Source organism: Suricata suricatta, chromosome 10 (genome assembly GCF_006229205.1).
Source record: "Suricata suricatta isolate VVHF042 chromosome 10, meerkat_22Aug2017_6uvM2_HiC, whole genome shotgun sequence".
NCBI classification, from domain to species: domain Eukaryota; kingdom Metazoa; phylum Chordata; class Mammalia; order Carnivora; family Herpestidae; genus Suricata; species Suricata suricatta.
The window spans coordinates 79386478-79453884 of NC_043709.1; the positions used below are offsets into that span (position 1 = coordinate 79386478).

The 67407-nt window shown below is 35.9% G+C and overlaps 2 protein-coding genes across 7 annotated transcripts; one reads left to right on the plus strand and one right to left on the minus strand.

Moving 5' to 3' along the window:
* Positions 1-3945: 3945 nt before the first annotated feature.
* Positions 3946-36339, minus strand: FGFR1OP2 (FGFR1 oncogene partner 2). Of its 4 annotated transcripts, none has more exons than XM_029955865.1 (7): positions 36068-36339; positions 14834-14982; positions 12107-12224; positions 10644-10786; positions 8250-8363; positions 5814-5927; positions 3946-4473 (listed from the first exon to the last, which is right to left on the minus strand). In XM_029955865.1, the coding sequence occupies exons 2-7, from the start codon at positions 14966-14968 to the stop codon at positions 4336-4338; spliced, it is 762 nt and encodes a 253-aa protein (XP_029811725.1). In that variant the 5' UTR covers positions 14969-14982; positions 36068-36339; the 3' UTR covers positions 3946-4335. The 4 variants fall into 4 exon arrangements, with proteins under 4 accessions (XP_029811725.1, XP_029811726.1, XP_029811727.1 ...); XM_029955866.1 differs by having other exon boundaries at positions 36142-36338; XM_029955867.1 differs by lacking the exon at positions 36068-36339 and adding an exon at positions 34329-34356.
* A 123-nt stretch (positions 36340-36462) lies between these two features.
* INTS13 (integrator complex subunit 13) lies at positions 36463-60202 on the plus strand. 3 transcript variants are annotated; one of them, XM_029955862.1, is made up of 17 exons: positions 36463-37035; positions 37991-38226; positions 40185-40259; positions 43801-44003; positions 44372-44452; positions 45158-45248; positions 46576-46704; positions 48079-48163; positions 48614-48703; positions 49092-49199; positions 50273-50451; positions 51288-51458; positions 51706-51860; positions 52179-52409; positions 54132-54271; positions 59015-59150; positions 59919-60202. In XM_029955862.1, the coding sequence occupies exons 2-17, from the start codon at positions 38002-38004 to the stop codon at positions 59956-59958; spliced, it is 2139 nt and encodes a 712-aa protein (XP_029811722.1). In that variant the 5' UTR covers positions 36463-37035; positions 37991-38001; the 3' UTR covers positions 59959-60202. The 3 variants fall into 3 exon arrangements, with proteins under 3 accessions (XP_029811722.1, XP_029811723.1, XP_029811724.1); XM_029955863.1 differs by having other exon boundaries at positions 49110-49199; XM_029955864.1 differs by having other exon boundaries at positions 38045-38226.
* The last annotated feature ends 7205 nt before the right edge of the window (positions 60203-67407 follow it).

The following is a 67407-nucleotide window of genomic DNA, read 5'->3' on the forward strand; positions in this document are numbered from 1 at the left end:
GAAACTTGTAATTACCCCTGGGAAGACTAGGTTGTAGGAAGAAGTTGACTTGACTTTGTAGTATTTTCTGTATGGTAGATTTTTAACTACGTTTTTTTTCCTTTATGTGAAGGATCACAAAAAGGAACATAACCTAACAAACTTCTGAGAATTTATACACCAGAAATTACATACATAAATTATGCACATGGATGTTTAATGAAGCAGTTCTTGTGAGAGAATGCAAGCAGGTGAGGGGCAGAGAGGGAGACACAGAATCCTAAGCAGGCTCCAGGCTCTGAGCTGTCAGCTCAACACCTGTTGTGGGGCTTGAACCCACAGCCTGTGGGATCATGACTTTAGTCAAAGTCAGACACTTGACTGAGCCGCCCAAGGGTCCCTGGGTGCAGTGTTTTAACAAAAATTGTGAACAGCCTGAATATCCATCAGAAGAAAGAGGTGAATAAATTGACACATCTATACAAAGATGGTCACAAAAAACTTTGGTTTGCAAGCAACAGAAACTAACTGGCTAGTGTATGTAAAACAGCAGAGTTAGCTGGAAGTATACTGATGTTATCGGCTTCTGGACATTTTCCCTTATGCATTTTTTACATTGTTGTAATTATATGTGCAATGTAGCATTCAGGTTTTAGTATGCAAATCTAGGTATTTTCGTTCCTGTTGCTAGAATTTTTAAGCCATAGTGTATATATAAACTGCATTGGGTAGATATAGTGAATTAGTAATCTGGGAAGTAAATTATTTCCCTATTGTATGATACTCAGGTTGAGTCTAATCTGCTCACCGTAACCCTATCCTAATGTGGCTTTAACCAGGGGAAGCAATGGAGATGGTGAGAGATGGGAGGGTTCTGATATATTTGGAAGGGAGGGTCAATAGGACTGGCTGATGAACTGGATGCAAGATATAAGTAGAGTCAAAGGTGCCACCAAGGTTTTTGGCCTTCACACCTGAGAAGATGGGAGTTGTCACCAGCTGAGATGGGGAAGAATATGGAGAGGCCTGAGGGGACATGTTCAGTCTGAGATCTCTCTTTGGTAGTTATGGTTGGAGGAGTCTGGAGTTAGTAAGAGCTGTAAATCTGAGAGTCATCAGCATTACAGTAGGTGTTTAAAGTCATGAGACTGGGTGAGATCACCAGGGAAGTGAGCAGGAAAAGGACTGAACCCTTAAAGGCAGAAGAAAGGAGGCTGAGAGGCAGCCACTGAGGTAAAAAGAAAGCCCCTTCAAATTACAAATAGAAATTATTCTTGATGGGTATTTCACTAAAAAATGAACTCTTATTTTACTCTGACCATCAAAAAAGGTAGTGATCACCAAAAACTGAGTTCTGGATCTTCCAGTCATCGAGGCAGTTTAGAAATAACAAAATTTTGGAAGTCACCTTGATATTAAAGAAGATCATTATGAGCAGAAAATGCTCTGTGAGATTGCATAGAACTGGCTTTTTAGAATTGTATTTCCTCTACAAAATATGTGTAGTGTATAGATCACAAATAGCTAACTTGTTTTTCTAGGGCTGCTGTAACAAATTACCACAGGCTGGGTGGCTTAGCAGAAATTTTTTCTCAGTTCTGAAAAATCAAGAATGCCAGAATCAAGCAGGGCTGGCTCCTTCTGGAAGCTGAGGGACGATTCAGTCCATTCCCCGCTGCTAGCCTCTTGTGACACCTTAGAGCTCTGCAGCTCATGTAAGTCCCTGCCTGTCTTCATGAGCCTTTCTCCAAGATCTCTCTAAGGACACCGGTCACTGGATATAGACCCCATCCTCAATTCAGGACGATCAAACCCCAAGATCCTCAAATCTGCAGAAACTATTAAAATGTAGTCACTGGGGGCACTGTTGAGCCTCTGACTCTTGATTTCGGCTCAGGTCATGACTTCACGGCACGGAGCCTGCATAGGATTCTCTCTCCCTGTCTCTCTGCCCCTCCCCACCTCACATGCACATGCATTCTCCCCCTCTCAAACTTAGTTTGAGCCCCACACTGGGCTCTGTGCTGACAGTGCAGAGCCTGCTTGGAATTCTCTCCTCCTCTGCCCCTCCCTCCTCTCTTTCAAAAATAAACTTTGAAAAGATATATATATGGCCACATTCACAGGTACAGAAGGTTAGGACCTAGACATGCCTTTGCAGGGACACTTCATAAAAAAAAAAAAAACTTTTAATATATATTTTTTTTGACAGCTAGTGAGGGAGGGGGAGAGAATCCCAAGCAGGCTTCACGCCCAGTATGGGGCTCAATTTTCTTGACTGCGAGACCATGACCCGGGCCCATATCAGGAGTCAGGTGCCTGACTGACTGAGCCACCCAGGCGCCCCTGCAGCAGGGACACTCTTAAACCCGCCACATATTATAAGGTCTGCTGGGTCAGCAGTAAGTTGCTGGCCAGCTCCTAAGAAATACAGATAGAAGTTGCTAAGTACTAGTTCTGTGGTAAGAGTGAAAGTGCCAGAAAAATAAACTATATGTAAGAATAAATGAAAGCATTGTTCTCAAATTAACTTGGAGACCATATCAATTTCAACCACTCATCTTTATTGATAAAATAGGCTCCTATGCAGTATACATACACTCTCAGACATAAATTTAAAGTTCTGCCTAAAAAGAAAAAAGTATGGATGGAAAACTGTAAATTAAACATCAAGATCTTAAAATTATATCCAAGTAAGAAGACCAAGAATAAATTAACTTGTTTATAAAAATAATTAGTTATCAAGAAACATTCTGTAATAGAGCTGCCTCAAATGAGTTGCCTCAGACTTAATCTCAACTGTGTAGTTTATTTTCTTCAATTCTGACTTGGGATAAAAACTGTATGAATGAATGTGCCACCAAATTAACAGATACTTTCCCCAAAACCAATAGAAAAGTTTAAAAATAAAAACTGTCATTTATAAAATATCAATTAAGGCCTCTGAGAAAAGAAATCTATTCAGTGTTTGGGCCCTTAGCCCTTTTCTATCAGCCCCGCTTACTCCAAACTTAAGATACAAAAATTCCAAAGTGAAAAGTAGTTTTGAATTTTACCAATATATGAAATTATACACAAAAGCTACCATGTGAATATTTCTTTAACAAATTACATACCCAAAAGCAGAATTTCCTATTGTGCTAATTTTAATATAAATTAGTATATTTAATGATATATGATACTTTTTATCCTTCTATAATCAAATTAAGATTGAGATTTTAACTGATGTTAAAATACATTTCTATTTCAAGGGGCTTTTAAAAATTTACATACTGGATACAGATTTTGGAAAAAAATGAAACCTACTTATAAATCCACAGATTTCCTCCCACCCACCCACCCTCCACCTCTTTTGACTGATAGATTATATAAGAAAAATCTTACAGGTTATGAGGACCAGATAGAGCTTACAAATAGATCCAGAAGACAAATTTTATGTTGAAATTTTAATTTACTTTATATATTAATAAATTTAAAAAAGGGTTCAATGAGGCAGAGGAATTCCCAATTTACTTTGACATTACCACACCAAGCTTGCTATTTCAAACATTTCAACTTTGTTAGCTAAAAGAACTACCTAATATCCTTAAAGATCAACGAGAGAAGAGAAAAATCTCATCTTCATTATTTAGAACCAAAACTTAAATCTTTCAAAGGAGTAGTTTAACCTACTAATATGTCTCTTATAAGATCTTCTTTCTTAGAAAGTAATATTCTTTCTCTTTCATTCCTGAAATGATATTTCATATAAACAACTTATAGACAATAGTTAGTGGAGCGTTTTAATTATGGTAAATTAGCTAAAATTAAATTAACTTTTGTTTATGGTGCATATGAAACATTCCTACAGCCTTGCAAACTGAGTTTTCTTTGACTAAAATTTACAGTAATGGGAAGGTATAGACAGGCAATCATTAAAGCTGAAGTCTCACGGTACGTAAACTATTTGTTAACTCTGACACCAAAGAGGGAGAAGAAATAAAATTTAATATGACAATCTTCCATTCACAAACTATGTCAAGATATATATTTTAAAATTTGGATACTTTATTCATGTTTATCCAAGTATTGTCCAGGGTATCAACAGCACTGCTGTTAGGTTCAGCAGTCACTCAGAAAATCTTTAGTTTCTTCACCAATTAACAAAGTTTCTATTTTTTAGTTATACTTTGGAATAAAATCTATGAGCATTAACTCTGCATTTCTGCTAGCTAAAGAATGTCATTGCCAGTGCACTGTCCATACTATAGGGGAATAAAGGGTGGCTTGAGATGGATTTTCCTGTTAATCCATTCACATCAGGCCAGTTCCAGTGACCATTCGGAGCCTTGCAAGAAGCTCACACTTACAAGCTCTTCAGCTCTTTCTCAGACTCAGATCACTATTGGTCACTAATGCTGACAAAGATGAACTTTCAGACACATCATCTTTCCTAAGGTTCAGAAAGGATTCTCGAGTTATTTGAAGGATCTCTCTCAAGCCTTTGTTTTCTTGCTAAAAGAAGGCAAACAAAAAGATGTCACCAAGATAGTTACAAAAATACAAACATCTTAAGCCAAACATTAGATGGTATGACAAAGTTTTATAAGTGGCAGAAGTAACTAAATGAACATAAAAAGCTGACAACCTGAATCCAGAGAACAACTTTTTTTTTTTAAAGGAACTATGCTCCTTTTCTACCAGTGGAAAACTGCCTTATTTATGCAGCTGTAATTGTAGACAGGACCTCAGAAACCATCTCATTTCATAATCACAGTATAGAAAAAGAAAGGAACATCTAGACTTACATTGAAATAAACTCAACAAAGCCTATAATGGGAACCTCTTGGGACCTTAGCACCTTTACTACTTTCCATGTCAGCATGGAATGTAGGAAAGGCTGTTTGGTTCGGTTTGTTCTCCTCACTGGAATTTGAGAACAGAGGGGCTGGCTGAGTAGACTGTGAGATTTTTCAAGAATAGTTCAGAGGCCAAACTGAGCATTGATAACCAACTATTTTTCCTCTAGATTAGTTACTGTAAGAAATTAGCAGACATTTAAAACCGTTTATAATGCTCAACCACTTTGTCCTCAGTCTTACTTTCTAAGTTTCAATGGTATAAAGCAAGGATCAGCAAACTACAGCCGACTCAAGGCGTGTTACTGTAAATTGAACTTCCCTGGAACATAGGTAAGCTCAATTTTTTTGTGTGTGTATGGCTGTTTTTGTGTTACAATGACAGTCGAGCAGTTGTAACACAGAATGTCTGGTTTGCAGAGCCTAAAATATTTTCTATCTGGTCCTTTACTTAAAAAGTTTCCTTAGTCCTGTTTTAAAGAATGAGAAAGCACTATGCTTAGAGACAGAAATCACGTTTGGCCCTCTATGTTCAATATCCCCACCAAAAATGAAGCCTTTGAAAGTATAAAAGTCTATTCTACTGATTTGAATTATTCAACAATAACTTATGCTTTCACTACCAAAAAATAAAGAAAAGCTTTTCTGTTCCACAGAAAAATATGAATGCCCAAATATTTGTAGATTAAAATAATTTCCCCTGCATCACCATGATCTCTAATAAAGAAAAAATTTTAATTACTAAATTAAAAGGCTTAGGATCATACAGGATCCAAAAACATCAATTTGCTCAAATACTACTATAAGTTATACTTATCCTAGACTCCAGGATTACTATTGAAATACCCTTGCATTAATATACCCATGTTGGTATACAGAAGGAGAACATTACCAGTTTTCCAGGGAAGTATACATTTATGTATTTAAATGGGATGTATTTTCTTGCATAAATCTTGTATGGACAGTTTTCACCCACATTTGCAATTTAAAACTTACTTCAAGTTGAAATATTCGTTCCTGTTCCTTGCAACCCTGCTGCTCATCGATTTCAATGGCTTTCCTCATTACTGCTGCCATTTCTGTTATCTGATCAACATGTGCTTGTAATTCCTGAAAAAAAGATGGGAGTTGCAAATCACTGAAATAACTTTGTTCTTATTTTTGGATCTTCTCCTTTTAAAAAAAAAACTGCACTGCCACTTAATATGAATGTAATATATCAAACATATTTACAAGAAAGTTGACCATAAATGTGCTTCTGAAATCAGATTTGTTAGGACTGTAAATAAGGATAAGCAGCACAATACAACTAAACCCACTAGCAAGAATAAGATTTCACATTCCTCTTACCACAAATGATCAATGACTTTTTTGTACCTACACCTACTATTAAAGTAATGAGAAAGACAAATTATTTGACACATTCAATCTCTTTATCCCTAAAGTCTTCATGATTTATAAACCTTTTATTATCTATGCCTAAAAATTTATCTCAATCCAACCCAAAACTTTTCCAGGTTATAATCCTCCTTGAGAGCAGGAACTGTATCTTGTTTATATTTGCCTGTGTTTTGTACACAACAGATAATAAAGTAAAATGAATGTAAGTCTGCTTTTAAGTATTAAAATATTAAATGGCCTTTGCAAATTGTTCAAAATATCATTTAGGTATAAAATAAAGATCTACATTTGTTTGATGCAAGTAAAAAAATAAATTTTTCCAATCTTGTGCTATTTTTTGCACACTAATAGTGTACCAAGCAATAGGAATACTTAGCTTATTAAGACATGTTCCCTGATTTCAAGGTGAAAGAGACAGACACAAGGTTTAAATATTAACAGAAGCTTCAAAATAATCATTTTTCAACAAACAGGTTCTACAGACCATTGTTCACTGGCAGTTGCGGGTGCCTCTGTTATATTAAGGACAAAACTTAAATATAAAAGCTAAAAGCTCCCCAAAAACCTGGTCTCTTAAATAGCCGTATATATCCTATTTGTAAAAAGGATTTGAGGAGGACACCCAAAACCTGTAACACTAGTGAACTGTGAAAGAAATATGGAGAACAAATAGTATCTTCAGCCAACCACACACTTAATATCTTGTAGCCAAAAAAATTGCAGGTCCTTGTATTATTTTAATGGAGAAACCCATACAATGCTAGTATGCAGAAAGAAGGCAAAATGAAAGGACTAATCTACACTATCCAATATGATGCTATATAAATGTCAATTAAAACTAAACACCTTTTAAAAAGTTAACAATTCAGTCCCTCAGTTGCATTAGTGACACTTCAAGTGCTCACTAGCCACATGTGGCTGGTGGCTTCCATACTGAACAGCACAGATAAAGAACACTTCCATCATTTCAGAAAGTGCTACTGGACAGTCCTGGATTAGATTATGATAGCAAGAATACTGTCAAAGCAAACATCTGTCATACTCTGAAACAGTTTCTTGAAAACGATTAAATCCCCTCCCTCTGGAAAGGGAGCATAATGTTTAAAAGCAAGTACAGATAACGGCAGCAGCAGACAAAGGATAATGAAAAAATTCTGAACACCATCACTTTTTTCAGCTATCATTTAGCATCCTTTTAGGTTAAAAGTACAGAAAGCAAATAATTCTTTGCCTTTAAAATGGAAGAAAATGAGATTCCACTAAGTTTTTCAGGACAGAGTCTGTTCTAATAAAATAATGAAAATAAGAAATCCTAAGACTTCAAACAGAGTAGTAATTTTATAGGCCCAGCTCATGGATAGTTCATTTATTACAATAAAATTTTTAGGGAAGCATCACAGACCTTTTAATGAACACAAGAGGCTAAGACCTGTGCTTTCAAAACAGTCTTAAAGGCAACAAGTGTCAGTAACAGAGTCCTTGAATTATCAGTGATATAATCCTTAAACTTCCTTGAAATGCTCATTTTTAAACTTTTGTTTAGGTTTACTCAAGTTTGCCCAGTCAAGACCTTCCACAATTAAAACCAAGACAGTGTATGGTATTAAATCGTAACACCTAAACAAAGGCATGTTTAGGTAACTGTGAACTCCAACTGAAGGACTACTAACCATCAAAAATCTGAATTAAAATAGTTTGAGCAAAATTTTTATGAAATTAGATCAAAATGACTGCCAAGGAAGCATCTTTGATGTTCTCAAAGAGGGTAACTGTTTAAAGCTTGAACAACCTTTAAAGCCTGCCATTACCTAACAGGCTGTGTATGATACAATACACAGAGAAATGATGACAGATTTGAAGTTTCTACACTGAATATTTTTGCATGGCTAGCAAAAGCACAGCATTTTTTTAAAGCAATTTCATTTATTTGTTGATTTGAACTGGCAGGAAAATTCAATGTAAAAGAACGTTTGAAATGGACCTCCCCCCTTCCCTCCACACCCCAAAAGTTGACTGTTTTATTTAGTGTACATTCTGATTTGCTTCCAAGTGCCTCCTCTCCAGTCCATGTTGAGATGCTTCAAAGATGTGTCGAGATGCATCAAGGAAGAATCCTTCGGAGCTGTTACGATGTACCATGTCAATCTGTAGTATAGAGTCATTATAATGTTAATACGGACATTATCCGTAATTTAAAAACTGATGAGTGTTAGTTCATGCGTGTTAGCCAACTGTTTGAAATGTTTGTTTTTTTAAGATTTCCAAAAAGGCATCTGTTTAAAAATAACGTGAAAATGAGTTCTCAAACCTTTTACTGATTTTTAAATCTGTGCTCAAAAACTTCTAAGAGAGGGAGAAATTCTGTATCATGGTGGTCTCAAAATGATCTTATGCCAAAATGCTGTTATGTGTAATTCCGTTAACCTAAATGTGTCATAAAATTTTTCAGTGTTTAGGCTTATCAGAGTGTCATTACCTAAACACGTCCTGGAATCTCATTTCTGCACCTTCATCACACAAGTGTCTGCTCACCTACTTCTGTTTGTTGACACCCCTCCCCATAATTAATTCAAGGCTGGATTTAGATGGATTTTTCTTCCTTTCTTGACACTTTCCAGATTCTCTTCATGAGAACTAATCTTACTTCTACTAATATTCCTATATTTAATGATATCTCTATTTTAGGATTCATCACATCCTATCTTATATTCAACATTATGTTTGTATCTATCTCCCTTTACATTGTGAGCTCCTATGGCAAAGTAATGGAACGTATTTATTTATTCATATTATGATTAATAACTAAGCCAGTGCAAGTGTTAATAAATGTTTATTTAATTGAGTTGAAGTGTCTCCTTTTTGGGAAAAATCAAAATCACAAACATTAATATGTATTAGTTAGAATTAAAGACAAGTAACTCAACAGTCAATTTATGGAAGGTAAGGATCAGCACTTAGATGAATTCAATCTACATAGTAAAAAAGGAGGGTTTACAGCTATCTTAAGAAATGTTTAACTTTACTAATTAATAAAATTGGTAAAATCTTAGGTGTTTTAGAAAACATTTGCTTCCGGTATAGTTGCTACCAGACAACTTAGCAACCTGCAGTATCTTATGCTAAACACTTTTTGGTCAGAGTATTCCCTTTAGATCTTAAAAAATTTCTTAGGTTTTAAACATTAGGGTCTCTTGGAATTTCTCAATGTTATATTTATTTTACCAATAATTTAAGTCAATTCGTCTTTGTACCTTTAAAAGAAACATTCAAGTTATGCATTTAAATTTAAATGTTTTTATAATGATCTCATTAACAATAGATAAATTTATATTCAAAAGATTGCCCCTTAAGCATCCAAGGTTATTCCCCTTTGGTTAGCAGATGAATAGCATAATTAGGTAACATTAAACCCTTATTTATTAATCTATTTTACTATTGACACAGAGGTATCTATTACTAACTTCCTTAGTAATGTAAAGTTATCCTAAAAAGATTTACTAGATATTTAATTTTAATAGAATAATTAATAATTTAAAAATACCTACAAGGACCAAGATGGACTCTACAATGTGTTTCAATAATTGAGAAAGATGAAAACATGTTTTAAAACAATATTTCTTAAATAATGTTAGTAATAACTAATAATAGTTAGCTCACCATTATCCAATAAAGATAACAGCTAGAAATCACAATATTCTAATATTTTTATTTCACACCAGCAGTTAAAATTTAGTTTAAAATGTAATCAGGAAGGGATTACTCTACTTGTCTTTATAGTAGTTGCTAACAAGCACAGGGACATACACAAAGGAAACGTACAGGGATGTCAGTAAGTGAACTTGGGCAGAGGGAAAGACATGAATTTCTAACCAGTTCGGCTTTGTCTCTAAAAATGGTGCTAACGGGGTAGGGGGTGAGGGGGCAACATTTAAAAATGTTGGTTCTTTTCCTCCCCAGTTGCCCATGGTTTTTCCATCATAATCAGTATTATTTATAATATGGATGAATTAGCCTCTTTCAGGAAACAGTCTAAAGAAAATCTACCTTTAGCTCATTTCAGATTTCTGAAAACGTTTTCTGCATTTCAGTTTTTTGTTTTGCAACAAATGTCAATACAAATCTATTAAAAGAAATATTTCTTAAAAGCAAATAACCTTACAGAATAATTCTGCGTTGAGTACACTTACCTTTACTTCCCAAATAAAATTTATTTTTGAAAATATGTTAAAGCTACTAGGGAGCAAAAGGAGTTACAAGAGTAATCAAAATATGTAACAAGTAATGAAAAAATAAGGAGAAGAAATGTCAGAAAGATGAAGTAGTAAGTATCATGTTAGATACCTGTGATTTAACAACAAAAGAAAATCTCAACGCAAGTTAACCGATTTGTGCTTCATTTCAAATTATGTTTATGAAATGGATTACCTTGGAGTGCTGCTCCTTTAACTTCGTTATTACACCCGGATCATCTTTTTTGCTGGCCATTAGCAGTCTAAACATTTGCTCTCGATACTTGCTCATTATAAGTTCCAAGGCAGACTGATGTTCTTCTAGAGATGTACGCAATTCTATCAAGAACAATAGTAGTATATTTTACTCAAACCGGAGTTATAGATGTACAAAATAGTCTCTTCCCCATTATGTTTATCAAAAAACCAAGTTTTTATAAAGGGGGTATTTTGGAAAGAAAACATATGAAAAAATCTTGCCATAAAGAAATAAAGGATACAAAATAAAGTCCTTTATTACTTTTTTAAATGACCATTTAAAACTAATTTTTATAGAATCATTTCAACATTTACTGAATAAGAATTAAGTACCAGACAATGCTCTATAGTAGGAATACCCACAAGGCCAGGGAGCTCACAGTCTAGCTGAAAAAGCAAATACATAAATAATTATAATACAATGTATAAAGTACAGAATAGAGCTCTACCCAAATATATATGAGAAGTCTGTGAGGAAAACTGGCAAAACCTTCAAATTATTGAGATGAACTTGCATTCCTGGAGCTGAAAATGAAAGGAAATGACACTCTGAACAGGGAGGCATGAAAGTGGATGCTGTGTTGAGGAACTGGTTCAGAATGGCAAGAAAAAAAGTTTTATGGAGAAGAGAGGTATGGAAAAAAGACAGAAAAAAGCCTTGGAGTTAATTTTGAAGGCCTGTGGATAAGGAAATAAGTATACAGTGAAGGTTCTAAAGCAAAAGAATAGCATGATCAGATATATCTTTGAAAAATTAATGTGATGCCTGTGTTGAAAATAGACTGAAGGGGAGAAAAGAGCCTGGACTCGAGAAGACCAATTAGGACAATTCAGGCATGAGACCATGAACACCTCCACAAGGGGCCAAACCAGTGAGACTACAAAGGAACAAAGAAAGTTATTTCATAGGTAACAATGGTACAAACTGAATATTGAGGGTGAGAACCTAAGATGACTCCAAGCAAGGTAGACATTCATATGTAGGAAAGGGATAAAAACTACTATGTATATTTTAGGCATATGGACCAGAAATGAGATTAATAACAGAAAGTAAATTTAGTTGGCCATTTCTCCACTGGTTCCAAATTAATAGTCAAATTATAAATTAGAGCTCTCTTTTAATTTTAACTAAATTTAACTAATTTTAACTATGATCTAATAAATTACCCCTTCAAAGTATAGATTTTATGGTATGTGGATAATAGTAATAAGTAATAATAAACAGTAACAAAAGAACGTGTACAAATGGAAAAAAAACTTTAAACTCACTCGTTTATTTGATGAGCCTAAGTTACTTAGTAACTTAATTCAATAAAACATCCAGGTTCTAAACTTCAGTTGTCAAACTCCTTTGTTTTTACAATCATATGTTCACTGGAATGAAGTGATTATGTATCTTACCTTTGTTCTCTTGTTGCAATTCTCTGATTTGTCTGTTTTCTTGCTGGATTCCCATAACTAATGTGGACCGTGGCCGATGCCTTGCAACTTCATTAAGTTCTTGAATTTCTTCCTGATACTAATGAAAAGATAAAAAAGAATATGTGTGAAGAAAACATTTGAAAATATGTTTCTGAGATATATATCTGATAAGGGTCTAACATCCAGAATATATAAAGAACTCTTATAACTCTCAATAATAAGAAAACCCAATTAAAAAATGGGCAAATAAGGTAACTGGGGATCTATTGTATAGCATGGTGACTATAGTTAACAATACTGTATTATATGGTTAGAAATGCGTAAGAGTAGATCTTAAATGTTCTCATCACACACACATATATGGTAATTATGTGAGGTGATGGAGGTGTTAACTAACTTTACTGTGGTAATCACTTTGCAATATGTGTATCAAATCATCTTGTACACCTTAAGCTTACACAATGTTATAAGTCAATTCTATCTCAATAAAGCTGGGGGAAAATGGGCAAGGGATCTGAAGAGACAGTTCTCTAAAGAAGGTATACAAATGACCAATAAGCACATAAAAAGATGCTTAATATTACTAGTCATTAGAGAAATGCAATTCAATATAACTGAGATATGACTTCACAACCGCTAGGATGATCTTAATCAAAAAGTCAAACAACAAGTGTTAGACAGAATGTGGAAAAATTGTATTGTTGACTGGAATGTAAAATGGTATAGCTGCTTTGGAAAATAGTCTGGCAGATCTTTAAAACTTAAACACAGAGCTATTATACGACCCATTCATTCTACCCCCAAGATAACTGGAAATATATGTCTATACAGAAACTTCCACACAAATATTCATAGCAGTTTTATAATAGCCCCAAACAGAACCAATCCAAATGCCCATCAACTGATGGACAGACACATGCACTGTATCCTTGTATGATGGGATATAATTCAGCAATAAAAAAGAATAAAAGCTAGTATACGCTACAACATGAACCTCAAAAACATAAAAAAGCAGTCACAAAAAGCCACATATTCTAGAACAACATTTATATTAAGTGTCCCAAACAGACAAATCCATAGAGAGAGAAACAAAGATTAGTTGCCAGGGGCAGAGAGAAGGGAAAGCTAAGGGAGTAGCTGCTAACAGAGGTGGGCTTTGGGGGGTGAAGGGAAGTTCTGGAATTAGTGATCATGGTAGCAAAACCTGTGAATGTACCAAAATCCAATGAACTATACCTTTCAAAAGGGTACATTTTACTGGTATTGTGAATTATATCTCAATAGTAAAAGAAAATGTGCAAGAGAAATGAAAAAAATTTTAAAAATGTGATTCTAACTTTAAAATTGTACTCCTTTATATTCACGGCATTTTATTTAAAGAATTTTTTTTCAAGTTTACTTATTTTGAGAGAGAGAGACAGTGTGAGTAGGGGAGAGGGAGAGAGGGGGGAGATAGGAAGGGGGGGAGAGAGAGGGAGAGAGGGAGAGAGGGAGAGAGGGAGAGAGGGAGAGAGGGAGAGAGGGAGAGAGGGAGAGAGGGAGAGAGGGAGAGGGAGGGAGACAGGGAGAGAGAGAGAGAGAGAGAGAGAGAGAGAGAGAGAGAATGGATGAATGAATGAATGAATCCCAAACAGGCTCCACACTGTCAGTGCTTAGCCCCATGTGGGGCTCAAACTCACAAAACCATGAGATCATGATCTGAGCCGAAACCAAGAGTTGGACACTTAACTTACTAAGCCACCCAAGTGCCCCTATATTCAAGGCATTTTAATGTTTCACTTAGTAGTGTATTTACTGTAACATTCCTGGTTCTTAACTTTAGTTGTCAAACTCTGTTGTTTTTTACAACTCAATACCAGATATGTTTACTGGAATGCATGAGTCAAGCTGGAGACAGGTAATCTGTTTAGGTGACAAAACAAGTAAATTTGCTCCATTATTTCCAGTAGCTTTGGTAAAAGCATCATCCTAGGATTGCTTCCTTTTAAAAATGGATGAGTTTCAGAGTAGACTATGAATATACATTTTCCCTGATTTCTATCATAATATCAAGAGATTTTATAATTGTCTTAGAGTTGAAAATTTTTATAAGAAGGCTTAAAATGGTAGCTAAACTCCATGAACCCCTGGAGAATTCTTATATGCAAGTTCTTATATAAAAGAGTAATAAGTGAAGCCCTTTTATTGGTAGCATTAAGTGAACAGTAAGTAAGGAGTACAGATTTAACAACTGCCTAATGTATAAACCAGATACTGCCTTACATTATTTTCAAAAACTACTTCACTGTTAAATAATATCACCTAAGCACTTTTACAGAAAAAATATGAACATTTCTACATTATAAATATAAGACAGAGCAAAATATATGTCACTATTAGTAAAAGATATTACTTGGTCTTTGTCAAATATATCTGAACCTAATATATTAATATATTTTCTAAACTCCAATGTGCAACTGTCAGAAAAACAAGTGATCAAATCTATAGTTTTTAGAAATACATGCATATGTTTGTCACCTGGATGTGACAAAATTATATGATAATCTAAAGTAAAATTAAAACATAGAAGTCAAGCTACTTTTAAATTCTATAGAACATTTAAAAAAAACCCTAAATACTAATTAAGCAGAAGTTTATGATTCAAGCAATACAGTCTATGACTGCCTTTTAAAAAACGGAATTGACAAGAAAGGAGAAAGCTCGAACCTGCTTCATTGCTTCCACCCGCTTGTTGAGCGCCGTGGTTTGCTCTATCAGAGATTCTGCTGCATCATCATGATCTCTCAATCTTTCCACAAGAGCTTTAGCATCAGCAAGTGCCTTCTCAATCGTGCAACTCATTTCTAAAGGAATACCTATAAAATTAAAATCAAGTTTCAAAACAAAGCCAGCATACCATTTTATTATTTTAGGTTCATGTTAATATAAATATGCTTCTTAAGCTACATTTGTTATAGGATTGTTCACAGGAAGAAAAGACATCTAAGTACCCTTGTGGTTTTGCTTCTGTTAGGATGGCATATGCTCCAAAGTGAATTTATAATAGTAAAAAAATTAGAGCATATATAAATGACTTGCAGACATAATCAGAATGTATTTAAAACACCCTGAATCTATGGTGGGGAAAAGAAGTAGAAATCAAGTGAATACATTTTATATTGTATACAAATTGTGCTTTTTGTGGTACCTAGCTGGCTCAGTAGGTAGAGCATGTGACTCCTGATCTTGGGGTTTTTAAATTCAAGTCCTATGTTTGGGTGTAGAGATTACTTAAAAATAAAATCTTTCATAAAAAATGTACTCTTCCAGAGGGAATTCTCTCATCTTATTTGTCAAAAATTTCACTTTATTAGTCTATATTCTGTGGTTCATGATTGTCAGTCACTAACTAGATCCTTCCTAGCCTCTGCTTAGTTAGGTGACCTGAGACACCATTCACAACACATGCTGACCAGCCAGAGTGGTCTCTATGTGTCATGCTATGTCAAAGTGTCTTTCTTTTGGAAGAACTACTCCTTATAGGATCTGTTATCCTAATTCTTGCACTTTCCTTAATAAATGGTTAAAAGAAATATTACTTAGAGCACCTGCCATTATCAGACATTCTTGATATACTAAAAATCGTATTTGATTTGTTAAATCAATTTGATATGTTAAAAATATTTAAAAGGGGCTCAAAAAACTAGGAGGCAAAATATGAAATACTCAATAGTTAGTTAGCTTCATCATTTGGTATGCAGACCTCACAACAAATCCTAATTTTAAAATAATCTCTCTCAAAAACATAAATCTTCTGAAACTTACCATCTCTCTCTTTTTTTTAAGTTTTTTTATTTTGAGAGAGAGAGAAAGAGAGAGAAAGACAGAGAGAGACCAGGAACCGGGGATGGACAGAGGGAGGGAAAGAATCCCAGGCAGGCTCTGTGCTGGCAGTATGTAGCCTGAGCTCCTGACTGTGAGATCATGACCTGCGCTGAAATCAAGAGTTAGATGCTTAACTGACTGAGCTACCCATGTGCCCCTGAAACTTACTGTCTTTGGGTTTTTCTCTTTATACTAGTTTTACCTTACGTTCTATATGAGCCATCCTCTCTTCAGGGTTTTCTCAAAAAGTAAAATCACACTGTGTAACTACTAGGCCAGAAGCCAGGTCTATAAATTAAAACTGATATGGATCCCAGTTAAGGGCTATAATTAGGGATTTCATCGACTTTAGACAGAAATCTGCTACAGAATGTGACTGTTAGATTGTACTGTACTAGTTCAAACCTGAATAAGAGGATTTCATCAGAATAAATTAAAAGTTAAAACTGCCAATTTAGAAAATCTTCAATACTGACTAGACATTTCCAGAGAGCTTTCAGAATTAAATAGTATGGATATTAATACAATTTCTGGCTCCTCGGATAAAACTGCCAAAAGATTTGTCTTTTAAGATTTAAGAGGTTTAGAAAAAGGTACTTGAAAAAACGATAAGCAAAAGGGTCATTAGTTACTAATGTCCTGTACTAGCTAAAACACAAAAGGACAACTATCCAATATCTATCCAAGATGCTGCTTCTAGGAAAACATTAGCATCCAACAATGCCCTAAACTTCCAAAGAGAATTACTTGATATCTTAGATGGATAATAATACAGATTTCTTATTCATATGTGACTAACTATATCTCCCATTAACCCCACTACTATGAAACACCAGATCCTTCAGAGTAAAAGTTTTAAGTTATTAAAGCCCCCTTACCAATAAAACCCATGAAAACAAATAGAACGAAACAAACAGGGAGGGAGAAGAGGGGACAAGTTGACTTATAATGAGTAAAAACAAAACAAAACAAAACAAACCAAAACAAACCCAGAAGACATTATTTGTCTTATAGTAAAGATAACTGGTTTTAACAAACGGTCAAAGGAAATAACAAAAAACAAATTTGAAAGTCTGGAGAAAATCGTAAAAGACTTTAGAGACATAAAGTTTATCTTGGTTGAACAGAACAACTCAAGTACTAAGCATCTCTAACAATTCCAGGTCCCAACCTGTAAAAGATATTATTGGGACCACTATTGGAGGAATACTTCTTTTTGTTGAGTAACACAACACCTACAAATATAATACACAGGATCTGTTTCCAAATAGAATGCACTAAAGCTGCTACATGAAATCAGATGATAGGTCATCTAGACATGAAAATAGTTACACTGTGTATAATTCCGTAAGTTGCCCCCCCCCCCCCAAAAAAAAAAAAAAAAGGGTAAAAGAAAAAAACCAAAAAGCTATGCTCCTAGATTCCTCTAGGCAAAAGAATCCACAGACATTAATTAATTGGAACAGAGCCCTGACTCTAGATGGAGTCTTCCTAGGTAAATCATAAATCTTTCTTTTTAAAATATGAAAAAGTTATGCTGTGTTCTGGGGATATTAACTTCAAAACATGGAACCAAAGAGTCACTGCCTATTATATCTTGTGCCTTATTTGAGAAGCTAAAACATTCTCCTTTCCTCAGAACAATCACAGGTATCAATTGGTCAAAGCATCTTCTGAACTTGTAGTAGGTCTTTAAACCTAATGTTGCCATGTCACAAATCCCTATGGTAAAGGAAACCACTCCACATTTTCTATAGTTGAATTATTAGGAAATGCTGTTACTTTCTCCTTTTCATATTACCATCCACTGGTGACACTCTTACTCCAACTATACCTACTGAAAGAATGGCTCATGATTGTGTTTCCATAATTCAAGAAGTGTCTACGTCCAAACAAAACTTTTGAATTCTTTAGGACCAAATCTTGACTTTGGTGCTTGTTAATGGGCTTTATGTTAAACACAAAAAGTGACAATACCAGGCTTGATATACAATAGATAGAAACTTCAGTCATTCTGATAAAATTCACTTTCTTACCAGAGGCCAAACTGATCAAATGACTTAAATGTGCCTAAGATACAACTTGCTAAAAAAGAAAAAAGGAAAAAAAGTAAATTTACATACTAATAGCTGGATCATGTTTGGAATAATTCACTTCTTTGAAATGCTACAAAAAAAAAAGTTCCTCAGTTATCTGTTAATAAACAATGAATACACTGACAGTTTTATAGCTTGACACTACCTAAAACAGACACACACAATAATAGTACTGTACAAGCTAACATGCTATGTATGTACTAATATACATAGAAGTATGGAACTACTTTAAAGTATGCTGTAAACAAAGTTCTTTGACTACAAGTCCTTATGCAAGGGCCTCAGATAAAACAATAAAATCAAAACAAATCTGTGATTCCATCACAGACACAAAAAATCTGGTCTGATAAATTCTAAAAAGAAACATAGGATGATCAAGTTGTAAAATTCATAAAGATAAGAGCTGCCACAATCAGAATGGTGACTTGATGGCACCAAATGAAACCTTAAGTGGGCTCTAGAATCATTTCATTCCAACAGGAAAAAAAATTGGCCACAATATTCAAAACACTGCTGAGAAATTTTTTTGGATAGTGTAAGATATGGCCCAAGGCAAACTTTCTTTGTAGATCAACCTGGGAAAATCTTATAATTTTTTTCTTCAAAAAAATTTTTAAGATTTATTTATTTTTGAGTGACAGAGACAGTGGGAAAGGGGCAGAGAGAGAGGAGAGAGAAAATTCCAAGCAGGTTCTGCACTGTCAGCACTGAGCCTGATGTGGGGCTTGAACTCACAAAGCATGAGATCAGGACCTGAGCCGAAACCAATGGTCAGATGCTTAACCAACTGAGTCACCCAGGCACTCCTGGAAAAATTTTAAAGATGAAGTGAGGACTAAAACCATTCCTAAAGGATTTTAACATTTCCCAGTGGCTTTTATAGGGTTGTCTCTCTATGCTCTAGGAATATGTAACATTCTTTAATACACTAGAATATATATTTTATGAAATGGATTGAAAAAGCCCCCTGTTGAAAAGCCATAATATTCACAGGAGTTAAAATACTATTCAAGTTTGTATTTCCTACCAACTGCATTCTAACTTGTAACCAAGTAATATGGAAACAAAAGCAAAAATTAATATAGAAACATTTAACTGGAAGTTACTTATGAAATTATTTATGCAACACTTTTTCTCTTCCTCAGAAATCTTCCTGTCTTCATCATTCCCAGGCCTCAGCAAAACTCAACTGTGTCTGTAGGTCTAAATTCAGACACATCAGAATCAAATTCCTGAAATTTAAAGAAAAATTCTTAAAAACAGTAAGAGACAAATAATACTCATAAAGAACCAACCACTTGAAGGACTATCAATCTTTCATCAGAATCAAGATGGCCAGACACCAAAATGATTGAAACTGAAAGAGGAACACTTAAAATACAGAAAGAACTGTCATCCCAGAATTCTATAGCCAGCAAAAATACCCTTCATACATGAAAGTGAAATAAAAAATCATTCTCAGAAGAAAAACAGAATTCACTTCTAATAGATATATTCTAAAGGAAATTCTTCAGAGAGAAGCAAAATGGTATCAGAAGGCAACTACAGCATCAGGAAAAAAGGAAGAGTAACAGAAATAGGCAAATACAGTGAACTATTTGAGTATTTTAAAACATCTTATGTTTGAAAACAAGCTTTGTCTAATAAAATTTTCAATTTATGTAGACATAATATATAACTATGACATTAAGGTGGAAGGGTAATGGACCTATAAAGACCTATAAAGTGAGAAGGTTTCAAACTGTCACTTGAAATTATTAAATATTGGGCTGCCTGGGTAGCTCAGTTGGTTAATCATCCGACTCTTGATGTTGGCTCAGGTCACGATCTCAAGGTTCATGGGACTGAACCCCACACTGGGCTCTGCGCCCACAACATGGGGCCTGCTTGGAACTCTCTCTGCCCCCCCCTCCCCCAGCACACAGGTCCATTAATGCTCTCTCTCTCAAAAAAGAACTTAAAAAATCATTGAATGTCAATTGTAGATATATAAATATATATATATATATTTATTAATTAAAGGAACAAAATATTGAAGGAACAAAGTAAATTATAAGATATTGGACCTATATCCAAACATATTTATAATTATGCTACATGTAAATGTTCTAAACACACTAATTAAATATATTATCAGAATGAATTAAAAAACAGGACCCAGGGTGGGGGACTAAGACCGTGGAATAGGAGGATTTCAGCTCACCCTGTCCCAGGCACACCATGAGCACACCAAGAAAAGTTACATCTGTACAATTAACTCTAAAAACAACCTGAAGACCAGCAGAACACACCTTCCACAGTTAATGGTAATGATGAGGCCATAGTAGAAAAGGTAGGAGAGGTAGAGACTGGTTGGGAACCAAACACAAATGGGAGGGATGCCACAAGCACTGAAGAGTGTCACACCCCATCCCAGACACCTCAGACACCGGGGACATGCTGTGAAGACAAATCCCCATTAACATCTGGCTATGAGAACCAATGGGGCTTAACTTCTGGAGCTTTTAAAATCAGTAGAGCTTAACTCTGGGGATTTTAAAAATCAGTTGGCTTAACAAGAGGTAGAGGGCAATAGGAAACTGGTCCCTGCCTTTAAAGAGCCAGCATAACAATTCAGGCACAGAAGCAACAGTTTGAAAAGTGCCTGGGGTATACGTGAAGGAGATTTATTCACTAATCTCAGGACACGTGCTGAAGGAGCAGGAATCTTCGGAAATTCCTCCCCCCCCCCAAAAAAAGGTGATGGTGGGGGGGCCATTTCTCTTCCCTCCACTCCTCTAGACAGCCAGACACCTGCAGGAACCAGCTCAACACGATCCACACTTGCTAGCACTGCACACCCTGCCCCCACGTTCCCTGCCACCTGCTGTTCCAACCCACCCATCTTGGCACACATCCTTCTAAAGAGGCTCCTGCTCCTACATATCCTGCAAGCAGCCCTGGCAGGGAATGGCGCCATTCCAAAGAAAATTCTGCACTTGGAGGGGGAAGATAATCTCACATACCAGCTTGCCCACAGTTCCAAAGCCAAGTCTTTTAGCAGGCTGTCCAGGAAGAGCGCTTTGCCATATGGTGCACCTGCAGCTGCAGTCAGCGGTGGAACACAGATACCTTGTCTTGACTGCTGGCCCCGGGCCCCAACTAAAGCCTCTGTGGGCTCTGCAGGGAGAAAGCCCTGCCTTTTAATGTACCAACATCAAGGCGAATTGCAGACAGCTAGCCTGACTGCTGACCCTGCCACCCATGAGCCAAATGGGGCCTCACACAGGCTCCTCAACTCAGGGACCAAACCCTGCCCAGTGTGCCCACAGTAGGCTAAGCAGGTTATTGGGCTGAAGGCAAACATGGCTCAGCCACCACAGGAGGACACATACAGCCCACATAGACACTGCTGGGGTACTGGATTCTGATGACCTGGGAGCATTATACTAGAGGGCACCATAGGACCTCTTCAACACAAGGTCACTACTTTCAAGATAAGAAGTCATAGCTGACCTAATATACAGAAACAATTATGGAGAGTTAGACAAAAGTGAGGAGTCAGAGGACTCTGTCTCAGATGAAAGAACAGGACAAAATCACAGCAAAAGAGCTAAATGAAACTGAGATAAGCAATATGTCTGATAAAAAATTTCAAAGTAATGGTCATAAAAATATTGGACTTAAGAAAAGAAAGAGTGAATGAATTAATGAGAACTTTAACAAAGAGATGAAGAACTAGTAAGAGATGAGTGAATTCAATAAGAGAAACAAAAAAACACACTCGAGGTAATCAAAGAGGATTACGAGAGGAAGAAGAATGGATCAGTGATCTGGAAGGCAGAGTAATGGAAAGTAACCAAACATCAAAAAGAAAAACGAATAAAAAATAAGAACAGGTTAAGGGAATGTAGTGATACCATCAAGCATAATAACCTTTGCAAGACAGAGATCCCAGAAGGGAAAAAGAAACAGGGACAGAAAAACCTATTTGAAGAACTAATAGATGAAAACTTCCCTAATCTGGGGAAGGAAACAGATTTGCAAATCCAGGAAGCACAAAGAGCCCAATAAGATTAGCTCAAGGAGGTCTACACAGACATGTAATGATTAAAATGGCTAAAAGTAATGATAAAGAATTTTAAAAACCGCAAGAGAAAAGAAATCAGTTACATACAAAGGAAACCCTCTAAGACCATGAGCTGATTTTTCAGCAGAAACTTTGCAGGTCAGAAAGGAGTGACATGATATATTCAAAGTGCTGAAAGGAAAAAAAACCTGCAAACACGTATACTCCACTCAGTAAGTTATCTTCAGAACAGAAAGAGAGGTAAAGTTTCCCAGAAAAACAAAAGTTCAAGGAATTCATTGCCACCAAACCAGCCTTATAAGGTATGCTAAAGGGAATTCTGAGCGGAAGAGAAGGCCCTAACTAGAAAGAAAATTATGAAAGTAAATTATTTCAAAGGTAAAAACAAATATATAATAAAGGTAGTAGATAAATCACTTATAAAACAAGTATGGAAGTTAAAATACAATAATAGTAAAATCAGTTATATCTTCAAAAATCCAAGATACACAAAAATAAAAAGATGTAAAATATGACAACATAATGGGGAAGTAACAATTTAGTGCTTTTGGTGTGTTTAAACTTCAGCAACTGCCAACTTACAATTGACTGCTACACATAAAATTTTATGTGTGAATCTAATGGTAATCAAAAATCAAAAACCTATTAATACACACACACAAAAGGAGAAAAGAATCCAAGCATAACACCAAAGAAAGCCATCAAGCCACAAGGGATGAGAGCAAGAGACAAAGAGAAGAACAGAGAAGAACTACAAAAATAACTAAAAAACAATTAACAAAATGGCAATAAGTATATACCTACCAATAATTACTTTAAATGTAAATAAACTGTTCCAATTAAAAAAAAACCCCAACAACCTGGGGCAACTTAATGGCTAAAGAAACAAGACCCATCTAAATGCTGCCTACGAAAGACTTACTTCAGACCTAAAGACAGATAGAGACTGAGGGCTAGAGAAACATATACCATGCAAGTAAAGCCAAAAACAAGCCGGGGGGGGGGGGGGGGGGGGGGGGGGGGGGGGGGGGGGGGGGGGGGGAGCACCTGGGTGGCTCAGTCAGTTAGGCATTTGACTTCAGCTCAGGTAATGATCTCGCAGCTTGTGAGTTTGAGCCCTGCATGGGGCTCTCTGCTGTCAGTGCACAGCCTGCTTCAAATCCTCAATCTCCTGCTCTCAAAATAAACAAATATTAAAAAAACAAAAACAAAAAAGAAACCCAGGGTGGCAATACTTATATCAGACAAAATCCTTTATTGTTAAAAGATCTTATTTTTGGGGTGCCTGGGTGGCCCAGTCGTTAAGTGTTGGCTTTGGCTTAGGTCAGGATCCCACTGTTTGTGGGTTCAAGCCCCACATCAGGCTCTGTGCTGACAGTCTGGAGCCTGTCTTCAGATTCTGTATCTCCCTCTTTCTCTGACCCTCCCCTGCTTGCACTCTCAAAAATAAATAAACATTAAAAAAAATTTTTTTTAATCTTATTTTTAAGTAATCTCTATACCCAACATGGGGTTCAAACCTACAACCCTGAGATCAAGAGTCTCATGCTCTACTAAGACAGCCAGGCATCTCAGATAAAATAGATATTAAAGCACAGATTGTAGCAAGAGACAAAGAGAAGCACTACATAACAATAAAGGGATCAATCCATCAAGAGGATATAACAACTACAAATATCTCCACATCCAACATAGGAGCACCCAAATACATTAAGAAATTAACAAATATAAAGGGAGAAATGGAGAACAATATAATAGTAGTAGGGGACTTTAACACTCCACCTATATCAATGGAGAAATCACGTATTAAGCAGTAAAACAAGTCTCAATAAATTTAAGACTGAAATCATCTTTTCCAACCACAACTGTGTATGAAACTAGAAAAAATTTGGAAATGCCACAAATACATGGAGCCTAAACAACATGCTACTAATGATTGGGTCAACCAAAAAATCAAAGAGGAAATCAGAATATACATGGAGACTAATGAAAACACAATGGTTCAAAATATTTGGGATGCAGGAAAAGCAGTTTTAAGAGGGAAATTTATTGTGATACAGTTCTACCAATAAGATACAAGAAAAATCTCAAATAACCTGACTTTACACCTTAAACAGCTAGATAAAGAACTAGCAGAAGCCCAAAGCTAGCAGAAGGAAGAAAATAATAAAGATTAGAGCAGAAATAAATGAAATAAAAGCTAAAAAAACAAAAAGAGAGAGAGAGAGAGAGAGAGAGAGAGATCAAGGAAACCAGGAACTGGTTCTTTGAAAAGATCAACAAAACTGGTAAATCTCTGGCTAGACTCACCAAGAAAAAAGAAGACTCAAAAAAAAAAAAATCAGAGATGAAGGAGGAGAAACAACAATGAACACCACAGAAATACAAAAGATTCTAAGAGAAAATGATGAAATCATATGCCAACAAACTGGACAACCTGAAAGAAATGGATAAATTCTTGGAAACATAAAGTTATCCAAAACTGAACTAGGAAGAAATAGAAAATTTGAACAGACCAATTATCTGTAATGAAACTGAATAAGTAATCAAAAAATTCCCAACAAACAAAAGTCCAGAACCAGAAGACTCCACAGGTGAATTCTATCTAACATGTAGAGTTAATTCCTATTCTTCTTAAACTATTAAAATAAATAGAAGATGAAGGAAAACTTTGAAACTTATTCTAGGAGGCCACAATTACCCTCATACCAAAACCAAAGACCCCACAAAAAAAGAAAACTAAAGATCAATATTTCCGTTAAATGGAGATCCAAAAACCCTTAATAAACTATTAGCAGACCACATTCAACAATATTTTAAAAAAAAAATCATTCAACAGGATCAAGTAAAATTTATTCCAAGGATGCAAGGGTGGTTCAATATTTGATACATCAGATTAAATAAGAACAAAGATAAAAACCATATGATCATAATACGTGCAGAAAAAGCATTTGACAAAATAACATCAATTCATGATAGTGTCAACAAAGTAATTTTAGAGAACATGCTTCAATATAATAAAGATCATATATGAGAAACCCACAGCTAACATTAAATGATGAAAAACAGAGCTTTTTCTCTAAGATCCAGAACAAGACCAGGATATCCCCTCTCACCGTTTTTATTCAACACAGTACTAAGAACTCTAGATACAACAATCAGATAAAAAAAAAAAAGAAAGAGGGCACCTGGGTGGCTCAGTCAGTTAAGTGTCCAACTTTGGCTCAGGTCATGATCTCCCGGTTTGTGGGTTTGAGCCCCACATCAGGCTCTGTGCTGACAGCTTAGAGCCTGAAGTCTGCTTCAGATTCTGTGTCTCCCTCTCTCTCTGCCCCTCCCCAGCTTGTGCTCTCACTCAAAAAAAAAAAAAAAAAAAAAAAAAAAAGCATTTTAAAAAGTTAAAAAGAAAAGAAAAAGAAATATAAGGCATCTGTATTGGTAAGGAAAAAGTAAAACTGTCACTATGCACAGATGACATGATACTATATACCGAAAAGTCTAATGACTCCACCAAAAAACTATTAGACTAAATGAATTCAGTAAAGTTGCAGGTTACAAAGTTAGTATGTAGAAATCTGTTACATTACTATACACTGATGAGGTAGCAGAAAGAGAAATTTAAAAAACAATCCCATTTATAATTACATGAATAATAGTAAAAGACTTAGAGATAAACTTAACCAAGGAGGTTAAAGATCTGTACTCTGAAAATTACAAAACACGATGAAAGAAATTATAGATGACACAAACAAATGAAAAGAAATTCCATGCTCATGGATTGGAAGAATTAATAGTTTTTTAAATGTTTTTTATTTATTTTTGAGAAAGAGAGAGAGGCAGTGCGAGCAGGGGAGGGTCAGAAAAAAAAAGGGAGACATAGAATGTGAAGCAGGCTCCAGGCTCTAAGCTAGCTGTCAGCACAGAGCCTAATGTGGGGCTTGAACCCACAAACTGTGAGATAATAACCTGAGCTGAAGCCGGACGCTTAACCTACTGAGCCACCCAGGCACCCCTGAAAGAATTAATATCATTAAAATGTCCATACTACCCAAAGCAATCTGCAGATTCAATGCAATCCCTATCAAAATACTAACAGCGTTTGTCACAGAACTAAAATAAATCTAAAATTTTTATAGAACTACAAAAGACACTGATAGTTAAAGCAATCTTGAGAAAGAAGAACAAAGCACGAGGTATCACAGTCCCAGTTTCAAGATAGAGTATAAAGCTCTATCAAAATAGTATGGTATTGGCATAAAACTAGACACAAAGCAACAGAACAAAACAGAGTGCCCAGAAATAAGTCCATTATTTATATGATTAATTAATCAATGGCAAAAGAGGCAAAAATATACAATAGGGGAAAACAAAGTCTCTTCAATAAATGGTGCTGGGAAAACTGGACACCTATATGCAAAAGAACGAAACTGGACCATTTTGTTAACACCATACATAAAAATAAACTCAAAATGGATTAATGACTTAAACGTGAGACCCAAAACCATAAACTCCTAGAAAAAAACATAGGCAGTAATCTCTTTCATATCAGCCATAGCTACATTTTCTAGCTAGGTCTCCTCAGACAAGATAAAAAAAAGGAAAATTAAGTTACTAGGGTAATACCAAACTAAAAAGCTTTTGTTCACTGAATGAAACTATCAACAAAACAAAAAGGCAACCTACCGAATGAGAGAAGATATTTGTAAATGAGATATCTGATAGGGGGCTAAGACATCCAACATATTAAGAACTTACACAACTCAACACCAAAAAAAAAAAAAAAAACCCAAACAAAAAACCCCCCTACAAATAGGCCAATTAAAAAACAGCAAAGAACCTGAATAGACATTTTGTCAAAGAAGACATATAGATGGCCAACAGATCCATGAAAAAGTGCTCAACACCAATGCAAATCAAAACCACAGTGAGAAATCACCTGACATGTAACAATGGCTAGAAAAAAAGAAAAAGACAAGAAAAAGTGTTGGGAAGGATGTGGAGAAAAAGGAACCCTCGTGCACTGTTGTTGGGAATGTAAACTGGAGAAGCCGCTATAGAAAACAGCACAGAAGTCCCTCAGAAAATTAAAAACAGATCTATTACATGATCCATTAATCTTCCTCATAATAGCCAGGAGATGGAAGCGACTTAAGTGTTCATCAATAGACGAATGGACAAAGATGTGGTATATCCATAAAATGGACTAATACTCAGCCATAAAAATGAGATCTTGCCATCTGTGATAACATGGATGGACATACAGAATATTATGCTGAGTGAAGTCAGTCACAGAGAATGAGAAATACAGAATGACTTCACTTACATGTGGAATCTACAAAAGAAACAAAACAAAACAAACAAACAAAAACCAGACTCTTAAATACAGAGAACAAACTGGTGGCGGTTGCCAGAGAGTAGGTGGGTTGAAGAACGGGTAAAATAGATAAAGGGAATGAATACGGACAGCTTCCAGTTATAAAATAAGTCACAGAGATGAAAGTACAGCACAGGGAATATGTTCAATATTGTAGTAATATATGGTGATTATACTTTTCATGGTAAGCAGTGACTAATGTATGAAATTGTTGAATCAGTATGCTGTATACCTGAAACTAATAACATTATAAGTTAATTATAATTCAAAAAAAAAAAAAAAAAGGAAAAGAAAAACCATGAGATAGAAATCAGAAAACAAGTAACACAAAACAGGACCCAACTATAAATAATTTATATGAAACTTACTTTAAATAAAGTCAGAGTGCTAATAAGCACAGAAAAAGATGCTCAACATGATTAGCTATCATGGAAATGCAAATCAAAACCACAATGGGATGCTTCACACCCACTAGAATGGCTGTAATAAAGAAAGATAATAAGATTTGGCTAGAATGTAGAGAATTTCTTTCTCAGTAATTAATAGAATTTCTACACAGAAAATCAGCAAGCATATAGAAGACATGAACAAATACCATCAAGGAGGTAGACTGAATTGGTATTTATAAAATAAACATCACAGACAGAATATACATCATTTTTAAGTGTGCACAGGATCTTTCCAGATAGCAAAACAAACCTTAATAAATTAAAAAGTGCAATCATACAAATTATGTTCTATGGCCATAATGAAATGAAGCTAAAATAAATAACAAGGAGATAAGAAAATCTCCAAACATTTGGAAATTAAACAACACACAAGTAACTGAGAAGTAAAACAAAACAAAACAAAACAAAAAACCCAATAAACTTTTTGGAAATCAGAAACTTAAATCAAGATAAACATGAAAATATAAGATATCAACAATTTGTCACGCATATATAGCAGTATTTTGGAGGAAATTTGTAGCATTAAATTCTTTTATTAGAAAATTAAAAATATCTCAGGGGCGCCTGGGTGGCCTAGTTAAGTGTCTGACTTTGGCTCAGGTCATGATCTCAGGGTACCTGAGTTTTGAGCCCCACACTGCTTTGGATTCTGTGTCTCCCTCTCTTCTCCCCTCCTCCTCTCAAGGCTCTGTCTCTCTCTCAAAAACAAAACCATAAACATTAAAAATAATTTTTAATATTTCATATCAATTACCTGAGCTTCAAATTATGAAACCAGGAAAAGAGCAAAATCAACTCCAAAGTAAAGAGAAAGAAGGAAATAATAAAAGAGCAGAAACCGATGAAATTGAAAACAGGAAAGCCACAGAGAAAAACCAATGAAACCAAACCTAGTTCTTTGAAAAAGCAAATAAAGTGGATAAACCTCCAGCAAAACTGATGAAGGGACAAATAAAAATAAAAGAGAATATATAAATTACTGATGTCAGGAATGAAAAAAAGGGTATCACTTTAGACTCCTAATTCATTAAAGGGATAAGTGATTACAATAATTCCATACACATGAATTGGATAATTTGGATGAAATGGACTAATTCTCTAAAAACCACAAACTAGTCACTCAAGAGGAAACAGATAATTATTAATAGTCCTATAACTATTCCATAATAGTCTTATAATTATTAAAGAAATTAAATTTGTAGTTAAAAATCTCTATTTGGATGGTTTCAATGGCAAATTCTACCAAATATATAAAAAATGATATCAGTGTTATGCAATCTCTTTGAGAAAATGTAAGAAAATACTTCCAAACTCATAAAATGATGCCAGCATTACTTTGAAGCCAACACCAGACACACTTCAGGAAGAGAGAGAACCACAAACCAATATCCCTCATACGTATAAATGTAAAGATTCTCAAGAAAATACTGGCAGCTCAAATTCAGCAACATATAGAAAGAATAATATACCATAACCAAGTAGGGTTTATCCCTGAAATCAAAGTTGTTTCTATATTTCAATATTACTCAATGTAATCCACCATTAAGACAAAAACAAAAAAACACTTCATACTAACTGGTGCAGTTGAAAAAAAAAAACAACAAAAAAACAACATCTGTTCCTAATAAAAATTCTCTGCAAACAGAAACAGAAGGGGATTGCCTCAAACTGAGAAAGAACATTTTCTTTCTTTTTTTTGAAATTCTTTTTAATGTTTATTCATTTTTGAGAGAGAGAGACAGACAGACAGACAGCATGAGCAGTGGAGAGCAGAGGGGGAGACACACACACACAGAATCTGAAACAAGCTCCAGGCTGTGAGCTGTCAGCACAGATCTGGAAGTGGGGCTCAAACTCACTAACCGTGAGCGATGACCTGAGCTGAAGTTGACACCTAATCAACAGAGCCACCCAGGTACCCCGCCCACTTAAACAAAAATTATTTTTTAATGTTTAAGGGGCAGTTTCAATACAGCCAACATATACAGCCAACATCATACTTAAGTGAAAGACTGAATGTTTCCTCAGTAAAGTCAGGAACAAGAATGTCCCCAAACACTACTCCTATTCGATATCATAGTTGTGTCAATAAGAAATAAAAAGTGTATAGACTGGAAAAGAATAAAACTGTTCTTATTAGCAGCCAACATGTAATCTATGTAAAAACTCCCAAAGAATCCAAAAAAGAACTCCTGTAGCTAACATGTGATTTCAGCAATGTCACAAGATACAAGATAAATGTGCAAAAACAAAAAACATCAATAGTTTTTCTATCTGTTAGCAATAACACGTAGAAACCAAAACTTTAAAAATACATTTATAATAGTTCAAAAAATGAAATTTTGGGGAATAAATCTAAAAAACACACAGGATATGTACACTGATAACTACAAAATGCTAACGAAAAAAACTAAAGATGGCCTAAGTAAGTGGAGACACACTGTATTCATAAATTGGAAACTTAACATAGTAGGATGTCAATTTTTCCCAGCTGATCTAAAGATTTAACGCAATCTCCAATCAAAATCACAGTAAGCCTTTGGGTAGAAATTGACAAGCTAATTCTAAGATTTCTATGAAAATGCAAAGAAACTAGAATAGCCAAAAGCATTTTGAAAACTAAGTTGGAGAAATTATAGTACCAAATTTTAGGGCTTACTATAAAATTACTGCAATCAAGACAGCATGGTATTGGCAGAGATAGAACAGAACAGAGGTCAGAAATAAGCCCACAGAAACATGGTCAACTAATTCTTGAAAAAGGTACACAGACACTTCAAAGGGGAATGGGCAGTCTTGTCAACAAATGGTGTTAGAAGACTGGACAGCCATATGCCAAAAAATTAATCCCACCAAAAATCCCACTTTACATAAAAATTAACTCAAAGTGGACCACAGATCTAAAATGTAAAATGACAAGGAGAGAAAATCACTGTGACCTGGGGTTAGGCAAAGATTTTCTTTTACACACGATACCGAAAGATTGATTCATAAAAGAAAAATTTAAATAGACTTCATCAAAACTAGAAACATTTATTCTGAGAAAGGCACTATTAAGACAATCTGAAAAGACAAGTTAAAGAATGTGAGGTAAAATTTGCAAATCACAGTTCTGACAAAAGACTTTATCTTTTTAATACATTAAAAAGTCTCTGACAGTACGACTATGATCCAATTTTATTATTTATTTATTTAGAGAGAGAGAGAGAGAGAGAGAAACAGACTGTGGGAACAGGTAGGTGAGGGACAGAGAGAAAGAGAAGTGCAGCACCTGACATGGGGCTCAATCCCACGAACTGTGAGTTCATGACCTGAGCTGAAACCAAGAGTCGATGCTTAACCAACTGAGCCACCCAGGTGCCCCGAAAATGATCCAACTTTTAAAATGAGCAAAAGACTTTAACACTTAATCAAAAGATATATAGATGTCAAATAAGCACACGAAAATATGTTCAATGTCATTAGCCATTAGAGAAATGCAATTAAGACTACAATGAGATCCACTACACCCCAAATAAAATGGCTAAAATAAGAAGTACTGACATTCCAAGTGCTGACGAGGATGCACTGTGACTGGAACTATCCTATACTGCTGGTGAAAATGCAAAATGATATGGCTGCTTCAGAAAATGGTGCGGCAGCTTCTTACCAAGTTAAACCTATAGCTGCCAAACGACCTAGGAGTACTACTTCTGGGTATTTACCGTAGAAAAATGAGTGGATAAACTGTACTGTAGTATAGCGATATGGGATGAGGTACTGATACAACAATAAAGATGAATCTCAAAGGCGTTATGCTGAGTGAAAGAAGACAGTCTCAAAAGGTTATATAATGTTTCGAATTATCTGGCACTGCCTAAAGGAAAAAGCTATCTGCACTCCCTGATCCCAAGGTTTTTGCCTTTATCATTAATTCATCTGGTCGTTATATGCATGTATGATAGAAGGAGGGGTTTATTTATATTTCCTTTCTCTTATGGGGACAACTGGTTGTCCCAGTCTTACTGTGTAGTACATTCTTCCACCACTGAATTTTTTCTATTGAAGTATGTTTGACATATCACATTATGTAAGTTTAGGGTGTAAAACATGTTGGTTTGATGTTTATATACTGTAATATGACTGCCATTGTAATGATAATTAGCATCTCTAGGTCACATAATTATTTCCTTCTTGTGGATGGAATACCCCCACTCATTTTAATGCCATACCTATTGTGTTGGTTTTTTTTTTTTCAATAAATGTATGGGTATGTTTTTGAGCTCTCTATTCTACCTACAGGTCTTTTTATTTATCTATTTCCATAACAATACCATGCTGCGTAAACTGTTAATAGTTGTAAAATACACCCTTACTATCTGATATATCAAGTTACCCTTTTCTTCTTCAAAATTGTTTACCTATTCTTGGCTTTCTCTTCAATCTAATTCAATCTCCTCTCCAACCAACTGGACCTCCAAAGCACTCTAGACCAAACTGCTAGCTATTAATTTTAATTAATTCAAACTTTGGGTAGATGTCTGAACCCAAGGAATACTACCTTATATTCTTTCGGTCAACAGGAAAAGTGTTATTCCCATTTCATCAATGAGGAAATGGAAGGAGCCAAGTTAGTACCAGAAATAGAATTTCTGATCCCGAGCTAAGTGCTCTAGTCAGGAGCCAAGGTGGATCCTCGGACTCTGTTTACTTTTAGCTATGTAAAAACCACCTGTCTCCCTGGGTGGAAAAACAGAGCAAATTCCCTGGCCCTGCTTCACCAAGGGGACTTCCAAGACATTATAAAAACTGCATTATCAAGCCAGCAATAGAAAATAAATGAGGCTGTAAGTGGAGAAAAGATGAAAAACACCCACAAAATTTCAACTATTTTCCCTTATAATTAATAAAAGCCTAGCATCCATTTTAATTAGGCATCCCAGTTAATTATAAATCAATTAATGTTTACAGACAAGTTTTTTTGGAATTACAGTTAACATCCACTTTTAAAAAATCTTCTCTAGGTTGTATAATGAAATACTGTGAGAATGAGCTATATTTAAAACATGCTTTATAACTACAAAAATATACCTATTCAGAGAAAGGAATTATAAACATCAGATAATTGAAAGCACAATTTTATTAACACTTTAGAAAAATAGTGACACAGAGTTTCTAAGAATCTGCATGTTCATTTCCTGTATGTGAAACAACAGAAGTTTAAAATAGTTTATGACATCCATTTACTTTGCCAACTTTTTTGAAAATCATTGTGCTTTCTCCCCTTCTTTTGGCTGGTAAGTGGAGTGGGAAGAAGATTGTTTTCCAAACTCTCTAACAAGCTTTAAATATTTAAAAATAGACTCCAGTAAAAAAGGCAGTATTTACAATTTATCTGCCTATCTTTATAGTATTTGTCGTGACTGGTCATGTGCACTTACATTAGTTTCCATAGGTGGGCTCAATTTACAGATGACATTTTTCTAAAACGGGTTTGTCCCTGCCTGCATTAGCCACATTCTCGCCCACTTTGCCACACAAAGATATTGGCAGACTCCTAGCAGAGGTTTCAGAACATTCTGCTGCTGATAAAAGAGAAACCACCACCCACTCAACATACCAACTGCCAGCTGTTCACTTTTACATTTTGGTTAAGAAAATTTTAAAGAATTTCAAGTCACTCTTCTTTCTCTTTTATCCACAAATCCACTATCCCATAGCTGGACCTACACAGAAATATCGTGACTACTAATATACCATAAATCTGTCTCTAAATGTATTTCTTAAATGTTTGCTTATTTTTGAGAAAGGGAGAGAGACACAGAGATAGAGACTGTGCATAAGCAAGTGGGGCAGGGGCAGAGAGAGAGGGGGAGAGAGGAGCCAAAGTGGGCTCTGTGTTGACAACAGTGAGCCTAAATGGGGCTCGACCTCACGAACCATGAGATCATGATCTGAGCCTAAGTGGGATACTCAACCAACTAAGCCACCCAGGTGCTTTTGTCTTTAACAATCTAGTTTAACTTTTATTGGATTGTTCAGGCATACTAATTGTATTAATTAGTACATAATATTAACCGATACATATGGAACAGAAAAATAAAAAAGCATAGTTACGGCTTCCTTAGAAACTTTTAATCTAAGGAAATCAAGAAAGAATGTATGTAAATTACATGTAAAAATAAGCATCTCTTATAGATAATGTATTTCTGCATTTTTATAGTCTTTGAAAATGATGGAATGAACATGTTTGGAGCTTTATGAAGATAATTTTTTTTTTAATGTTTGAGTGAGAGAGAGAGACAGAGAGCAAGCAGGGGAAGGGCAGAAGAAAACAGAGAATCCCACCCAGGCTCTGCAACCACAGTACCTGACACAGGGCTGGAACTCACAAATTTCGAGGTCATGACCTAAGCCCAAATCAAAAGTCTGACGCTTAACCAACTGAGCCATCCAGGTGTCCCTGAAGAAGATAAAATTTTAAAATTGGAAGAACAGGATTTAAAAGGGCATAGGAGAATTTTTTTTAACCTTAGAACTGTAGCTAAATATAAGTTGCATATACATGGAGGTTCAAACAGGTATGACAAGTAAAGGAACTAACCTTATCTAAACTGGTTATTTATAACCTATGGGCCAAGGAGTCATTGGAAGTACATGGATATACAAACGCCCAGTACAATCTGCAGTCTAAAATAATTTGCTCACACACGTATTTGTTTCTCAACTGTAGACAGATACTAGTAAAATAAAACAGAAAATCATTTAAAAGGATAGTTTTTTCTCCATTATGCATAATCGCAATCAATTATGTAAAAGTATCGATTGTAAAAGTACAATTACTTCTGTGGTCGGAGTAGTTTCTCATATTCAAAACAGGTCAGGGGCCTTTAACACAAAGTTCTTTCTGGCTTTTTAAGGGCACTAAGGGCTCCTATCATTAATCTTTAGAGCGTGTATTTCAAGTATACATATTTACACATGATGCCTGCTGTGTGCATCCAAATAATGCTTGCTGTGCCCCAGGCATTCGACTAGCCTTTGTTACAAGATGAATGACAGGATTCCAGACTCAAGCTCAAATTGATAGAAACAGGTACATGAACAAATAATACAACCTAATACTGCAGAGCTGTTGCAAGTGCTCTGGGAGCACGATGGTATTATTAAGGTCACCTGGGGGAGTATGAGAAAACAAGGATCTAGGAATTGGGTCTTGACAGGTGCGCCATGGGGTGGAGAGAAAGAAGTAGCATTCTAGACAGATGGTAGAGCATACACAACAAAGACACAGAGTTGCGAAAGTGCATGACATGTTTGGGGGAAAACAGCTCTCCGGTATGACTGGATATTAAGGTACTTGGAAGAGAAGAAAGAGGAGATGAAAAAGGTAAAATAAATCGGGATAGACAGTAAAAGGCCCTACGTGATGTGCTCCACAATTAAAACTTAATTCCACCAGCAATATGGTTACCGAAAAAGTTGCAGTAAAGGACTGACACAAACAGATTTCAGAATGATAACTCTATGGAAGGATGAAGGTGGCGAAACTGGTGGGGGAGGGTGGGTAACTGCAATAATTCTGGTGGAAGAAATAATACAGTCCACTGCAAGTGGAAATGCAGAATCAAGGACGAAGGTTTCTAGTTTGGACAGCGGGATGGATACTGGTTCCATTATGAGAGATGGGGTACATAAGAAAGGCAGAAAACCCGGAAAAGAGTAGTAGTCCTGAGAGGACAGTTTTTCAAGAGACAAGAGGTGGTTATAGGCACGAAATATTCTGCAAAGCTGTAAACTCAAAACCAAAAGGGCCCCTCTTCCCTCCTAAGCTCCCAGGTGGGTTTAGGCAGGAAGAAAAGAGAAACGGAAGATGCGTCCACACAGGATGAGGGCCAAAGCTTCAAGAAACTTTCCGCACCTCAGACCCGGAAAGAGCTCACAACTGAGGCCGGGAAAAGGAAGCTCCAAGGAGCGGGTAACCAGCGCACGGCAACGGCTAGGGTAGGTGGCAAGCAGTTCAAGAAGTGTAAAGCACCAGAGCGGCACCTGGAAAGGAAACTTCCGGCACCCTGAGCCCACTCTCGTCCCTGGATTTATTCCACTTACTCTGGTCTCAATCCCTCGCAGCCGTCAACTATGGCGATAGGACTCAAAGCCTCTGCTAACAGGGACCTACGCACCCAAGGGAGGAGACTCCTCTCGTCTGTTCAGCTTCTCCAGCGAGCAGACTCAGGACCCAGCAGAGAACATCAGTGGAGAGGAGGCTGGAAGGGTTGGAAGAGTCGGAGCTCAGCCCCATCACTGGCCGGAGGAAAACCTCCGCTGGTCGCCTCGTACTAACACGCTGAGAGCGCTCAAACCTCGCGAGATTTCCTTCCTCACGTTACGGTGGGAGGGCGGGGGGCCAAGCTAGAGATTTATTTGCGGCTTCTTGTAGACATGCGCGAGAGGTGGAGGCGGTTCTCTTCTACGTCCCTCCCTATTAATCTAGTCAGGCTTTCACTTGGCTTCTCGCAAAGTGTCGCGAGTCTTGACAGGGGAAGCCGGCCTGGGTGGAGAAACCGAGAAAGGGAGGCCGGGTGGGAGAGCCTTGCGTTAAGGGATCGTGGCTGGCTTAGGCGGTGCTGTGGTTGGTACTTCGCTGTTGGGGAAGCTCTGAGGTCGCCCGGATCAATCTTCCCAATGGGTTATTGGGAAAATTAGCCGGTAGAAAATCTTGAGCGTCGGAGGCATTTTTTCCTTGGCTCCGCCCTCTTCCTGTTCTGCGAGCTGGGCGTCTGGCCCACCGAGGGGGAAGGGTAGCCTGGCGGGGCTGTGGAAGAGGGCTTTGCGCACGCGCGAGTCCGAGTGTGTGAGTGTTTGTGTTCACGCGCACGCGCGCGCGCGCTCCTGCATTTAGGAAGCCTGGGAAGGACCGGTGTGCTAGGAGATGAGCGGGGAAAGCATAGTTCCCTGTCTTTGGTACCAGACACTCCTGACTGTGCGCTGACCCTCCCCACCCATCCAGCAGCCTTTTCCAGAGAGGCTGTGGTCCGTAGCCTCTGTTCGTTTTCACTGCAGGACCAGGCACGAAAGTAAGCAAACCTCGATCCTGAGGTCTTCCCTATTCACTCACCTTGTACTTTCCACCCCCCACCCTCCAGCAGAGTGTGACCAGGTTTCTCAAAGAAGAGTTTGCATGAAGGGGAAATGCGTTTGAAAGCAGAAGAAATAGCTAGATCGTAAAAAAGTCAGTTCGTTTTGATGAACACTTTTGCTCTGCTTACCATGTGCTTTTTGAATGTGGATTGTCTATTCAATATAAGGTTTTATTAGCGAAGCCAGGGAGTTTTTATAAGAAAAAGTTTGAAAGTTTATCCTCCCCAGCTTTGTGAATGGTAGCAACTAAGTTTTTCTGATCTACATGATAAATTACCGTGGTGTTTTAAAAGCTAAGGGGGAAGAGTGTGAATTTGGGGTCCTTATCCTAATGTAAAGACCCGATATGCAGTTGTCTTAAATATTTTTTATATTTGGGGCTTGCTTTATGCTGTCACTCCTCTTTGGCTCACCTCAGCCTTTTTCGGAAGTCTTGAGACTTTTTGTAGGGAAGCCTAGAACTACGACTTGGGTTAGTTTGGGGGGTTGTATGTGATTGATGTCAATTAGCAAGAATCGTCAGACTTGTATTAGAGTGTTTATCATTTGTTATGTTTGGTATTATTGAAGGCAATCGGTACGGTTATTTGTATGCATTTTTTCCTGACAATTTAAAGTTCATTCAAAAAGCAAAAATTTGTATGGACTGTAATTTTGCCTGTGACTGATAGAGTGACAGCTCAATATGGTGTAGCTTATCCCTCGAATTGATAGTTACTTTCTGGTCATGACCTCATTAAATCTTATCCTTTGTTGGATAAATTTCTTTGAATACTGATTATTCATGTTCCCTACCAAATCATTTTGAGGAAAAGACATTAATTGGCAAACAGTTAAGGATATTAAATGTCATGTATAAGACATTTGGCTAATATATTTTATCCCTTACAGGTTAAAACAAAATGAAGATTTTTTCTGAATCTCATAAAACAGTATTTGTTGTAGATCACTGCCCTTATATGGCAGAATCATGCAGACAGCATGTCGAGTTTGATATGCTGGTGAAGAATAGGACCCAAGGAATCATCCCTTTGGCCCCCATATCTAAATCCTTGTGGACTTGCTCAGTAGAATCTTCCATGGAATATTGTAGAATAATGTATGATATATTTCCTTTCAAAAAGCTGGTGAGTGTAAAGTACAAGAAAAATCATGATTTGGGGGGATGGACTTAACTGCCTGTTACATTTTTTATGTAAGAATCTACTATAGATTTGACTTAAAACTGTTTACTACTTTAAAAATTTGGTATTTAGAACTCTTCTTTGGGGTTAATATGTTATGTATAAATTGGGGCCAATAACAATAATAACAGCTAACAGTTACGGCGCATTTACACATACCAGTCATTTCCAAAGTGCTTCATATTTATTAACTCCACTAATTCTCACAACAGTCCTATAAAGTAGCTACTCTAATTACTGGGGCAATATTCAAAGTATATAATAACCCAAATAGAACAGGCACTGACCACTGAGTGCTATTGCTGGCCTAAGCAGAAGGGATGTGGGCTGTGAGCAATGTCAGATTGTGTTGGTATGTACCATTCTGAATATCAGCCGTGTTTATTATTGCCAAGTTGGAGATGTAGAAACTGAGGTCAAGACAGGAAGGTTGTCCTGAGTCACACAGCTAGTTAGACATAGAACCAGAATTTGAACCTAAACAGGCTGGCCACTTACAGTGTTAGTGAATGCACACTAAACTGCTGCAGGATTTGGCTATTAGAAATGCTTTTAAGAATGCTAAGCGAAATATGTTTTTCTCCACAAGAAGAGAGATTGAGGATTGATAGATTCCAAATACGAAAATTACCTTCAGATTTCATCATTTCAGCTGTTTTATTTTTGAAGAGTCATTTGGTTAGCCACAAGTGGATGATTTGCTTTATCTGATTTGGAGCAGCCTAGGCTGGGACCTAGCCAGTTCTTAGACTGGTACAGGCAGGGCAGTAACAGTAAGCCTGAACATAAAGAATCTCTATTTTCAGATATATTTCAAATTAAATATAAGTTTTTAGTCCCTCTGTAAATTGTGCATTATGTAAGGTAAAAAAAAATATGAAAGGAACGATAACTAGTCATTTAGGGTACAGGCTTTGGTTCAAATTCTGGCCTCATTAGCTACCACAGTGTGACCTTGATCATGTTGTTTAATTTCTCCCAAGCCTGGTTCTTCCCATGTAAGCATAACACCTACTTCCTATGATGTAAGATTTCAATAAGATAATGTAACTGAAGTGGCTGGTAAAATATGTCCCTGTCAGGTAAGACTTAGGAGAGAAGACTCCTTATCAAATTTCTTAGGGGTGCAAAACTAGTTACTTCATGGATAGTAGGAAAAAAAATTATGGATTCGATCACATAGTCCAGAGGAAAGAAATAATCTTACCCTCCTTCAAAAGAGAACATTCATCATTTTATATATTTTCTAATATATCCTTACTAGCATTATCATCTTCTTTGATAGTTTTTTTTCTTTTCCCTTCTTTTTTGCATTTTACTTTAGAATAAGTCCAAATGCACTATTTTGACTTTCAGTGCCTTTTGTGATATGGCTACTGCCTATTTCTCTGAGCTTTTCTCCCACCCCTTTGCCTGCTCTGACCTTTTCATCCCTTTGAGGCCTTTGCATTTGCTGTACCAGGAATTCTCTATCCCTAGCTCTGTTTATGGCTGGTTTCTTTTGGTCATTTTGGATTCCCCTCAGTTGCCACTTCTATAGAGAGCCCTTCTCTGACCACCCAACCTAAAGTCGCTAACCAATTTCTTTTTCATAGCATTTATCACTCACTGAAGTCATCTTGTGCATGTTTTTGTCTTCTTCCTGTACTGCCTTGTGTCTTACCACTACCCCCCAAATCCGGGACTTTCCCCACATTGTGAGTGATACAACTTTTATTCATCACTGTATTCCCAAATCCCCAGTGCCAAGGATAGCACCTGGCAGATACTAGGCATTCTAGAATTATAAACTGAATGAATGAATCAACAAAGCAGTTCTTGGGACTGAATATTATTTTAAATATGATGTGATTTCAGTGGAATTGGATGTGAATACTAATTCTGTCTTTGAAATCTATCAGGTGAATTTCATTGTGAGTGACTCTGGAGCACATGTTTTAAATTCTTGGACTCAAGAAGACCAAAATTTGCAGGAGGTATGGTTAGGTTTTGAGCTGTGGCCATTTTTGAAAATTATCTGATTGTGGTAATACTTTCTTGAAAAATGATTTAAAGGGATTTTTTAATCACTGTAGTATTTGCACATAGTTTTAAAACACCAATAATAAATGAAAGCCAGCTATCTTCCTCTGAGTCTTTCCCCAGTTCCTAGAAGCAAACTTTCAACTCTAACTCGTCTAGTATTTACTTCCATATTTCTAAATAACAAATTTTTACTGCTATTGATAGAGTTCTTAATATAAACTTTATTTTTTTTATCATTATCACTAGTGAAGATTTAATTTTTATATTCTCTGCCACCCATGCCTCTATACCTCCCTTCTCCCCTTCCTTCATTTTCTGTGTTGTTATATCAGAATTTTTGTTAATTCAAAATTGTGTAATGAACATTATAATATCTATATAAAATGTTACTGCTAAGTTAAGTAGTATATGTGGTTACTTCCTTTCTGTCTCTTTTTTAGGTTTTATTGAGATAGATAGCACTGTAAAGTTTGAGGTGTGAAACAATGATTTGTCTTACATATTATTTTTTTCTTGTGTGACTGTTTATTCCTGCAATTTATCATTTCCCTTTTTTTTAAATTTGCTCAACTTTATATTTGTTGCTGCTTTTCCTCATGTTTCTACAAAATTTCTCAGTATTCTTATCATAACTGTATCAGAAATGTAGCAGCTTGGTTTTTTTTTGTCTTGCAAAATTGCTCGGTGCACAGTCCTTTGCTCCAGTTTTAACTGGCTGCTTTATAGGCCTGGTGCTTTTTAAACATTATTTGTCTAAGGATATTGGGTTTGTGGTAGATTATGTTCTTTGCTATTGTTGAGTTGGATGGAAGACTTCAGTTTACTGGTTTCTTTACTGATGAAGATGTTTATGAGAGACAGACATTAGTACAATTTTTGAATACATTGTTTGAATTATTTCATGTTAAAATTTTTTGGTTAATGGATGGTCTTCAGTGGAAATAATCTCATGTAAATGTGTTTTAAATGAAATATTTTTAAAGAAAATGTATTTATCCCAGTGTTTGGTTTTAAAATGTTGTGATTAGTACCATGATATATGTAAACATATCTAATCCTTTATTCTTTTGAGGTAGCTCACTCAAGTAGTAGGCTTTTATTGGTTGGCCTTTGCATTTATATCTCTCCAGAATGTTCTTCATTTTTTTTTAACTTGAAAAAATAATATTAAGGATTCTGTACATTCTCCTTGCATTTTCTTTTTGAAATGGCATGTGTTTTGCTTTACTTCTTTCAAGAGGTGCTGTGAAAAAAGCTTGAGGCCTCTCTAGTTGTGTATGAAAAAAAATCAGTACAAATTGGTATAGGTTTTCCTTACTTCACCTCTGCAGTGCAGTAAAAGTTGTGCATCTGATAATGGCACATATGGCAATGATAAGAGAATTGCTACTTCTCTCTGCCTTCTGAATGCGAAGGCACATTGTATCACACTGATTGCTTTTAAATTGTGAACAGAAGGGGAAACTCCAGTCTAGTTGGAAAGGCAACTATATAGCAGCTCACTGGTGTTGAAGATTATATGAAATAATTGACATGTATAAATTATATATAATCTTGTCTGTGTTAACACATTTTATGTTTAGCTTTGGTTATCCATGTCACACCTTTCCTTAGTTATTGTGAACAATCATGAGTGACAAGTGAAAAAGATCAAAGACAAATTTGGGGGCCGGAAGGATTTTAGATGTCTTTTACTTTGACTCCTTCATTGTGCAGGTGAAGGGTTGGAGGCCACAGGTGCTAGATGTTGTTTGACTTCTATACTTGGGTCCAGGGCTCTTTCTGATAGCACATAACTCTATCCTCCAAAAATTGTCGGACTTCGGGAGTTTAGGTCTGGTTTCTGTTGGCTAAATTAAACCAAGTTTGAAAGTATTATACTAACATGGGACAGGTTACATGAGTATTTTCACTTTCAGGTTAGGAGGACTTGACTCGGGCCACACAGAGCCAGAATTTCAACCCATCACTGTCTGACCTCAAAAGTTAAAAACTTGCTTTCTGCTACTTTCTTCAGGACCACAAAATCCCTCCCCTAAAAAGCTACTTTTTATTGAGCTTCTCCTTAATACCAGAGACTTTATATAGTCATGTATACACAGTCTTTTTTAAATTTTCTGATTACTTTCTATGAATAGGTAATAGTTATATAGTTTAGAAATAAAATCTACATACATACACATGTACATATGTAGTATGTGTTAGTAAAACCTTGAAACCTTTCCAACTCCTCCCCTGCCTCAGTGAGTGCGCTAGATCCTGCTAATACCAACTTTGCATTCAGTGACTCTTGATATCTGCCATGGTGGGAATATTTTATTTAACCATAGATATTGGCAAACACTACAAATTAGGGCCATTCCCCACACATTGGGGAGCTGACTTACTAGCATATCACTGTTTGTCTCCACCACTGTTAGTTTTTCATGGCTCATTCCAGAGTGTCTTTATGCAGATACAAAGCAAAATCCTCCCATTTTGTTCTTTTTCAAGGTTGTTTCAGCCATTTTCAGTTTCTTGCAATTCCATATGAATTTTAGAATCACCTTGTCAGTTTCTACAAGGAAGTCACCTGGGATTGTGACACAGATTATGTTTAATCTGTAGTTCAGTTTGAGTAATGTTGCAATTTTAGTAATATTATGTCTTTGAACTCTTGAACATGGGATATTTTATTTCGTTTAGATCTTTAATTTCTTTCTATGATGTTTTGTAGTTCTCAGGAGTGCAAAATTTGCATTTCATTTGTTGATATTATTCCACAGTATTTTATTTTTTGATGCTATTAGAATTGTTTTCTTTATTTTCAAATTGTCCATTGCAAGTGTGTAGCAATACAAGTTGTTTTTGTATATTGATCGTGTATCCTGCAACTTGCTGGACTTATTATTTTTAATAGTTTTTTACTGGATTCCATATGATTTTCTACATATAAGATCACATCATCTGTGGCATAGAGATCATTTTACTTCTTCCTTTCCAATCTGGTACGTTTTATGTCTTTTTCTTAATTGCCCTGACTAGACCCTCCAGTACAGTGTGGGATAGAAGTGAGGAGAGTGGACATCCTTCTTCTCTTCTTGATCTTAGAGAGACCACATACAGGCCTTACTATGAAGCATGATGTTATCTGTAGGTTTTCCTAGATGCCATTTTTTGCTAGAGGAGGTTTCTTCTAAAGGGTCTTGGATTTTGTGAGATACTTTTTCTAAGTTTATGGAGATGACCAGGTGATTTTTAAAAGTGTGTTCGTATTGACATTAATTGATACTTGGATGTTAAGTCAACTTTGCATTCCTGGGATAAGTCTCACTTTGTCATGGTGTATAATTCTTTTCATATGTTGCTGGATTTGGTTTGCTATTTGAGGATATTTTGTTGAGGATACTTGTGTCCATATTTATAAGATACACTGGTTTGTAGTTTTCCTGTGATGTCTTTGTCTGACTTGTACATACTCTTGTCAACATAATTATTTTCCCTTTTGCCTAGCTAATGGCAGCATTAGCTGCTGTTGGGCCTCCCAATCCACGAGCAGATCCAGAATGCTGCAGCATTCTGCATGGTCTCGTTGCCGCAGTGGAAACCCTGTGTAAAATTACAGAATACCAACATGAGGCTCGAACTCTACTAATGGAAAATGCAGAACGTGTTGGAAATAGAGGACGAATAATTTGCATTACTAATGCAAAAAGGTGAGACATTAATCACAGTAATTCTTTCACTGAGGGAATTTTAATGTCTTGTTGCAGTTTTTATTTAAAAACACAGGATAGCATGTTAGGTGGTAAGCATATCTCAAGTGGCCTAATACTGAAGCTGTATTTATCCAATTCTTAAAGAGTCATTTCAATGAAAGCTGTGTAGATTGTCATCATGTAGGTTAGTGTGACTTTTTTACTCACTAGTTTTTCAGCTGGCTGTTTGGTATTGTGAATGAGCATGCTGAAGACCATCCTCACGAAAGTAATTTTAAGTGCCTAGAACAAGATACTACAGCTAAATAGTGTGTTTAATTTTTTCTCTTACTGTTTATTTAAGTTTGTTCTTTTTTATGCCACAGTGATAGTCATGTGCGAATGCTTGAGGACTGTGTCCAGGAAACAATTCACGAGCATAACAAGCTTGCTGCAAATTCAGATCAGTGAGTATAATCATAACTGAACTACATATTCCATTTTTCAGTCATGTATTTCATTATTTTCAGTCATGTATTTCAATTACTCCAGTAATTTCAGTAGTAATTGGTAGTATTCCTTTTAATTCTCTACTGGCTCTACTAATTAGTTAAAAAATGTATGTTTGATACATAGGTAGAGAAAACAGACATAGCTAACAGTTAATGAATCTAGGTTAAGGGTGTGTGGGTATTCACTGAATAGTACTTTTTCTTCAACTTTTCTGTGCATTTGGAAATTTAAAAATAAAAAATTTTCAAAAATAAAAACATTAAAAAAAAAAAACCTTGCATTGCAAATCCTATGTTCTTAGAAATGACCACTTATAGGTAATGGTTAGTATTGCCTGATTTTGTCCTTAAAACTCATTAGTAAAAGGGAAACAAATGTATAATATATTCATTTTCTCTCTGATAGCTATCTATTGAAAATTTTCGTGATTACAAGACATTTTATTTTGCAAACATACAAGAAAGTATCATATATTTACTAAATGTCCATACAAGTACAGCAATTATACAGTTTTTCTAAACATTTAGCTTTTGTGGTAACAGTAGTGTCTGATTATAGAGATACACTGTTTTGGTATATTAAACTCTTAATAGTCTGCCTACCTGGTTTCTTTACATACTATGTGTCCTTATATTCTAAGTGAGAAGTTTCTCTTTAAGTCTCATGCAGATTCAGAAGTGTGAACTTGTCTTGATACATACTTACGCAGTTGGTGAAGACAGCCTTGTGTCTGATCGCCCTAAAAAGGAGGTAAGGGCGAAAATAATGGAAGAAAGATCATTGTTATTTATTATTAATAAATGCTGAGAAGGGTTAGCATAAAAATGCCAAGGTTTTCTGCCAAGAAGATGTTTAGAGTTCACAAAGCCATCTATGTGTGAAAACTCCTACGTTGGTCTTCATGTTATAATTGTAGATTTTTAAGTGTTTTCTGTTTTGCTTGCCTGTTGAAGTTTAATTAAATATGTTGCAAAACCGTAGTTTGTATTGTTCCTAAAATTTCCATTGCTGTAATGAATTTCAGTTGCTTTAATAACTTTTTATTATATAAACATCTTTTTCCTTATTAGAGGAGCCATACACTTTTTAACAAAAAATAGACTCCAATAACAAATTAATTTTACCTATCCAAAGGATAAAAAGCTAAAACTAATTTTTTATCTTGATTTATTTTTTAAATAAATTCGAACAATTTTAAAGGAAAAAAATGAGTCTGTTTTTTAAATGGGTTTGCATCATGTAATATACTCCATCAGTCTGTGTTTAGAAATATAGATGTATATATTTATATAATTATATTAAACATACATGTTTTTATGTTCTGGTTTTTCTCTTAGCCTTAGTTAATATAAACAGGTGAAGTTTAACAATTTTTTATACTTAACTGGTATTTTTAGGTCTTTAGTTCTTTAATTGTGTTTTTAGGTGGTTTCCAGTGAAAGCCCTTTTTTGTTAACTTTTTTCTGCCTCTTTTGATAATGTGGCTTTACTTTGTAATAATTAAACATTTATTTATAATAGATATTATACCTTGGGCTGAGTGAAAGTTGATGTTATCTTGTCATTAGTAACTTTTGGCTGCCTGATCACATTTATTGGTGATGAAATATGTTTGTGGCAATTTCTGTTATTCTTTATAATAAGCAGTTTTACCTTCAAGTATTTTTCCTCTCCATAAAATTACTTATTTTTCTACAGTATTTCTATGGGCCATTTCAAATCCATTTTGCATATAGATAAATAGAAGTAAAAATTATAAGTTAAATATTTGAATCAAAGATGTGCACTCTGAGTTTCAAGGACTTTGCCTATTTACTGCTGTCTCTAATAGCTCGTGTAGTTTCTGTCATATAATATACTAAGTTCTGCCTAGGACTTGTCTGTTGAATGAATAAATGTATGAACATTTCTTGCTAAAATATGATCATAGTTAATTTATGGGCCTTTAAAAACTTTTTCTAAATTCCAAGAAGTGAAAATATTTAATTTTTATAGATGGAAGTAAAATATTTAACACCAGGTCACAATGTATTAATGTGTTACTATTATTTTATATACATATATACTTTTTTTGTAGTTATCCCCTGTTTTAACCAGTGAAGTTCATAGTGTTCGTGCAGGACGGCATCTTGCTACCAAATTAAATATTTTGGTACAGCAGCATTTTGACTTGGCTTCAACTACTATTACAAATATTCCAATGAAGGTAGGCAGTACTTTTTTCTTGCTATTTTGAAAGCTCTGCTTTGCTTTTTAAATATTTGTGTGACATGTATTATTTATTTTAATTGAACCTTAACTTTTTCTCCCCATATCATATTTTCTGTTTTGCTAGCCTACAGTCAATGTCTTTGACCAGGTCAGTACATAGTGAAAAGCAACTAAGAAAGGATCACAGAACAAAATTTCGTTTCGTTTTTCTTTTTCATAAGAGTACTATATATCAGCTTTTTGTTTTTAATTATGTGCTCATTATTTTCATCAAAATATAATCTCTGTCTTAAATGATCACTTTTTCTGTGACTCTTTTCCTGGCGGTTATGTTATTAGAATTTCCTTTGTGCATTCTAGTGGATCTTTTATTTCCTGTATTTTTGTTCTTGCTCATCTAGTGTGAAGGTGTTTGTAACTAATAGGTCTGACCAGAGAAACATAGCTCATAGTTTTAAAAAAGTTTATTTTACTGTAGCTGAAAAACCAAATATGTAAGTTTTAGGATTTTACTAATGGATTTTCTTAGGAACCTATTGGCACCTGTTTACTTCCATTGTGTCATCATTCAGTTGTCGAGGACAAGCACAGCTTTAAGTCCAGTTCCATTGTTTTGCCACCATATGATGAACACTGAATTTCAAGAGAAATGTAATCTGTGCATTATTAATTTCTTCCTTATACCAATGGCTGGCTCTTTAATAGAAGTTGTGGCCTTATCCAATCAAATGGTGTGGATGCAGAAATTATCAAGTAAAATAACATAATATATTTTAATATCTGTAATTTCATGAGTTACAAGAAAAATACTCTGAGGCTGACAGATACCTTGTTTTTAAAATTTGATCATATTTGTGTATGACTGGTATGACCATTTCTTCAGTCTTTATCTTTTCCCTGTAAACTGAGAATACTGAAGTTCTTATTTACTAATTAGTGAAAACAAGTTAGTAAACTTGTTTGTTAGTCTGTATTTGCTATTTTATATAACTGGTTTTGCTGATTTCCTATAAGTATTTAAAGATGCTATTTCCTCCTTTAAACAACATTTATAAAATGTATTGGCAAGACAATGCATTTGGAGTAAAAAAACTCTAAAATTCTGGAAGAGTCATTTATGTTAATTCTGATGTAATGTAAGAAAAATCATTAAATACTTTATTACTTCTGTATAGCTAGTAGTTTTGAAATAGAGTTCATATTGCCTTGGAAAACTATTGCATCTTTAAATAGATTAATTACAGAGCAAACTGTCCCATTAGCTAAATATTGTTGGGTGTATTTTACCTCACTTTAAGTAAAAAGCAAAATGAATAATAACTTCATTATTTTGAAAATAAAACTAAATTATTTTAAATTTTACTTTAAGGAAGAACAACATGCTAATACATCTGCCAATTATGATGTGGAACTACTTCACCACAAAGATGCGCATGTGGATTTCCTGAAAAGTGGTAAGAAAAGTTTTATTCTGTGAGATCAAACATATGAAAGCATGTAACAATTTTGAGAAGCTTGTCAGTAAACAAACCTGGTTGGCTGTGGTCCATCTCTTTCCAAACTTATTCCACAGCACTGTCTGTTAATGGCCACGGAACTGGTGTTCTGTAGAATTTACTCTGGAAACACTAGGCTCCTGGAACAAGTCCCAAGATCGCCAGGACAGTCATGTCATAGTTTCTCTTTTGCAAGCACACCACTTAGGAGAACAGGAACTGACTTGAAAGAGTGATGGAGTTCCAGCTTGCCTGCATAAAAATCAGTTGTTCTGAAATCTAAATTTGTTTGTTTTCTTATAAATACTATTCGAGTCAGTAGGTCTCATCACCAAAATCATGATTTCTACAGCTGTATTAGCAAGTTTGTGGTCGATTTAGTAATGTTTCTTTGGCTTATTTTTAAAGGTGATACTCACATAGGTGGCAGCAGTAGAGAAGGCTCATTTAAAGAAACGATAACATTAAAGTGGTGCACACCCAGGACAAATAACATTGGTAGGTATTGTAAAGAAATGGAAAGAGGGGCACCTGGGTGACGCAGTTGGGTCAGTGTCCGACTCGTGGGTTTGGCTCAGGTCATAATTTCACCGTTTGTGAGTTCGAGCCCCTCATTGGGCTCTGCACTGGCTGTGCTTGGGATTCTCTGTCTCCCCTTGCTCTCTTTCTTACCCAGCTCATGGTCTCTCTCTCTGAAAATAAACTTACAAAAAGAAAGGAAAAATAAAGAAAAGAGAAAAGAATAAATCGAGGTTCTTAAAGTGGGTATATATAGGGATCATTAGTTTCTTTTTGAATTTTTGTTTTTCACTGTTTTAGGGGCTCAACGAACATTTTCCCCCTCTTTTAATTGTGGGAATAATTCCTTTATATTCTTTCAAATCAGTGTTTTCTCCTGTTTCAGAATTACACTATTGCACTGGCGCTTATCGAATTTCACCTGTAGACGTAAATAGCAGACCTTCCTCCTGCCTTACTAATTTTCTTCTAAACGGTAATTTCCACCATTTAATTGTTTGGGCTGAGAATATTATGAGTGAAGTCGTTAGTAAGGATATGTGAAAATCTGAACTCTAGAAAGCCTTTTTCTTTAAGATAGCCTAAAACTGTTTTATCTTCCAAAACTCTTCTAAAGTTACCTAATTGTAAATACCCTTTTAGCAGTTTTATTAAAGTTTAAAAAAATTGGATAACTTTGTTTTTCAGATTGTCATAAAAAAAGTTTTATTAAACATATTTTTAAGTATTTTTAATTTTAAAATTTGCCTGTTAGAGTCAAAGTTGACTTTTTTTTCATTGAACAATATAGACTCTTTACCTTGGCCTGTTGAATGTTAAATTGCAAAGTATACATGGACCTCTCTTTGCACACTATACCTTAATTATAAATAAACATTATATTTCAGTATTATGCCATATGATTCTTATCCATATGACTTAAAGTCTGTGGTTTCCTTGTGTGAAAATTAAAAAAAACAAACTAGATTCTCTTTACTAAATTTCAATTCTTAATAGCTTCTCCAGTTGATTCTTATGATCAAGTAGGTTTGAAACCATTGATGTGATGGGTCAAAATTAAGCAAACTTTTATTATTAGACTATGTAAAGTACAGATTAAATAACATTTGGTCATGTGAAATAGAAAGTAGTTAGGGTAATTGTGCTGATAAGGAGGTACTGTGGAACTAAACTGAGACTTTGCTTTCTCCGCCAAATGTTGTGTAGCTTTTATAGCTAGAGAGTTATCCAGCGGTTGTCTAACTATTCTTCTAGATGTCCAGGAGAAAGTTGTATGTTCTTGTAATGTATAAAGAATGTAACCAACATTGTACCAGAGACCACTATACTTCCTTTGGAAAACTGTACAACTACGTAAGCTTTGAGTGACCAAGAGAAAGCTAAGGCTAGAATTCACTTTTAGGACTTGAAATGCAGAAATACTGAAGTCGCCATGCTGCTTAAAATATGAGGTTTAATCAATAAAATGAAAAATCTAGGCATAAAAAGGAAAAAAGTAACTGCCTATATGAGCGTTGTCACTGATAAAGTAATCTTGCTTTATTACAGGTCGTTCTGTTTTATTGGAACAACCACGAAAGTCAGGTTCCAAAGTCATTAGTCATATGCTTAGTAGCCATGGAGGAGAGATATTTTTGCATGTCCTTAGCAGTTCTCGATCCATTCTAGAAGATCCACCTTCAATTAGTGAAGGATGTGGAGGCAGAGTTACAGACTACCGGATCACAGTAAGAAAGATTCTAATATTTATGAATTTTATGTTTTGAGCCTTTCATCATTCAGCAAATATTTATTGAATGCTTATTACATGCCATGCTCTGTTACAAAATGAGGTTTGGAGAAGTTAATGACTTATTATTTTAATTAGGTGACTGTCCTATAATACTTGCTCAAAAGAACTATTTGTCACTATGTAGTCTTACGTATTCAGTGTATATCAAGAACTATATGGGTAGCATTGACACCTGGAATTATAGAAAAGAATGGAAATTGATTTGAATATTTCAGGTGGAAGTTTATTTTCTAGTAACTTAATGGCAAATAAAAACATTTGATTATTTGGGTGGCTGTTACTTTGAAATAACCTAAATTTTTGTTATTTAAAGATATGTACTAAGAAATTGTATCTATTTGGGGTAGAAATCCTCTTCTGATTTTGATTTTTTATTCCCCCTTTCCTCTTTTATATTTAGTACTTCATGGTAGTCTACTTAGAGGTGGTGGTGAAAATTAAATGTGATTGATAATATTGGAATGTACTTGGTAAATCACAGAACTGTTATATACTATAGGTAATTATTTTTATTAGGCTTTTATTTTATATCCTTTATAATATAAAATTAAGTGTTCTTAATTTTATATAGAGATCTTTTTTTAATCAAAAACAAAGGCTGGTAGGTTTCATGTTCAAAAGGATGGGGAAAATTAGTAAGGGAACCATTAGAGAAAATACTTTGTTACATATCACTGGAGAGGACACATCGGGGCAACAGACTATTACATGTAATCCATACTGAAACATTAGAAAATAGTTTCTAATTTTATTTTATTTGGTTATCATTAGGATTTTGGTGAATTTATGAGGGAAAACAGATTAACTCCTTTTCTAGACCCCAGATATAAAATCGATGGAACTCTTGAGATCCCTTTGGAACGAGCAAAAGATCAGTTAGAAAAACACACCCGTTACTGGCCTATGATTATTTCACAAACCACCATTTTTAACATGCAAGCAGTAAGTATTAAATTGTTTCCAACCTTTCTTTTTGATTAGTTATATGTCTTTTATGGATATTCTTCAAGCAAAGAATGAAATATACGAGTTGGCTATAGTTAAAGAATTAGTAATAGAAAATTGAAATGACGATTATAGGTTATCTCACCATGGTGATGTTTAAAATCAATTGAAGTTCTCTCTACATGTTTTGATATTTGTTTTTCAAGACAGATTTTCTTTTTATTTCTTAAAAAAATTCTAACAGGTAGTTCCATTAGCCAGTGTTATTGTGAAAGAATCTTTGACAGAAGAAGATGTGTTAAACTGTCAAAAAACAATATACAACTTAGTTGATATGGAAAGAAAAAATGATCCTCTACCTATTTCCACAGTTGGTACAAGAGGAAAAGGGCCTAAAAGGTAGGTTTTTTCCCCTTACTTTCTCTATATATCACATTTACTTGATACAGACTGTTTTTTAAGCTCACTTATTTCATACTGTAATTGACATGATTGGAGGGGTATATACATAATATACAGGCTTATATGTATATGATTGAGATGAAATGATACAAAACATAGAATGCCAGAATCAGGTACATTATAACTTAGAATTATAAGAAGAAAGAGCCTTGTGTGTTTAATGATTCCTTTTACTTTATTTTACCAGTAGCAATTGACACTTCACTGTTATTTAAAGAGTATTTCTAAGCACGTCATTCTCTATCTTTACCTCAGAGACGAACAGTACCGTATCATGTGGAATGAGTTAGAAACCCTTGTCAGAGCTCATATCAACAACTCGGAGAAACATCAAAGAGTGTTGGAATGTCTGATGGCATGTAGGAGCAAACCCCCAGAAGAAGAAGAACGCAAGAAACGAGGAAGAAAGAGAGAGGACAAAGAGGACAAATCAGAGAAAGCAGTGAAAGATTATGAACAGGAGAAATCTTGGCAAGATTCAGAGAGGTGACTTGATAATATAGGACCATGGTGCCTTTTGGCACATCACATGCTGCATGTAGCACATTCAGACATTCATTTAATAATAGTTCACTTAATGTGTGTTTATTTCATTTTCTAACTACAATTTTATAATTCATAAAATCTGAAATATCTTGGGTTAAGAGTTAAAGGGTTTCTTGGGGGGGGTTGTTTTGTTTTGTTTTGTTTTGTTTTTACTGTTGGGGCAAAGATAGCATTTAATTTTTTCCTAATGAACTTCTGCAAATCATAACATACCATGTTTGGTATCAGTATTTGCTTTATGTGTTATGAATATCAAAGACATGGTTTTATTTGTTCAATAAATACGAGTGCCTGTGATGTGTCAGGCATTTGGTATTAGATTCTTGCCCTGGAAGAATGTACAGTGGTTGTGGTCGAGACAGGCATGGAAGTCACTGGTTACCCCAAAGCATGGAAGAGCGCCTATAAAAACAGGCACAGGATATCCTTGGGAGCACAGTGAAAGAACATAGTCTTACTTCTGAAACTCTCTGTCCTTAGTTTGTGAGTTGTTCAGGTGTACAGGAGACTCTGTCTTCTACCTTCTTACCAGTAATCAGGCGAAGAGCCAGGTAAATATTATAATGGCAACGTTAGTAAGTCCCTTAAAAACAAAACAGAACTTACTATGGAAAATTTCAAACATATACAACAATAGAACAAATAGCTACTCATTTATTTTTAACAGTTCACAGCAGATCTCATTTCATATCTATCCACAGCATCTCACCTCACCAGCGCCACCACTGTCCCTCCCACATGGGAATATTTGGAAGCTAATTCTAGAAATCTTATCATTTCATCCAAAAATAAGTAGAACATTTTATTCTCTTTGACTGTAGAAGTTCATTTACTTTCTTAGGGCTACTGAACTTCTGAAACAGAATCCCCTCACTTGAGGAAGAGTGGGGGGAAAGAATCTCTTTCAGACACCACCGATCTTTATATATGTTGAACATGTTTCTGTTCTCTGATGAAACTCAAAATGAGCTTTTTGGAGTTAAGTTCTTAATTTGTAAAATGTAAATATATTTCCACAGCACATAAACTAGGGCACAAGTAGTAGTAGATTCTCTTAATCTTGTTTGTAACTTGAAAACATATTTTGTCCCTGTTTATAAAAATTAGAATTGTGACACTTCTTCCAAAGATCACATTTCTGACCTTTTTAATTTTAAATTCTTAATTTTTCTCCCATTTTTTCATATTTTATAGCCAACTGTATCACTGAATTCTTACATTATGATGATGAAGGAAAAGGGAAACCTGTGTTTAATTATTAAGTTCTCTCACCTGATTTTAGGTTGAGGTTTATCTTTTGATTCGTTTCTAGGTTTACTTTGAGAGACCAGCTACCTTTTACTAAAACCAATATACAAAGTCTAGTTTAGGGGCCCCTGGGTGGCTTGTTGGTTAAGCGTCCGACTTCAGCTCAGGTCATGATCTCATGATTTGTGAGTTCGAGCCCTGCATGGTGCTCTGTGCTGACAGCTTAGAGCCTGGAGCCTGCTTTGACTCTCTGCCCCTCCCATGCTCATTTTCTGCCTATCTCCCTTTCTCAAAAATAAATAAATGTTAAAAAAAATATTTTGAAAAACAAAAAACAAAGACTAGTTTAATTATTGAGCCATTTAGATTTCTAAAAATTTAAACTTTAAATTTTGTCGTCTGTCCCTCTAACAGATTAAAAGGAATCTTGGAACGTGGAAGAGAAGAGTTGGCTGAAGCTGAGATCATTAAAGATTCACCCGATTCCCCAGAACCTCCAAACAAAAAGCCCCTTGTAGAGATGGATGAAGCTCCACCAGTAGAAAAATCAAAAGGTAGGGTGGAGCTGTGGTGGGTGCTGTGTTTGTGAACACATTTCCATTTCCGTTCTGCTTTCTGCGGTGTCGATTAATGTTGTGTTTTTGTGAGGAGGAGCTACTAACTGTTCCTGGATGTCGCTGGGGAGATTCTGTGTACGGCCTTGGAACGTGTAGGCAGGAAATGTACTTGTTGACATTAATGAGAAAGTAGTGTCATACCTCCATTAAGGAAGCCTGTGGAAAATAAGCACTTTAAAGTCTGTGTTTCAAGAAATTTTTATTCTGTAAACTCGAATTCATTTATGTTCTTGACTCTATACTAAGTGTGCTAGGTTTATTGAAGACAAATTCGTTTCCCTAAACTCCTACTGAACCTAGGGAAAGCTCTTATATTACCCATATAGAAGGTGGTGTCAGTGAGTTTCAGCAAAGGTATTAAAAGTAATATTTTCAATGTAAAAAAACAAACAAACCCACACTATGTTCATTTTATCTCGCATTTATAGACTGAAATGCTTCATTTCTTCTTGAAGGAATTCTCGCTAACAGACCTATGAATTGGGTTTGGGAGCTCCTGAAATCATTGTAGGCTTTAGTTGTCTTGAAGATAAACTAGATTTAGGCCTTTTAGGATAAATGGCAAATAGATGAAAGGACTGTTTGGTTCTTGCCACTATGCCTCTCCTAAGGCAGTAAGACCTGGGGGCTGGCCATATCGCATTTATTGGCAGTTCATCCTAGAGAGAAGTCTTGTTTGTTTTTATACACTCCTTCTGTAGTTGTGTGTGTGTGTGTGTGTGTGTGTGTGTGTAGTGATACATGTAAATATTCTCCTTTCACTGATTCTTTGGAGCCAGAGAAAAGGGTGATCTTAATCGTATTTGCCTTTAGAGCATTTGCCAAAGTTCCTGGAAAGTAAATAAATGTCTTGATAAATTACTCTATTTTTCATAGGTCAGAATAATGCCACTGTTGATTAAGATGAGAAACTTAGGCTTAATCTAAACAGTGCTTCAGTGTTGCTTGGAAAATAGAACTCCAAAAATTACTTATCAGTAGCAGAAAGTTGCAAGCAACCAAGACACTATTAGTAAGAAAACTAAATGGTGGTGTGTCCATAGGGCAGAATTTATATAGCCCAAGAATAATTTTTGCTACAGATGCCCACTGTTCCCTCTTGCTAATGTGCATCGTTCAGATTTCAACTTAAGCAAGTCTTTTTTTCAGGAAGGACTTCCTTGATCTCTGTTCACAGTTAAGTTAGGTGCTTCCATTGCACCCCAGGGTTACACTGGGGCAGCATTTATGGAGTCCTGCATTGACATTGCTTATTGACATCACACTTCAGCTACTAATCGGAAACATTTTAAAGAATGGGCTTTTTATTTTTTAAGTAGGTTCCATTCCCAGTGTGGGGCTTGAACTCATGACCGTGAGCTTAAGAGTCTCATGCTCTCCTGGAGCGCCTGGATGGCCTTAGTTGGTTGAGTGTCTGACTTTGACTCAGGTCATGATCTCATGGTTTGTGAGTTCGAGCCCCGCAGCAGGCTCTGTGCTGACAGCTCAGAGCCTGGAGCCTATTTCGAATTCTGTGTCTCCCTCTCTCCCCTGCCCCCCTGCTTACGATCAATCAGTCAGTCAATCTCTCTCTGTCTGATTTCAAATCGCTGTCTGGGGTGCCTGGGTGGCTCAGTCGGTTAAGTGTCCGACTTGGCTCAGGTCCTGATCTCACAGTTCGGGCTCTGTGCCGACAGCTAGCTCAGAGCCTGGAGCCTGTTTCAGGTTCTGTGTCTCCCTCTCTCTCTGACCCTCACCTGCTCATGCTGTGTCTCTCTCTCTAAAATAAATAAAAACATAAAAAAAATTTTTTTTAAATCGCTGTCTTCAACCCTTACAACTTTCCTTTCAAGGCTGGTTCTCTAAATTTGCTTTTTCTTCCATGCTGTTTTACAACTTAAGTCACATGTCTCTTTTGAGCAGCAGCTTCTATAGGCCTTTTAATATATACTTCAGTTTCAACTGTCTTGGAAAATGCCTTCCCAGGACTCTCCAAAGAGAATTTTGTGCCTGGTATATACGGTGCACATAAGGTTGGGCTATTCCAAACATGCTTTCTAGATTGGGTGAAAATCTACTCAGCTCCTTTTGTACAATGCAGTAACAGGAAAACCAAAGTGAAATTTTATTGATACAGATTGGCATTGAAAAAAGACTAAAATATTTATAGATGGTAGAGCAGTGGTATTACGGATGATTTTATTTTCTGCTTTATAGGTTGTTTTCTAAATTTTAACTACTGAATGTGTTAGTTTTATAATGAGAAGAAATACTTTTGTTATTTGGTTTTGGAAAACATATCTGCAGTAATTTTAACTTTTTTTGGTGTCCAATTCTGTTAGTTTAGACAGTGTATATGGTTGTGTACCAGCTGCACCACAGTCAAGGTAGAAGACAGTCTGTCCCCCGCAGAGATTCTCTAGAACTGCCCCTTTCTAAGCACCTGTACCCCCCTTGCCCCCAGCCCCTCATAGCTGTCGAGGTGTTTTCCTCCTATGATTGTGCCTGAGTCAGAATGCCATAGAAGCGAAATCATAAAGTATGCTGCCTTTTGGGGTTGGCCTATTTGATAAAGCGTAGTGCATTTTGCAGTTCATCTGTGCTGTGTGTTTGTCAGTAGTTTTTTTATTCCGTGTATGTGACTAGCCTTATTAGAATCTGCCAACTCAGTTTTCCAGCCAGCAGTCAGTGAGAATCGGGTTGTTCCATATCCTCAACAGCACTTGCTGGGTTTTTTTTTTCTCCTTTCATCGGTGTGTAGTAGTATTTCATTGTGGATTTAATTTCTATTTCCCCATGACTAATGATGGTGAGCTGCTTTTCATTTGCTTATTTTCCATTTGTATATATTTCTCTTAGGGAATTCATTTAGATATTGTGGTTATATCTAAATTTGGCCGTTTAAGAGTTTTTTTTGGATTTTGAGAATTCTTTATTTTTTCTGGATACAGTTGCTTTGTTGGATATGTGGTTTCCAAATGTTTTCTCCCAGTCTGGTTTGCGTTTCTAATAGTGACTTGCAGAACAGAAGTTTCTAATTTTAATGAAGTCCAATATATCAAAATTTTTTTATGGTTGTACTTCTGGTGTTATCTATAAGAAATCTTTGTTTGCATTGCCCCAACTCTCAGAGGTTTATTCATACATATTCTTTTATGAGTTCTGTACTTTTAGATTTTACATTTAGGCCATGATCCATTTTGAGTTCATTTTTTAATTTTTTCCATATGGTATAAGATATGAGTCAGTGTTCCTTTTTTTCATGTATGCAATGTCCCAATTGTTCTGGCAGCATTTGTTGAAAAGTCTGTTTTTTCCTTCCTTGAATTAATTGCCTTTGTATCTTTATCAGAAATCAGTTGATTTGATATGTGGGAGTCTTGTTTTTTTTTTTTTAAATGTTTCATTGGTCTGTGTGTCCTTTTGCCAATACAGTACTGTCATGATCACAATAAGCAGTCTTTTTTTTTAAATTTTTTAAATATTTTACTCATTTTTGAGAGAGAGAGAGAGAGAGAAAGAGAGAAAGACAGAGAGTGAGCAGGGGAGGTGCAGAGAGAGAGGGAGACACAACATCCAAAGCAGGTTCCAGGCTCTGAGCTGTCAGCACAGAGCCCGACACAGGGCTTGAACTCACAAACCATGAGATCATCACCTGAGCCGAAGTCGGAAGCTTAACCATCTCAGAGCCACCCAGGCGCCCCATCACTATAAGCAGAATCTTATTAATATCAGGTAGTGAGTCTTCTTTTTTCTACTTTTCAAAATTGTTTTAGCTGTTGCTAGTGTTTTCCCTTTTCAGATTGTGCAGAAAAGAGATAACATTGCAACCTTGAAGCTGTTATCATTAAAAAAGCCTGTTTGCAAGTTTGACCCTTGGTTGGTATCTTTTAAAACATTCCCTAAAAAATAAAGTTATTTTGTCTTACATCTGAGCTGGACACTTACTTTCTACCTGGGAGTCTGGAATTTTGGTAATTGTAGTTTGGCAGCGAATGCATTTGTGTCCAGCTCTTAATTAAAACCCAGGACTCTGAGTCTCAAATGGGCTTTCCTGGAAGAAATAGTCTGTACACGTGGCTGCATTTTTGCTGCTGGAGGGAGTATGCACTTGAGGTCAGCCCTCACTGTAAGGAGAGAGCATGGAAAACCTGCACATGGATTCTTCTGCCTTTGCTTAAGTGTATCTGTTGCTCTTATTGACCTGGCTGTGTATCCTTACTGTGTTGCTGCAGTGATTCTTGGTTGTGACTGTAACTTTGTTTACAACTTTAGTTTGAACTAAATAAACTGTACTAAACTAAATTTGCTTCCAGCAAATCACGAAACTAGTAGCTGGTCTTAGGGACCCCTAAACATTTAGGATAAGGAAAAGATTATATTGCTTTAGTTACATAACGTGAGCAATGGAATGAGAGGTTAATTTTTTAAATTTCTACATTTTGGGGCCACCTGGGTGGCTCAGTAGTTAAGTACCTAACTTCTGCTTGGGTCAGCTCATGGTCCATGGGTTCGAGCCCTTTGTCGGGCTCTGTGCTAACAGCTCAGAGCCCACTACGGATCCTCGGTCTCCTTCTCTCTCTGTCCCTCCCCCACTAGCGCTTTGTCTCTCTCAAAAATAAAAAACATTTTTTAAAAAATTTGTAAATTTTGAAGTAATGAATTAATACCTTTTTCCTCCTCTTTCACATGTAACACCAGGGCCAGTGTCCTTATTATCCCTGTGGAGTAATAGAATCAATACTGCCAATTCCAGAAAACATCAGGAGTTTGCTGGACGTTTGAACTCTGTTAATAACAGAGCTGAATTATATCAACATCTTAAAGAGGAAAATGGGTTTGTATTATTTATTGTAGAAATTGGTTTTGTTAATTGCTGTGTTGTAAGTTAAAAAAAGTAGTAAACACTTTGTCATGTTCAGCAATCTTTTATTACTAAAATAATGAGTTGATATGTGTTACCTGTAAAGAGAAAAAATTTACCTCCTTTGGTTCTTGGTACTTATAAAAGACCTGATTACATTGATCGTAACCCTGAAAATATTTATTCCTTGGAGCATTTCACTGCTCAGTGAACATCATAGAGGGAAAAATTGGGGAACACTTGATATACAACGCTGTATCTGTATAAAAGAATGGGGGGAAATTCTCTGCTTTTAAGTAATACAGTATTAGGAATATTGCCTTTAATTGAACAAGTCTCAAGTCTGATTATTTTAATATCCTTTTTGGAAGACCTCTTGAAGATATATTGGTAAAGGAGTTTCTTTAGTAGAAAAGGGGAAAAGGAAATAAGTTTTTGACTAAATGATAGAGGTTTTTTCCCTTAGTTTTAAGCTTGATTGAAAGGGTATCATGAGAAAAGTAGCCTTTCAATAAAGCCTTGGGTACGTGACTGACTTTCTCGGCGCTTCCGTGTGCACTTGTCTGAAACAAGGAACCCGCGAGGAGCAGGGGGCCTGACTGTGTCCTTTCCTAAAGGACGGATGTTCTCTTGTCCCGTGAATATATAAACAGTTTGATTTCATGTGGAAGCTGGAGAAAAAATATGGGTAATTATTGAATGTTTTATTTTGCCAACGGATTTTTCTCTTTTGTTTCTCAGAATGGAGACAACAGAAAATGGCAAAGGCAGCCGGCAGTGAAGAATGACTTGAGGAACTAAAGTTTACTATATTGCATACATATTTTGGGCAGAATTTGATATAAGTACTTTTACAGCAAGATTGTATAGTTATGTTGCCTGGACTGGTTTTTACATTTTTAAAATATTTCAACTGACTTTATCTTTTTTGTATTAATTGTAAAATTGGCACATATATCAAAAATATACATTTGAAATTTGTCCTCCCAAATCACACAAATTTATTTTATGGTAAAGAATGTTCCCTCTGGAAATGTTTTTTAAAAAATTCTTAGGCTTTTCTTTGACAAATAAAACTATTAAAATTTCTGAAATGCAAAATATTGGAGTATTCTTTTAGAGAAAAGGCAATTGATTTAATGACTAACAATATTTTTAGAACTTAAAATAATCAGGATTTAGGTGAGATTTGCAATATTTAACATAAACTATTTCCTATTTGCAACATATACAGTGCTTTCCCAAAAAAGAATGTTTTTTTTATTTTATATTTTATTTCAAATTATTCTGTGTATGCATGGACCATTTAAAAGCATTTTTAGGTAGTTGGTGTAAATTTATATTTGCTCATTTAAATAATGGTGCGCTTTTTTTTCCTGCTAAAAGACGTACTATCCATCGGCTTTTCATATTGAAAGAGAAGCATAAAGATTACTTCATAGACTTAGAAGAAAGGAAAGTTACTAGGTTATTCGTGTTTATCCCTGAATAGCATCTTGGTCTCCTTACATCTCAGAAGTGTCATGGTTATATGATCTACATTTAGTGAGTTTCCTTGTGCTTCTTCATCTGGGGGCTTGTAACCTGCGACACGAAACATGCTATTCCAATGTCACGTGCTAGTTCTGGGCTTGTCATTCTTCCCTGAGTGTTTAGTAGAGGACGGAGAGAGCTTTATTTAAACTTCAGTGGGGTTCAGTATTTTCTGTTAAAATGATGGGTGTTTAAACAAGGGCTAGGTGGGCTCCCTAGTCAAGCCAGTGAAATTTATATTGCTCTTTTGTCAACTCCTGACTTGGTCTCAGCCCTTGCATGTGATTTCTTCTCTAAGCCGGGGCAGTTTTTATCCTTACTGCTGTGTGTAAACACACACAGATCCTACACAGGCATGACCAGGCCTGGTTAGCACCTTGAAGATTCAAAGAGCTATAAACCCAATCTGGAATTACTAGATTATATTCTGTTCGGGTTTTGATCTTTTGTGTCTTATTCTTGATACCCAGTATTCAACTTGTGCCCACCTGAGGTCCCTGATTTCTTTTTCTTTTAATTAAAAAAAAAAAAAGGTTTTTTTAATGTTTATTTTTGAGAGACAGAGAGAGTGTGAGTGGGGGGCCAAGAGAGAGGGAGACACAGAATTCAAAGCAGGCTCCAGGCTCTGAGCTGTCAGCACCGAGCCCGACATGGGCTTGAACTCACGAGCCATGAGATCATGACCTGAGCCAAAGTTGGATGCTTAACTGACTGAGCCACCCAGGTGCCCCCCTGGTTTCCTTCTTGATCCAAAAGTCTTTCCTTCACAATGCACCGTCAAAGACAGGGATCCTTTTTTACTCTCAATTTATGCTTCTGCCTTTCCAATGTGCAAAGGCCATGCTACCTGTTGACAGTCTTATCTACATTGCAATCTCCATTTAAAAAAATTTAAGTTTATTTGTTTATTTTGAGAGATAGTACAGTTGAGAAGGGGAGAGAAAGAGAATCCCAAGCAGGCTTTGTGCTGTCAGCGAGGAGCCCAAGGTGGGGCTCAACCTCATGAGTTGAAAGATCATGACCTGAGCTGAAATCAGAAGTCAGAAGCTTAACAGACTGAGCCACCCAGGCATCCCTGCAGTCTCTATTTTTAGATACTATGTATGAACTGCTGTTATTATGCTCTACTATGGTGGGGGGGGGGGTTGTGATATTTCTATGGCTGCATTTAGAACTATTCTGCCAGTAGCTTTCTATAGATAGCTAGTGAATACATGCAGAAAGCTGGCTCGATTCTGGAGGCCAAAGAGAGAGCACAAACAAGCTTTAGTGTCACTTTTGACAGCACTCTGCCTGGTGCCTTGCAGGATCCAGAGAAGGCATGCAAGCTTTAAAATTTTGCCACAAGAGGGAGCAAGAAGCTTGGAACAGATGTACCGTAGAAGGTCTGAAATAGCCTCAGAATCTAGGCAGGCTCACGCTGTCTATCACTCTCTCAAAGGCAGTGAGTGAAGCCTGGAGGAGCTGACTGCTACTTCAAGAGCAAAGTCAGCAATGCAAGAGTTTCAGGCATATGAAAAATCAAACTAACATGACTTCACCAAAGGGTCACACTATCTTTCCATAACTGAACCCAAAGATAAAAGATTTACCCAATAAAGAATTCAAAATGGCTATTTTAAGAAAACCCCATCAGTTATAAGAAAACAATTCAACAATATCAGAAAAACCATACGTGAACAAAATGAGAAGTATAACAAAAAAAATCATTAAGAATGAAACATTCTGGAGATAAAGAATGCAATAGATGAAAAGTAAAATGCAATAGAGAGCATCAACAACAGATCAATCAGAAGAAAAAATCTGTAAGAGTGAAGTCAGGGAATTTGAGATTATTCAATCAGTGGAGAATGAAGCAAAAAGGGCAAAGAAAGCCTACGTGTTCTATGGAATGCCATCTAAAGAACCAGTTTGCGAATTATTGGAATTCCAGAAAGAGGAGAGAGAGAGAGGGGCAGAAAGGTTACTTAAAACTACAATGGCTGAGAACTTCCCAAACCTGGGAAAAAATGCGGATATCCAAGTTCATGAAGCTCATAAGTCACCAAGCAAAGTTAACTTAAAGAGATCCTCTCCAAGATACACTAAAACTCCAAAAAAGTCAAAAGCAGAAACATAAAAGGAGCAAGAGAAAAAAGGCTTGTATCTTTCAAGTTAACTCCCATAAACCACTCTCAGCAGAAACCTTACAGGCTGGAAGAGAAGGCGATCTATCAGGAGTGATGAAAGAAAAAACAAAAACTGCCAAACAGGAATCCTTTGTGGCAAAGCTGTCTCTCAGAAATGAAAGAGAGGTAAAGAATGTTCCCAAACAAAAGTTGAGAAAATTCATCACCACTAGACCTGCCTTATGAGAAATGCTGAAAGGAGTTCTTAAAGCTGAAATAAAAGGATGCTAATTAGTAACATGAAAATATATAACACTGGGAAAGGAAAGTATATAATCAAATTCAAAATATTCTAATACTATACTATGATGGAGTATTAACATAACTCTAGTATAAAACTTAAAGGACAAGAATATTAAAAATAGCTACAGTAATATGTTAATGAAAACAAAATAAAAAGAGGTAAATTGTGTCATGAAAACCAAAAGAGGTGAGGAGTAAAAGCATAGAGATGTTGTATGTGATTAGAGTTATCAGTGTAAAATGTACTGATAGAAGGTATTTTATGTAAGCTTCATAATACCCACAAAGCAAAAACCTACAGTACATTCACAAAAGAGAAGAGAATCAAAGCAAACCACCATAGAAAGTCATCATTTCACAAAGTAAGGCAGTGAGGAGGAAAGGAACACCAAAACTACAAAACAGCCAGAAAACAATAACATGACATTAGTAAGTCCTTACCTTTCAACACTGTAAATGTAAATGGATTGAATTCTCCAATCAAGACACAGAGTGGCTAAATGGATTAAAAAACAAGACCTAACTATATGTTGCCTAACAGAGACTTACTTCAGCTTTAAAGATATACATAGGTTCATCAGTGAAAGGATGGAAAAAGATATCCCATGCGAAGAGAAAGCAAAAGAAAGCAGGTAGCTGTACTTATATCAGACAAAATAGACTAAGCCAAAAACATTACCAAGAGACAGAGTTTATTGCATAATGATAAAGGGGTCAATTCATCAAGAAGATATAATAATAGTAAATATATATCCATTCCAAACCAACCTAAACCTATTAAGCACATACTAAGTGGTCTGAAGGGAGAAACAGATGATACAGTAATAGTGGGATATTTCAATTTCCCAATTTCAACAATGGACAAACTATCCAGATGGAAAGGAAACATTTTCTAGGTTAGAGCACATGACAGGTCACAAAAAAATTCTTAACAAATTTGAAAAGGCTGAAATCATACAACATGTATTATTCTAACCACATGATACGAAACTAAAATCAATATCAAAAGGAATGTTGGAAAATTTACAAATATGCAGAAGTTAAACACAACCCTGAACAGCCAATGGGTCAAAGAAGACGTCAAAGGAGAAATAAAAAATAATCCCGAAACAAATGAAAATATAAACACAGCATACACAAACCTATGCTATTATGCAAAAGATGGCAGTTTGCAGTGATAAAAATCTACATCAAGAAAAAAAGATTTCAAAGTATCTAACTTTACACCTGGAACTAGAAAAAGGAGAACAAATGTAGCCCAAAGTTAGCAGAAAGATCAGAGCAGACATAAGTGAAATAGAGGTCAGAAAAACAATAGAATCAACAAAACTCAAAAGTTTTTAACAAAAAATTTTGACTTTTTTGTTTTTAACAAAAAATTGACAAATCTTTAGCTAACTTAAGAAAATAGGACTCAAAGAAATAAGACTCAAAATTATAAATGAAAGGTGACATTACTGCTGATATTACAGAAATACAAAGCATAATAAAAGTCTATTGTGAACAATTATATGCCAACAAATTGGGTGACCTAGAAGAGATGGGTAAATTCCTAAAGCCATATAACCTACCAAAACTGAATCATGAAGAAATAGAAGATCTGAGCAGACCAATAACAAGGAAATTGAATCAGTAATTTAAAAAAACAACAACAAAGAAAAGCCCAGAGCCAGATGGTTTCACTGATAAATTCTACCAAAGATAAATTCTACCAAAGATTTAAAGAAGTTATGCCAATCCTTCTCAAACTCTTCCAAAAAATTGAAGAAGAGAGAACACTCCCAAACTTATTCTATGAGGCCCCATTATCTTCATGCAAAGGCCAGATAAGAACACTACAAAAAAACGGCATCTGATGAATATAGATAGAAATTCTCAACAACATATTAACACAATATTAGCAAACTGAATACAATAGCATATTCAGAAAAGGATTATTTACACAACATGATCAAGTCAGATTTATCTGTGGGATGCAAAAATGGTTCAATGTACACAAATCAGTAAATGTGACACATGACTTTAATAGAATGAAAGAGAAAAATCACCTCAATAGATGCAAAATAGCATATGACAAAATAAAATATCCTTTCATGATAAAAATGCTCAGCAAATTGTATATAGAAGAATGTGTCTCAACATAGTTAAGGCCATATTTGTCAAAGCCACCACCAAAGTTAAATTTAATGGTGTAAGTTCCAGAGCTTCTCCTTCAAGATTAGGACCAAGGTAAGTGTACCTACTCTCACCACTCATTAAACATAGTACTGGAAGTCCTAGCCAGAGGAAATCAAGCAAGAAAAAGAGATAAAAGGCATCCAAATCAGAAAGGAAGAAGCAAAGTTGTCTTTGTTTCCAGGTAATATTATCTTATATATATAGAAAATCCTGAAGATTCCACCCAAAAGCTTGCTGTAACTAATCAAAACTCAGTAAAGTTTCAGGGTACAGGGGAGGGGCCATAATGGTTGACCACCATTACTGCTACTCAAGAAAAAGAAAAGAAGCAAAAAAGAAAAAAAGATTGAATAGACAGACCAGTGAACAGACGGAAATACGGTTGAAATTACATCGTTTTCCCTTAGAAGTCAAACTATGAAGCACTTTATAGTCCATAAACTAAGCTGGAGGAGAGACATTTAGTGTTCCTGAAGAGTTTTTTTGTGTGTCTCACATCTATGAAATACAGCTAGATCAACACTAAACCATCCTGCAAACCTAGGAAACTGATTTGAGGATTAACACAACAATCTGCACAACCTGAACCACAGAACTCAGCAGATACATGGCTCAGAGAGGTGAACTGGGGGAGAGAGATGGGGAGGGCAGGGAGCTGTTTTTGCTTGTGGAGAGAGGACAGAGAGGGGGAAGAGTACAGGAAAAGCACCCCTGACCAAAAGCAGCCAGAGAGAAAGTAGAAAAGTGTAAAGAGCCACAGGGACTGAACAAAAAAGGGAGAAAGGAGAAAGGAGAGGGTTTTAATTCTATCAAGACTCTATAAATAGGGCACGCACAGAGTCTGAAACTTGGTGGCTCAATACCTGGTAGTGCTCTGGTGGGAAGGGCAAATCCTCGGGAGCAGAGTAAGGTCTGGGGGTCCTCAGGCCACACAAGGAGAGGCGGTTCCCCTGTTGAGAGGGCATTTAGTAGAGGCTGTGTGGCCACCGCACAGGCAAAGGTCTCAACAAACCCCAAAGAACAATCACATCCACTGGTGCTGGAACAAGGACAATAAGGGTGAAGCCCAGTGCCAGATGTGTGTTGTGACTTACCACAACACCTGAAATGCTGCTGCTACACAATCACGGAACTTTTTCTTGGGGGGCTGGCACCCAGCTGCAGTCTCTGGGCATCGGTAGCAGCATGGTCCCTTGAATGTTCCTGGGTATGGTCAGCACCCAGCCATTGCACACAGAGGGGCACAATGCATCAAAGTCACAGTCTCAGAGGGGTTGGGAAACACAGCCGCATCTGAAATAAAACTCAGGAGGGAGGTGCCTCCTGGCAATCGGGCGGCTTGATGATGGACAGTGTAAAAGCGAGGAGTGGACAGAAGCCAGAGACAAAAGACAGGTGCAGTGTTGCTGATCAGGAGAACAGAGTTCCAATACTAGAGACTGGGTAGCTAGGTGACGCCATTTTCACCCACCGTGCATGCGCATTACACACTTGCAAGCTCCACAGTAATCCACCCCAGTAAGCTAAGCAGCGCCACCTAGTGGAAAACGGAGCTGTTACACTAAGCCCCACCCAACAGGGTCAACCTAACTCTTCAGAACACCAAACTCTCCTCCAGCTTAGTTTATGGACTATAAAGTGCATCATAGTTTGACTTCTAGGGGAAAATGATGTAATTGCAACCATATTTCAGTCTGTTCACTGGTCTGTCTATTCAATCTTCTTTCTTTTTTTCTTCTTTTTCTTGAGTAAAGAAAGAATAAAATTATTTTTATTTTCAATTTTTCTTAAAACATTTTCTTTAATTTTTTTCTACTATAGTTTTCACTTTTTTTGTAAATTTTTCAAATTCTATTTTATTACAGCATTTTATTTTATTCTATTTAATTGTATTCATTTCTTCAAATTTTCAAACATTTTCCTTCCCCAACCCCCTCCCCCAGCTTTAATCTATCAAGCTCCTTTCAACAACCAGACCAAAACACACCTAGGATCTGGCATCATTTATTTGATTTGTGTCTGTGTGTTGCTTTTAACTTTTTAATTTTAATTTTTTTACCTTATTAATTCCTTTTCTTCCTTCAAAATGACGAAATGAAGGAATTCAC

Coding starts and splice junctions, on each gene's coding strand:
- FGFR1OP2 (XM_029955865.1), bottom strand. CDS start 14,968: ATGAGTTGCACGATTGAGAAGGCACTTGCTGATGCTAAAGCTCTTGTG. Junction 10,787..12,106: donor ATTGCAACAAGAGAACAAAG/GTAAGATACATA, acceptor TGTTCTTGATAG/AATTGCGTACATCTCTAGAA. Junction 5,928..8,249: donor ACTTGGAAGCAAATCAGAAT/GTACACTAAATA, acceptor TCTTTTTTTCAG/GAATTACAAGCACATGTTGA.
- INTS13 (XM_029955862.1), top strand. CDS start 38,002: ATGAAGATTTTTTCTGAATCTCATAAAACAGTATTTGTTGTAGATCAC. Junction 49,200..50,272: donor TACTAATTTTCTTCTAAACG/GTAATTTCCACC, acceptor GCTTTATTACAG/GTCGTTCTGTTTTATTGGAA. Junction 54,272..59,014: donor ACCAGTAGAAAAATCAAAAG/GTAGGGTGGAGC, acceptor ATGTAACACCAG/GGCCAGTGTCCTTATTATCC.